The sequence below is a fragment of the Euphorbia lathyris genome, chromosome 5 (assembly GCF_963576675.1).
Source record: "Euphorbia lathyris chromosome 5, ddEupLath1.1, whole genome shotgun sequence".
Lineage (NCBI taxonomy): Eukaryota > Viridiplantae > Streptophyta > Magnoliopsida > Malpighiales > Euphorbiaceae > Euphorbia > Euphorbia lathyris.
The window spans coordinates 40,479,718-40,551,806 of NC_088914.1; the positions used below are offsets into that span (position 1 = coordinate 40,479,718).

At 37.3% G+C, this 72,089-nt stretch overlaps 1 protein-coding gene and 1 long non-coding RNA gene across 2 annotated transcripts; one reads left to right on the forward strand and one right to left on the reverse strand.

Moving 5' to 3' along the window:
- Positions 1 to 38,731: 38,731 nt before the first annotated feature.
- On the reverse strand, positions 38,732 to 50,469 carry LOC136230493 (uncharacterized). The gene is made up of 3 exons (XR_010689408.1): positions 48,774 to 50,469; positions 47,672 to 48,641; positions 38,732 to 38,838 (listed from the first exon to the last, which is right to left on the reverse strand). It is a non-coding gene; the product is annotated as an uncharacterized lncRNA (long non-coding RNA).
- A 431-nt stretch (positions 50,470 to 50,900) lies between these two features.
- LOC136230492 (endoglucanase 11) lies at positions 50,901 to 54,492 on the forward strand. Its single transcript, XM_066019573.1, has 5 exons — positions 50,901 to 51,195; positions 51,287 to 51,499; positions 51,579 to 51,779; positions 52,092 to 52,346; positions 53,736 to 54,492. The coding sequence occupies exons 1-5, from the start codon at positions 50,974 to 50,976 to the stop codon at positions 54,387 to 54,389; spliced, it is 1,545 nt and encodes a 514-aa protein (XP_065875645.1). The 5' UTR covers positions 50,901 to 50,973; the 3' UTR covers positions 54,390 to 54,492.
- The last annotated feature ends 17,597 nt before the right edge of the window (positions 54,493 to 72,089 follow it).

The following is a 72,089-nucleotide window of genomic DNA, read 5'->3' on the forward strand; positions in this document are numbered from 1 at the left end:
AGCAGCTCCCTGGGCCTCTATGTCCACACGGCTCCTCTCCTCAACTGCTCAGTCCCGCTCCTCCCAGCTGGAGCGCTCATCCTCCATATCCTGATAACGACGTCCGATCTGAGCATCATCATCCCGCAGTGACTCCTCTCACCCGGCCGCTATGCCCTCCGATACTCTTCGGTCAATAGAATGAAGGTCTCCCTGCAAAGGAAAATAGGAGGGAAGCAATGTAAAAAAAAAGAGAAAAAAATATATATATACATTCATTCATAATCATGTGCATACATATCACTACACTATAACATAATAAAAACACTCGCCAGGTGATGAGCATGACTCAAGTCAAGGCGCACGCAAAAATACCCGGATAGCTCCGTGAAATCCGTGCAAGTCTAGGTAGGCTTCGATAGGCAAATTAAAATTCGATCTATGGGCACAGGCTCCGCTACGGACTGCGGTCTACGGCATTATCAATGGGCACAGGCCCCGAAACGGACTGCGGTCTATGGCATCATCAATGGGCACAGGCCCCGCTACAGACTGCGGTCTTCGGCATTATCAACGGGCACAGGCCCCGCTATGGACTGCGGTCTACGACATCATCAATGGGCACAGGCCCCGCTACGGACTCCGATCTACGGCATCATCAACTCCGGTCAAACTCAAACGATCCTGGTAAAAAGAAGCGACTGCGGTCGAAACCTCTAGGACGAGGTCCCAAGTCCAAACTCTCGGACGAGTGATAAAGCCCAAATATCGAAGCGACTGCGGTCAAAAACTCTCGAACGAGTGATAAAGCCCAAATATCAAAGCGACTGCGGTCAAAAACTCTCGGACGAGTGATAAAGCCCAAATATCAAAGCGACTGCGGTCAAAAAACTCTCGGACGAGTGATAAAGCCCAAATATCAAAGCGACTGCGGTCAAAAAAACTCTCGGACGAGTGATAAAGCCCAAATAACAAAGGACTGCGGTCAAAAACTCTCGGACGAGTGGTAAAGCCCAAATATCAAATCGACTGCGGTCAAAAACTCTCGGACGAGTGATAAAGCCCAAATATCAAAGCAACTGCGGTCACAAACTCTCGGACGAGTGATAAAGTCCAGCTATCATCAACAAAGGACGCCTACAATCGATGTAGAGATTAGGGTCGAACAGTTGATTTTGAGATATGCAAAACGAAAGGACGCCTGCGATCGATGTATAGATTAGGGTCGAACGGTTGATTTGGAGATATGCAAACGAAAGGACGCCTGCGATCGATGTATAGATTAGGGTCGGATGTTCGATTTGGAGATCTACAATACAAGAAAACGCCTGCGATCGATGTAGAGATTAGGGTCAAACGATGGATTTCGAGATATGCAAAACGAAAGAGTACATGCGGTCGATTTAGACTAGGGTCGCTAGAAAGAGCAATTTACCTGCAGTCGATTTTTTAGACTTGGGTCGCTAGAAAGAGCTATATACCTGCGGTCGATGTATAGGCTAGGGTTGGATGGTCGACTTGAAGACCGGGAACGAGGAACCGCGCTGGGAGATCTACGCTTGCAGTCGATGTGGAGGCATACAACGTTGATAACTTGTGGAAAAATCCTTGATCCCAGCATTTATCATTAAAACCCTCAGAGTTGAGGTATTCGAACAGTCAAGTCTTTATTCCCCTTTAATGGCTATTAATTGCCATTTAATTGTATTTATTCCCATTCATGGATGGTAATAAAGGCGCCTTTTGGTATTCTTGGATCCGTCAAGGCGTATGTACGCTCTCCTTGAGAACAATGGCGGGTCTCCATTACTCGCTCTCATCGGGCGTATCTCGTTATGGCGTATCTCGCCATGGTCCACGTGGTGTGGCATAATGCTAGAAACTCCTTCCTTTTCCTCATTATTTGCATATTCACCCCTGCATTAATTATCATTAATTCCACATTAATCATGCATAAATATCTCTTTTAGAAGAAATAATGGGTTGCCATTATTTCTATTTATTTTCCTTTATTCCTTATTCAAGAATAATTTGAGTTGTTATCAGAAGCCCCCCTAAAGGTATAAAAAGCTCTTTAGGGCTGTCTAAATGGTGTTTTATTTTTCTATCTTGGAGGAAAGTGGACCCGCCCTAGATGGGGGATCATATATGGAAATGATGCGCCTTTTGGGGCTTCCTTATGCGGGATCTTATGAACAAGAGCCGCCCTATATGGGATCATATATGGATATGATGCACGTTTTGGGGCTTTTGATTCCTTGTGGATAGGTGGCCAACTGTATCCATCGTTATCCTCTAGGGGCTTCTTGAGAGTTATATTTCCTTTAGAAAGGGAATAACCCGCCCTTTATTGGACCATTTATTCCTACCGTATAGGATTATGATTCGCCTTAGGGACTTCTTTTGTTCAGTTCTACCATATTGAGGAGAATGACCCGCACTTAGGGATCAGTAAGAATGATTAGCCATTTAGGGACTTTTGTGCATTTTGTGGAGGCGAGACTTTGTTATTTCTATGATGAAGATGCGGATTCATTACTTTGATGAAAACGAGGCTTCATTAATTGGATGAAGACGAGGCTTCATTGATTGGATGAAGACGAGGCTTCATGAATTGGATGAAGACGAGGCTTCATGAATTGAAAGAAGACGAGGCTTCATTAATTGAAAGAAGACGAGGCTTCATTACTTGGATGAAGACGAGGCTTCATTACTTGGATGAAGACGAGGCTTCATTACTTGGATGAAGACGAGGCTTCATTATTTGGAGATGAAGACGAGGCTTCATTACTTGGATGAAGACGAGGCTTCATTACTTGGATGAAGACGAGGCTTCATTATTTGGAGATGAAGACGAGGCTTCATTATTTGGAGATGAAGACGAGGCTTCATTATTTGGAGATGAAGACGAGGCTTCATTACTTTGATGAAGACGAGGCTTCGTTGTTGGATGAACCCTTTTCTTTCCAGAACTATTTTTACTAATGCATTATATCTTTTAGCAAGTAACTTTTTAGAATCTGGTTTAGGATTTCTCCGATTGTTTAGGGTAGGTGGCCAGCCGTACCCCAATGTGTGAACCTTTGTGAAGGTTAGAAGCTTTTATTCCTGGTGAGGAAGTTAAGCTGCCTTAGGCGATCGATTTGCTTCCTATCTTTGAGGTGAATCGATCCGCCTCCAGGTCTTGAGACCTTCTTTGGGAAGAGTATTTAAGAGTGTAAAGTTCTCACGTCTGAGAAATGTTTTAACTCTGTCTCTAACGACGATCAATTGTTTCCTATCTTTGAGGTAGATCGATCCGCCGCTGAGATTATTGTCCGATTGTTTGTAAAACTTAAGTACAATTGTTTTAATCCTTATGGTCGCCATTTACTTTTACGTTTGCATAAGTAAATATATAAGTTTGTAGGATTTAATATGGAGTAGGTGGCCAGCCATACTCCGTTATGCGAACCTTTGTGAAGGTTTAAAGCTGCTCTATTCCTTCTAGAGGAAGTAAAGCTGCCTAGGGGATCAACTTGCTACCTATCTTTGAGGTGAAGCGATCCGCCCGTAGGACTTGTGAACCCTTCTTTGGGAAGGGAGTGAGAGAGTGTAAAGTCCTTGCGTCCAAGGAATGTTTTAACTCTTTCTCGAATGGTGATCATCTAAAGATGGATCCGCCCATGAGAGTGTTCTCCTATCTTTGAGGAGAAAGTTGAGGGTGTAATGATCTCATGTTTGAGACGATTTTAACCCTCTTTTGATGGTGGTCAATCCTTTTCCTGTCTTTAAGGAGAGAGTTGAGCTTATTTGAAAGCTCCTGAGGGTCTGTGCTTCTTATCTTTATGGAAAGGGGATCCGCCCGTGATGGGATCAATTGTCCGATCTTTGAGTTAATTGATCCACCTGTGGAACTTTTCATTCGCCAGCCACTGGGCGTATATCAGCACTAAAAGCTAGGCAAATCAATATAAGAAGTATGGCGAGAAAGAATAAATTATAAAATATAGGATACTATAACAGTTTAATGCACATATAAGAATATGTAAAAATACTGATTTTTAGGCCCATGGTTCCGTCTTTTCTGAGCAACTAGAACCGCATCCTCAATGATGTTTAACTTATGAGTAATCACATCTGGGCTTACTCCTTTGGGGATCTCATTCTCCTATGTAAATACGCTTTCAGACTCAATGAGAACTTTTTTAACATCCTCTTTGATCTCAAGTTTTAATCCTTTGGCGATCCGCACCCGCTTTCCATCAGCAATAAGGAGCGTTTCTGTGTCGCCCAAAGCTGTAGTGACAAGTTAATATTTCTCACCTTCGTCCTCTTTGGATTGTGGGCGGATTGATAGTGACGCCGAGTATAAGTCTCTTTAGCCACCTTTTGGTTCCCACTAATCATTACTCCTCCTTTGCTGGTGGGAATGTACATTGTCAAATGATGGATGGAAATTAGGGCTGCAACCTCTGGCCCTTGGTCTGGATAGTGTGACCCGTCACTCCAATGATGTCAACAATGGTTGTTTCTATTTGGATCGGATCAACCTGTAGTTTGGCGAATGCACCTTTGGTGATGACATTGCGAGAACTGCCCGTGTCTTTACTCGCTTTATTTTATCTCCCATCCTTGAATCGCCATTGTTACTACCAATGCATCTGCATGTGGAGAGATTACTGGACCTGTTTCTGCAAAAGGAGCAATGGAGGGATGTTTTATCCAGAGCGAATATTTTTGCTTTTTCCACGGGTGGCTGATACACTGGTCCATCTGCTATGACATTAATGACACTTTTGAATTTATTTTTGGGATCTGTCTTCTGCTTGTCATCTTGTTATTTGTTATTCTGGACAAAGCTATCTAGTTTACCAGCTCCCAGCAAGATTCAGTGTGGTGGCCAACCTGTAGTACGCTTTGGCGTTTCTTCCAACGGTTATATGCTCCCCTCCTTTGGGTTCGGGATATGTAATGTCCCATTTATATTGACTCTTCTCCTTTATATTGTGGCAAGTTGGAAGCTTTAAACATTCTGTCCGCCTCGTACCTCAAGATCTGTGCTGTGAATGGTGAATTCCTATTAACTGGATGGCGTATCTTTCTGCATTGTTCTCTTGTCTATCCAGAGCGGCATGCACTCGCCTTTCAATCTCATCATTCATGTGTTCAATGTTGAATCATGATGGTGAAGCCGGCTCTTGATCTTGATCGCGATCATGTTGAGGTTATGTTTGGAGCTATGGTTTAACGCAAATGGATGTTGTCACAACCGTGGGAGCTATTTTATCTAGCTTCGAATATCTTGTCTCCGCATTCTTCAACATTTTGCTAACATAATAGATGGAGAACTGCTGACCTTCTTCTTCTTGAATAACCACGGTGCACATAGCTTTATCCATGACAGATTGATACAAATGCAGGTCTCCCCTTCAGATTGGTCTGCTCATCAAGGGTGGTTCTGCTAGGAATTGTTTTATACCTTGATATGCTTGTTGACAATCTTTCTAGTATGATGATCCGCCCGTTCAACCTCTGGATCTTTCTCACCCATTGTGGGGTTTTTATTTAGGCGCTCTTTTCACCTTTTTCCTCGCATGGCTTTTATTTAGGCGCTCTTTTCACCTTTTTGGCCAATGACATAGTCAAGGAATTTTTCTGAAGTGACTCTGCATATACACATCTTTGGATTGAGCTTTATTTTTCATATCAGTGTTTGCACTGGTTGTAGTATTAGCAACTCCCTTGTACCTGTGGGTTAGCACTGAAAGAACTCCAGAAGTGGGGCATACTCTGTCCATTATTAAAAGATTGTGGTAAGTCATAAAAGCTATATTCACTTACCTTGGGGATCAATGGCTTGATCCATGGAACATACTTCATAGCAAAAGAATGTTTGCATTTGCCGTGTTGGCAAATATCATGTATGATGCAATTCTCTTTATGGAATTTTTAATTCATATTGGAATCAACTTAATAATTCCTTCGCGTTGGTCCCTGACTCTAGAATGAACTTAGTCAAAGGATAAAACCGAGTAAATATTATATGTCAAACAAATTCATAATAGAATTTTAATCGTGCTTGTTTTAATAATAATATCACGTATAACGGTCATAACCATAAAGATTGCTACTGCACATGAATATCATAATGAATTCTTAATAAATAACCATAATGAGAATGGTTTAAGAATGATGTCCTTTTGTATTTCAATGCACATTAATATCTAAGATAGCATATTTATTTTAAACGTCATAAAAGTTATGACATTCTATATTGGGTAAGATATCTTACATAGTTGCTATTTACTTGCAATTAATATTGTGCATCCATACATTAATGGCATTCAGAGATCATTAAAGCCTCATTTGAATGAGGTGTAATTAAAGAAAGGTAAGTGATGATTTAATAATATAGTTATATATAAAATTACTCTTATATTATTTCATTTGTGCGAATAAAATAAAAGAGAAAGGGTAATTTTGGAAGAAAAATATATGTACCATGATTCTCCTCCAATTTGGAGTGTAAGGAAAATTACTCAAAATCCACTCTCACCTACCTTCACATACAATCCTCCAATTTTTAAGGAATTCTCATGTATATCTTAAGAATTTCGCATAAATTAATGTTCTGATCCGAAACCGACACTTGCACTATTTTGTAGTTAGCTCAGGACATGAAAGTTTTGTTTATCCAATTTGGTAATTCATCAACTCATAATGGCCTTAATAGTTAGGGACAATTACAGGATAATTACAAATAGACTCAATATTTTCAAGCCTCTTGTGTTGGTAACAGAAATTCTAACAATGTCAAATAAACAGTTTTTTTATGAATAGACACATCCTTGTAAAAAAAGGGAATGAAATAACTGTTTGACAAAACAATATTAAAAAATATGAATTTCTGATATTAAAAGTACTATATAGGAGAAAAGCCATATATAGATGGTGAATTGTACAAAAAACCAAATATGATTTTTTTGTAATTTCTTCTAATAGTTATATGCATGTTCATCCAAAAGACCGACCAGATCTAAATCATTTGTAATTACATGAGCCCTTTTATGATATTTTAATATCAAATGACAAAATCACATTGAATGGATGATTTTTTGTGTAAATCCCAAGATTACAGGTCTTATACATGCGTTTGTACTAATTCAATGATAATATCATATTACACTTGTCATGCATAAAAATATGAGGGCATAGTAAGCATGCAAGATTTAATGAAAGATTTGTGTTTATGACTTCATCTTTCACAGTTTATTAGATTTATCATAATAACATGTAATGATATTCATAGCACTTTATAAGAGTGAGGGATCTCAATTTTCTTTAATTAAAAACGGAATAAGAAAGGGGAGGAAACTTATCTTTTTCATCATAAAATTCCAGATTTAATGTAGAAAACTCTTTCTCACCAATATATGGAGAACTGTATCTTTGGATAGATTTGTTGTACTAATTGAGCCAAAGTTTGAGATTGTGATTTCTATTCTGTTGACTCCATTGTTTTGTTCTTTGTGAAACTCTATACAATCAAGATTTTGTGATCTTCTGTTTGTTAGAGATCCACGCTCACCGCACCAATTGATAACTTGTGGAAAAATCCTTGATCGGAGCACTTCCCTGTGAGGCGCCGTTGGGATCGGCTGGGGACACTCCGATGCCAAAGTCAGTAATATTTCTGAGAATAAACTGTAAGCACAAAAGTAGAGAATCAGTAAGTGTACCTTTGATCCTAGGAAGCTAGGGTATTTATATAGGTTTTTGTAACCTTCAGCATTAATGGGGAAGCAGGTGAAGAGTTGTGCCATTACTCATCTTTGATTGCTATCAATTCTCCATTAATCCCAACATTTATCATTAAAACCCTCAGAGTTGAGGTATTCGAACAGTCAAGTCTTTATTCCCCTTTAATGACTATTAATTACCATTTAATTGTATTTATTCCCATTCATGGATGGTAATAAAGGCGCCTTTTGGTATTCTTGGATCCGTCTAGGCGTATGTACACTCTCCTTGAGAACAATGGCGGGTCTCCATTACTCGCTCTCATCGGGCGTATCTCATTATGGCGTATCTCGCCATGGTCCACGTGGTGTGGCATAATGCTAGAAACTCCTTCCTTTTCCTCATTATTTGCATATTCACCCCTGCATTAATTATCATTAATTCCATATTAATCATGCATAAATATCTCTTTTAGAAGAAATAATGGTTTGCCATTATTTCTATTTATTTTCCTTTATTCCTTATTCAAGAATAATTTGGGTTGTTATCAAACGTGAAGATGAGGTATTCAGGGAGTCCTCCTCCCACTCTATATGTGTCTTTTACTTTAATATATTTCGCATTGCATGTGTTGTATTCTAGAAAAAGTTTTTTACAAAAAGCACACACGTCACTGTCAAAAATAGAAAAGTAGGGGCAACTGTAGACACCGGGGTCGGAGGACCGATAAAGAAAAATTATAAAAAGGGATCCAAATCAGTCGATTGAAATAAATGATGAGTCAATAAAAATAATAAATAAAAAACGTTGTTCAAAGGAACCGTGGAGACCGGTTTGATCGAATTCGGAAATCGAATCGAGATGACGGACGAATCGGTTCCGTGAATGAAATCTTAAATCATTTCGCCAAATTCGGAGTATTTCGGGTCGATAGGGGTTTTGTTTTAGAATTTGAACAATAAAAAATTAGTTTTGTAAAGAGATCGATTTTATAAAAGCTAATTTTATAAAATCGGTTTTGACGGAAACCATTTTTGATAAAAATCATTTTTGGATTTTGGCTGATTTTTAGGTGTATTTTATTTATTTAAATATTTATTTTTATTTTTTTAATATATATATATATACGCGGCCCCGTTGGGGGCCGCTATTTACGTCACGGGCCGTTTGAGGCCCGTGACGGGGGCTGGGCCGCCCAGGCCCAGCCCTATAGCACTTGGCATTCGGCCAAGTGCACTTTGCTGCACTTGGCCAATGCCAAGTGCATTTTACATTTAGTTTTTTTTAAAAAAAAATAAAAATAATAATAATAATAATAATAAAGCTAATGATGATTAGGAAATTTCCATGAAATTTCCTAAGCTCATCTAGTTTACCTTTGGAGCCAAAAAAAAATTAAGTTGGGGCTCCATATGCCTATAAATAGGATGGAGTCCCAAGACAAAAGAGGAGGAAGAAAATTGGACTCGAACCTCTGGAAAAATTCAACGAGACCCGAATTCTCCCAAAAACACAAAAAACCGACTCAAAACACAATCAACCGACTTGATTTGACATTCCCATTACCGATTGAGAGGTAATAATCCGAGAAACTAGACCCGTTTAATCTTTATTTCATTTTTTGTTGTTTAGATCTATTTATTTATTTATTTTTGCACTTTTATTGTTTAGATTTGTTAAATTAATTTTTTATTTTGCACTTAGAATAAGTATTTGGTTTTGATTTTGAAATAAAACTTCGTTTCAAATCCCAATACGAACCGTGACCCGATTCAAGGGTAGTTCGGGATCCAAACGTCGTAGATCTGTGGGTTTATAAACGTTTTGAACCATTATTTTCAACAAAACGTTGTTTTAGAATCCTCCGTTACAAACCATGACCCGATTTGGGGTAGTTTGGGGGCTAAAATGATGAAATAGAGTAGATCTAATGTTTTTCATCAAATCTGGAAAATATAGGAGCTGTTCTGTAATTCTTCGGTTTCTGTCACTAAATTCAGTTTACGACGGAATTTCCGTCGGTAAATCTGCTGGAATTTTAAAAAATGCTCTTTTAAGCCCATTTTCTTAACTTTTGGATATTTGGTCCCTTATATATATATATATAATTATGTAATTATTTTATTAAAATTATTTTGGGGGTATATAACTAATAATTATTTATTATATATTTACTTATTTTATGTTTGGGTATTATTTATATTAATTTAACTTTGTAAAAATAAATATATGCACATATGGGTTTTCTTTAAGCTCATTTAAGCTATATCTAATTATTATTTTTGTGGATTATGTGCTTGGCCCATTTGGGATAATTAATTAATAAATGCTTTTGGGGTTATTAGATATTATTTTGGGTATTGATATTGGGATGTACATTTAGGTGGGTTAATTTCCATATAGTTATTATGTAAAAAACTATTTTGGGGTTAAATGTTATTTTCTTATTTATGAACCTTGTTCATCCTTTTTTACATTTGTTTTATTAAAATAAAAGTGTAATGTGTCTAGTAGTATTTTCATTACTATTTTTACATATTAATAATCATAGGATATACTATTTCTTCACTTATTTTCAATCTATAGGTATAATTACCATCTTTACCCAAAATGTATATATATATATATATATGTTTATTTTTTCTTTTGATTTTTATATGGATATATTTCAAATATATTGGTAAGGTGTGAGTTTGGACTTGATTTGGTAATGGTTGTAAATATGTTCAAGTGAGGATTAACTTGAGTGAAAATGGGAAAAATGAACCACAAAAAGATTTCAATTGGGTTAGTTAAATTAAAGGTATTTAGATGTCTTCAAAAGTGTAAATAAAAGTTCTATTCTTGTTGTTTTAAAATGGGTTTTCTAAAATGTCACGTTTTAAAACTTTAATCCGTTCCAACGACGGATTAAGCGAACCTTGTAATTAAAACCGTTTCCCTTGTAAATAATAGAGTTTTGAATCGTTTTCCCAACTAAACGATTTTGTACAAAAATTAATGGACTTGTATGCTTAATCACATTTTTGGGTTAAAACTTTTTGCCCAACGTTTTCAAACGCTCGAGTCGTTCCAACGGCGATTCGAGTGAACATCATGTAAATTAACGAGGTTTTGAAACGTACTTAAATCGTTCCAACGACGATCGAGGTACGAACCATGTAAATAAACTCGTTTTTGGGGAGTGAGATTAGCTTAGAGTTAATATACAAATTGAAGCATAAATCACACTGTGAATAAATTAATTCTTTCTTCTCCCACTCTCTCTCCTATATACTTTAAATTTATGCAAAATGGGTGATTCTTTACTAAAATGGCTTTCGAATAACATGCTCAAAACGGTTTTCAAAGCGAGAAAAAAAAGGTTTCAAATGAATTTTAAACTTAAAGAAATATGCGATTAGTCCGTTATCGCCTAACACGCTAAGTAGGAGGCCGGTGGTTCATAACCGGGCGATGTCGGGGTGCCTAGTAGCCTTTCTCCGGAAAGGAGCTAGCCTTCTCGGCTCGTACCTAAGTTTCCCGAACCCTCACCGATCTCCCGCAAGGGATCGGTGTTCATTTCCCATTCGTGGGTGGCGACTCTTCCATACTCCAGGCTCCGGTCTTGCCGAGCAGCTTGATTCCGCGATTGGTTGCTTTCGGCGCCAATCACAGCATCTGTCATCAACGGTGTCCACCCCCCGGTCCGCCCGGGCGAGGCCGCGGCACCTACAACAGCGCGCGTGATATGATGCACAAGAGAAGCAATTGTCTTAGTGGTAAGTAGAGTGTAATACAAGTGAAGTGGCTAGGGTTTGAATCCCACTAGTAGCATTCAATGTTTTTTATTCATTTTTAGTGATTTTTACACTCAAAACGACGTAGTTTTGAGTGTTTTCACCATAAGAAAGTGTCCTCACCTAAAGGAGAGTTCTCACTTGATCCCTCCCCAAACAATATATGTATTCTAAATTTACATGTTTAATTTAATCTAATTAAATTGAAAACTAAACTTCAGATTAATATTGTCCTTTGTTATTTTTTTTTAATTTGAATTAGACTGAAATTGAATTCAATAAAATGGAATTCCAGTGTTCCTCTAGACTCAATAATAATATCCTAACATTTCTTAAGCGAAACCCTTGATTATATAGCAGTTCCATTTTGCAATCGATCCAACATTTCAAATTTTCCATATAAAAAAACCAACTAATATATATAATTTGTTTAGTCTTCTCTATCCAATAAAACTAATAGTATTTGTGTCTTATGCTAAACTGAGGATAATTTCTCAGAAAAATGTTCTTTTAGAAAATAAATTCAAAAGAAAAGTTTAGTCAAAAAAAAATTCTCTCTGTAATGTTCTGTTTAATTCTGATAGAGTTAACAAAACTGGTTTATTAAAAACCGGTTTTGTCTTTGTGAAGAACCCGGTGTTTGTAACACCGGGTTCAATCTACTTGAAGCTGTTAATGCTACAAGCAGCAACATCATCTGAAACCGGTGACACCGGTGTCAAATTTAAAAAAATAAAAATTATCATGTATTACATATGGTTCTCCACTATATCATACTATGGCTTCTTCTTTTTTGAAAGGACTATGTGGCTTCTTATTAAATGGATAATTAAAATGGTTTCAGCATTTATATTTTTTAATAATTAATTAATAACCATTTTAATTAAATACTAGTCGAAAACCCGTGCGATGCACGGGGTATGAAACTTTTATATAATTTAGATAAATAAATAAATTGACATATTTACTTTTAAATAATTTTATATCATGCTATGAAAAAAATTTATATTATGTATATTTGAAATTAATATATATTTTTTAATGATAATTCAAATTAAATTAATTTTAAAAATAATTGACTACTTTTTTATAGAATTTTAACTAAAGATGAATGATTTATTTATTTTTACAAAATTCAATGATTTGTACTTTTTAGGAATTTTAATACATTTTCATATTCCAAATATTCTGTGAAACAATAATAATAAAATAGCAGATTAATTAAGAAATATATTAGAATATAATAAAAAACCAAAAATTGAATTAAACTATAATTAAAATTAAATATTATATTTACGATACAAAAGAATTACAATATAGGTTAAACAAAAATTGAATTAAACTACAATTAAAATTAAATATTATATCTACGATACAAAAGAATTACAATCTATGTTAAAATGGAAGCAACATCATTATATTATTCTATAAACTATTACATTCAATACTTTTCTAATGTTGCATATGAAGAAACTTTATCAATTCAATATGTTACATATAAAAAAATAAAATTCGTAAGAATTAGTCACAAATTCATCATGATGATAATTATTTTGGTTGATGGAATTTCATGATCACCAAGTATTCGAATTCAATTATTCATTCTGCTACAATAACCCAATATATCTAATTGAATCAGTTTAAGATGATGATTTCTCATATTTTCATCTCGTAATATCTCATCAAGACATTCGATCAATTTGTTCTTCATTCTTTCACTATATAGAATATCAGTCATACTCGGAGATATCACTTATTTGACTTCATTAATATTTTCTAATAATTATATATTCTTGAATTTTGTAAGTAAGAAAAATAAATAAAAGAATTGAAAAAAAAAATGAAGGGACGAAAAAGATAATTAGGAGAGAACCATCTTCCTCTCGGGTTTTTTTTTTAAAAAAATAAGAGAGAATGTCGAGACATAAGCGTATAAAGAGGAGAGTGAAAATATTTTTTGCCCATTAATTAAACATTTTATTTTTTCTTAATGAAGTATTAAGTCCATAAATTAATTTTAGTTAAATAGAATTAAATCGCAATTGTAACCACTCAGTACAACAAAAAAAAACGTTTTATAATTAATATGTGAAATTAATTATATTAATTAGAATCATTATGCTCAACATTTGAGAATTTGAAGAGATTCAAATAATAATATTTTCTTAATTAATATTTTTCAATAATTTGTCCTATGATCATATTTTATTTTCATCTGTTAAAAACTCTTGAAATACTAACAATTTTGTACGAACCATAATATAATAGTTAAAAATTATATAAGCCAATATTGCAAAAGCAATTATCTCAATATCCATAATTAATGTACATTTTTAGGATTTTGAGCATCAAAATTTATTTTTATTTACCTTGATTTTGAATTCGTATCTAGCATAATCCACATTCTTCAAGAATAAACATCTTATCAAGCGTATTAGACGCTTACAATCTCCTTGTCTAGAAAATTGGGAAAAAATAACTTCTTGATAATAATAATAATAATAATATAATTTATATTGAAATAAACTTCATTTTAAGTATAATATTCCAATATCTCTTTAATATTTTATTTAATATGTCTCAAACTTCAATGAACAACTATCGTGTGAAACTTTATATCTATTTGTACCAAAATGCATAAAAATAAAAAATACAATCCATATCAATTAGCTAAACTCAAACTAAAAAAATGAGTGGATTTCAACATGTTCCGAATTAGAAAAATTAATCTAACTTCAATTAAAACTAAAAATTGAGTTCATAAAAAGCCGAAAATCTAAATTTTATTTAGAGTTAACAATCAAAACGATAACACCTAGGAACATATACTAAAAAATAATGCAAATATACAAAATCTTTATTTTAGTCATTTTGGAAAATAAATAAATAAAAAAGAAAACATTGATAAGATAGCGAGAGGTATGGAATCTGGATAACGACAGAAATGGAATTTCATCTCGGAAAGATGAAACTATAACAACAATTGTTTAATAAAAATAAAATAACAGCACAATTGAGAAAGCCAAAAATTGAGTTCATATAAAGCCGAAAATCTAAATTTTAGTTAAGAGTTAGCAATCGAAACGATAACACCTAGCAACATATACTAAAAAAGAATACAAATTTACAAAATCTTTATTTTAGTCATTTTGAAAAAAAAGACAAATAAAAAAGAAAACATGGATAAGGTAGCGAGAGGTATGGAACCTGGGTAACGACGGAAATGGAATTTCATCTCTGAAAAATGAAACTATAACAACTATTGTTTAATAAAAAGAAAACAACAAAACAATTGAGAACAAAAATAACTACAACATATGAAAAAAATCGAATAATTACCTTGAGAAACATAAGAATTTCTTGTAATTTTTGACACTTTTGTGTTTTCCGATTTTAGTTGTTCATGCATCTTCTATTTCTATCGGATTTCTTCAATTGAAGCTAACAGTTTGAAAAAAAAAGACAAATAAAAAAGAAAATATGGATAAGATAGCGAGAGGTATATGACCTGGGTAACAACAGAAATGAATCTGAAAGATGAAACTATAACAACTATTGTTTAATAAAAATAAAACAATAACATAATTGAGAACAAAATAACTACAACATATGAAAAAAAATCGAATATTTACCTTCAGAAATATAATACTATCTATCGTGACCAATGAATATAATGGTGGAATACTATCTATCATGGTTTATATAGAAATTTATTTGTGACTTTTGGATTTCCTTTGCTTTGTGTTTTTTCATCTTCCCGTAACTCTTGCTTTCTTTTATTATTTTAATTAATAGGCTAGTAATTATTTAATGAATATAATGGTGGAATACTATCTATCATGCTTTATATAGAAATTTATTTGTGACTTTTGGATTTCCTTTGCTTTGTGTTTTTTCATCTTCCCGTAACTCTTGCTTTCTTTTATTATTTTAATTAATAGGCTAGTAATTATTTAATATATTATAAATATAAATTTGTTATTTTTAATTAATTAAATATTTTTAATCTGATTTTTTACTACGTTGACAACTCATCAAAAAGACCTCTAAAACACTTCTTCTCATTTCTCTCTGCTTCCGTAATTATATATAGTATAGATTAATTAATAGGCTAGTAATTATTTAATATATTATAAATATAAATTTGTTATTTTTAATTAATTAAATATTTTTAATCTGATTTTTTACCACGTTGACAACTCATCAAAAAGACCTCTAAAACACTTATTCTCATTTCTCTCTGCTTCCGTAATTATATATAGTATAGAAGTATAGATACCAATATTTTAACTAAAAATGTTATTTACCAATCTTCTCAATAAATATTTTAATGTAATTAATATTCATCTCTTTTGTTTTGATATGTAAAGTTATTATAAAAAATTAGAATAAAGTTCAAATTTGCCCCTGAAATTAGAATAAAGTTTACTATCATCCATATATTATTATAGTATAAACGTGAGATGTAACAATAATTCATGTAACATGTTTTTGGGTTGCATGTAAAAACACGAGAGAATGTAACAATAATTCTAAATATTCATGTCGTTTTTGGATTAGCATATCAATCCTAAACAACCCAAAAATTTGTGTGTCAACCCAAAAATGACAAATTCTCTATTAAGCTAATTCAAACACTAAAATTACATGTCGTTTTATAATAAAGATTTTTTTACAATAATGATTAATAATTATTAATTGTTTATATAGATTTTATGGTATATAATTTATTAGTCCCTCATTTTTACGTAACACACTGTTTAGTCCTCCTATTTTAAAAACACATTATAAGATCCTTATCATTTGTCATTATTAACCATTTGATCCTTCTATCTTTTTTTTTGGATAAGGTACCAAAATAGGCCTAAGGTTTTTGGGGAAGTACCAATTTATATCTACGTTCAAAATAGCACCAATATAAACTTAACGTTGACAACATAACATCAATTTAGGCTTAACGTTTACAACATAACATCAATTTAGGAATTTCTAACAGAACGTGACACGTCATCCGTTAAGTCTGCCAAATCAGCGCCACGTCACCTAACGTACCAAAATAGGCCTAAGGTTTGTATAAAGTATCAATTTAGGCATCACGTACAAAATAACACCAATATAGGCTTAACGTTGATAAAATAATACGAATTTAAGCTTAATGTTGACAAAATAATACGAATTTAAGCTTAACGTTTACAAAATATATCCAATTTAAGCTAAACGTCACAATTAATCATATTATATTTTTTCCCTATTAACTTTAAATTAGCTAAGGAATTGTAATGGAAACGGAAAAGAAACGAAACAAAACAAAACAAACGGACATGAAACGTGAGAACGCTAATAAATTATTTACCCTAAATTTTACACATTAAAAATAAACATAAGTAATTAAAGAGAATAATTTAACATCAGTAATTTATGGGAAAATTAGGTCAAATTGGAGGCCCATTTACATATTTAACCCATTTACTCAACCTACTACATATCTAGACTGATTTTGTGTGACTTTCCCATAATACCCCTAACCTTCCCACTTCCCACCACTCGCGAATGGCCGCTCCCCTATCTCTTTGGCTCCTGCATTAATGATTTCAAGACTTTTGATCTTCCTTTCTTCCTTTAAATTGCACGAAATCTACACCATTTCGTCAAAATCACAATGAATTTCTCTTTTTCCTCTCTTCATCTCTTGATTCTGCAACTTCCTAACCCTAGAAAACGAATCCATGGTTTTTCATCTTCCTGTTCGTTGCTTGGTTTCTTTCTTCTTGTTACCATAAAAGAAATGGTTTTTCTACGATATTTGCTTCGTTCTTCCCATGTTATCATATTGTTATTGTCGCTTTTGGGGGTGAAAGGGGCGAAAAATGTAAGTATCTGTTGTTTTTTCTGTATTTTTTCATGAATTCACTTTGCAATCGATGGTTTCGCGAAGCTTTGCGAAGAGAAAGAGCCTGAAAAGTGACGATCTACTTCGTTAATCGATGATTTCGCGAAGATATGCGAAGAGAAAAAGTCTGAAACGTATGGATTTACCTCGCGAATCGATGATTTCGCGAAGTCTGCGAATAGATCCTCACGTTTCAGACCTCGCAGACTTCATGAAAGCATCGATATGCGACGTAGATAGTCACGTTTCAGACCTCGCAAACTTCACGAAACAATCGATTAGCGAAGTAAAATCACCTCTTTCCCTGCACATTTACATTCGCATGCTTCGCTAATCTTCATTTCGCGAAGCCAAAATCGTCTTTTTCCCTGCCTAGCATGATTAATTTTTTCTGACGGTGGTTGAATACGTAACATCCCTTTCTGGAAGGCGACGTACTGGGCTGCAGGGGAGATGATTTTCCTTCCTGTATAGGGATTAACTTCCCTCAAGATTGACACATTCACTCCTAAAATTGTTGGTTAGGAGAGATTGTGTCAATTTTGGGGTGCACCATGGGACACGTCCATCCCATGGTGCCAATCTTCAAAGTGAACCTAACTAATCTGGTACCAATTTTAAATCAGATGAGTAATCTTGGTGTGCACTGTGGGACACGTCTATCCCAAAAGGTCTGGAAGTCCAGACCTTCTGGGATGAGAAATGGAAGTCCAGACCTTTTGGGATGGATGTGTCTCATGGTGCACACCAAGATTACTCATCCGCTTCAAAATTGGTACCGGATTAGTTAGGTTCACTTTGAAGTGATTCGTTAGGAGTTTATTGTGGCAATCTTGTTGTAAATTTTGATAATGTTATGATTTGAATGTTGTTATTGTGGCAATCTTGTTGTAAATTTTGATAATGTTTATGATTTTAATGTTAGAATCCGTTGTTGTTTGCCATTTTTTGTTATATACCACTTCGCGAATTAGCTTCAAAACATATCCAGCCTTCGCAAATGCGAACTAAATTCATCAAGCAAAACAAACTTCAGCTTCGCAGGCTTCGCATATGCGAACTAAATTCATTAAGTAAATCCAAACATTAGCTTCGCAGGCTTCGCATATGGTCGAATCTGCGAAGTCAGACGAGAGGGAGACAGACGCACGTAAATATTGAGGGTATTATGGGAAAGTCACACAAAATCAGTCTAGATATATAATAGGATGAGTAAATGGATTAAATATGTAGATGAGCCTCCAATTTGACCTAGTTTTATAATTTTTCCGTAATTTATTTGTTTTATTTTTAAACCTTTATTATAAACAATTATTATAATAATATAAGTTTTGTCTGCTGCAGCATTTGCTGTAGCAGCTTTGTTCAAATGAAAACCGGTGCCACCCTGACACCGGTATTTCAATTACCGGTGTCAGTTAACCATATCAAGTTAAATCAGCACTAGATTTAGGCTCGTGCAATGCACGGATTACATGAGTTTACTATATTAAACAAATATAATTTTGACATCAAATATTAACCGAAATTATAAACATATACAGATGCCACCTATTATTGAATCCTTCTTCGACTTGTGAGGATTTTTCCATAATCGAATAATTTTTACTGTAATTTTCAGTTATGTTTTGTAGCACTAATTTCTTCAATGTAGTCATATGTTGAAAAAATATTTTACTAATTTTTATGAGTGTTAAAAACAATAAGAATATAAACTTGTGGTTCACGGTTAGATAAGTGAGATTCAACTTATTTTCTTTTTAATACATGATATTTGAGTTCAACTCAAAGCAAAAAGCTAGATTGAAATTATAAACTCATTATGTTTATCTATTGTAATAATTGAATTAAGCGTCTATTTGGCCCTTAAAGTTAACACATCTCCGGTTTAGCCCAAATCGAAATTTAAGTATCAACTTAATCTTACAGTTAGCAATATTTACAAATTAATCCAAATTTAATAAGTTTTTAGGTATTAAACTTGATCGTATTTTGGTTAATTTATCAAATATTACCAACTTTAAAACTGAGTTGATTCATAAATTTTAATTTGGATTAAATTGAACCTGTCAATCAACCTTTAACGATCAAATTGACCTTAATTCAATTATAATTTGAAAAACAAATAAACTCATTGGTAATTTCATATATATCTAATAAAATGGAATACTAAATTATTGTCCTATAGTTTAGCAATTTGATATTTGAAATAAATAAAAAGTCAAAACATAACAGATAATGAGTCATGAGATAAAATCAATTGTAATTTACATTTACATAGTAGATGACAACTGCTAAACCCTTGGTTGAGTTTTCATCATGGATTTTTAGCTGTAGGATCTTTTTCTAAATTTGCCGCCGTACTTGATTACGTTATATTTCCTGATATTTATAATTTCATTATTTAGTACATCCTAATCTATAAGAATCTAAAAATATCTTATAGAATATGTAAATTTGTTAGGATTAATTATTTAGTATTTTAATCACAGATTTCTGTTACTTAAATAAAATATTAATATTAATCCACATGGTGATAATATTAATCCGTATAAAGTTCTATAAAAAATTAATATTGATTGAATTCAAATCCTTTTATTAGCTTAATATTATTAATTTGTTAGAGTTTTGTAAAAATTACACGTAAGTAGAACTCTTTATATTTCCTGCTAGGTAGTTATAGATAGAGAATTCTTTGTGATACAAATCAGAATATTGATGGACACTTTGATTTAATTAGAATATATAATTTTAAAAAATCTAAAATTTTATTAAATTGACACATAAGCCTTTTGTTTTTTTACGTGTCATGTCAAATTAGAAGTTTCAAGTTTCAATATTTTACCAAGTGTCTTTTAGACTCCATTTTTTTAATATATAATATATTATAAATTATATTGAATTTACCTAATTAGATGTAAGGATTAGGTTTAATTTTTGAGAATTTTGCAAGATGATTAGCTAAAGATGCAAAGCAAAATTCAATGGAATGCTTTGCAAAATTCTAATTTTATTTTTGTTACTATAACATTACTGTATATATTAACAATTTGTTATATTAAAAAAATATGATACATATTAATTGAAAAAAGTTCAAAAATTATTATTTGAAAGTAAATCCAAGTGATATATTGTCATTTATAAAAACCCTAAGTGATATACTCAAATCTACAAAGTAATATACTCAAATTTGAGCTTTTGACCTATGCCACAAATTCATCTTTCAATATATAAAATAAATGAAATAAAATGCATTCTAAATTAATTTTTACATTTTATTTAAATTTTAATCAAATGAAATTCAAGTCTCTCTTTAATTGGATCAAAACAAGGTTTCATCTTTGGCACTCCACTTATAAGAGCATCATTCATTTTTGACACTGAATTATGAGAGCATCAATTCCTTGGAAAGGAGGAACTATACTATTTGTTTCCCTTATATCCTAACAAATACATCTTCTTCTCCTTGCTCTCTTCACTCTAACCTCTTGCACCATATTCATTATAAATAATATAATTCACTTTAAATAAAAGATCTAAGAAAATAATAATTCTTTAAATAATATAATTAATCCGAATTTTTAGATATACCACATGATTGACAAAAATAGTAAAAATTTGCATATATTAGTGGCACATTCCATAGCTAAAATGTACAGATGTCCAAAACCTTTACATTAACATCTGGTTAGGGATAGGTAATGTCATTCCTTTCATATATATATATATATATATATATATATATATATATATATATATAGTTATAATTTAACACATTAATTTGAGATTAATTTTGATGCATACATCACTCATATCACTCATTCACTTGACCTATCAAACTATTGTCTGCTCCAACATTACTACAATAGAGAAGAAATAGACCTTTAAGAGCCTTTAGGAATCTTGAAGTGCCACTATGTGAAATAGTTCCAATCTAAGGCAATCAATGAGATCTTCTATTGTCATTCCAATCCCGGAATATGTGCAAGTTCAGAAAAATCAATCCAAACAAAATTCCAGCATTTAATTAGAACAAAAATTATAAAAACAAACAAAAATGTAGCATACGTTATTGTAATGTTCCTACTTTAACAAAAATTAACTTTAACAATGTGATTACCGTAATGGCTTCAACTCTTGCAAAACAGCAAATTGAAGACCGAAAATCAAAGTGACGAATGTTGAATGTTAGAAAGTTGGATTTGAAATTGAAGACCCTATAATACCAGTTGAGAATGAGAATAGAGATGATTGGTGTGGTTAGCTGTAGAAAGAAAAGAGTAGAGAAAGGATAAGAGTAGAATCTTAAAAAATAAAGGATGGGGTTAGCTGCAGAATTTTCAAATTACCTTTTGCTGCACTGCAAATCATATATATGAAAAGCACAAATGAAAGCAATCACAATACTATTAAAAAAGTACAGAAGAACTGAAAACAATAGTTAATTACTGTAAAATAGAATTTTCAACAACATCTTCATCGGTAACCAACGCTTTCGTAGACTCGAACAATGGTGCCAAGTCTTCGATTGCCTCCATTTGAAAGTAGAACTGATTAGATTTCTGCATCAGATTTAAGAAGAGATCTAATATTAGCTTTCTGCATCAGATTTCACAGGAGATCCATCCGATTTTAGTTTTAGAAACAGATGGGCAAATAGACAAAATGAAAAATAATCAGAGAAATGTAAATTACCTTCACATGTGGAGCACAACCTCAAGAACAGATTAGGGTTTAAGATGCCCATGGAGAGAATGAATCGGATGAAGAGGTTTGGCGATAAAGAAGAGATAAGAATTTAAATTTTTTTGGAAGTGAGAAATAGATAGAAACAGTTTTTGAAAGCAAAAGAGATGTAGTTGAAGGAGAGTGGGTATGTTTCTTCACTTGGTGTAATGGGAGAACTGGTGAGGCACGTGTCAATTCTCGGCTTGACAGGGCTTTAGTTTCGGCTGATTTTGCGGAAACTTGGAATTCATGCTGTGTGGGGCTGACGCGTCATCACTCGGACCACCACCCCCTTCTGTTCAAATTTTCGACTACTTCTGGTAGGATTTCTCGGTTCAGATTTCAAAAAATGTGGGTTAGTAATCCTGAGCTTTATGAGATAATAAAAAATCATTGGGATGGCCCTGCCCCTGCTCTTCTGCCGGCTCCTTTGTTGTGTCATAAGTTACGTGGTCTGAGGACTATTTTGAGAAATTGGAATATTAATATCTTTGGTAATTTCAATGCTAACATTGATGAGGCGCGCAGCTCCCTTGCAGATATTCAGCAGACTATTCAATCTGCTGGATGGTCATTGAATCTTCAGGAACGTGAGTTGGCCACTCATGAGAAGTTGGACCTTCACTTGCTTCAGCAAGAAACATATTTGAAAGAAAAAAGCCGAGTGTGGTGGTTTGCTGAGGGTGACCGTAATACAAGCTACTTTCAACGTGTCTCTACGATGCGAAAATCGTATATGGGAATTTCTGCCTTAACAATTGATGGGGTTTCTCACACTGACCCAAATATTATTTCTAATCATATTATCTCTTACTATGATAACCTGTTCGCCAGCACAGGTGGGAATCCGGTGGATTTATCTCTGGTTTCTGATATGGTTCCTCGGGTTGTGACGGATTTTGAGAACACTTATCTAACTGTCTGCCCTGATGAGGATTGCATCCGTCATACGGTTTTTTCCATGGATCCTTCTAGCTCTCCTGGCCCTGACGGCTTCACCGGTCATTTCTTTCAGTCCTATTGGAGCATTGTGGGTAGTGACGTGTGTAAAATGGTTCAGTGGTTCTTTCAGCATGGGAAAATCTCTGGTGGGCTGAATTCAAGCTTGATGGCACTTATCCCCAAAGTCCCTGGTGCCTCGACAATTGAACAGTATAGGCCGATTGTTATGAGCAATTTCACATTCAAAATCATCTCAAAGATCTTAGCTGATAGGCTCGCCATTATTGCTAGCCGAATTGTTAGAGAGAATCAATTTGGATTCATAAAAGGGCGCCAAATCCATCAGTGCATTGCAATCGCTTCTGAAGGTGTCAATCTCTTGAATAAAAAATGTTTTGGTGGTAACATGTGCCTGAAGGTGGACATTAGGAAAGCCTTTGATACGTTAAACTGGCAATTTCTGCTTGAAGTTCTTAAGTCGTTTGGTTTTTCCTCTCAATTCATTGATTGGATTCATGTGATACTCTCTTCGGATCATATCTCGATTCTCACTGCTAATGGATCTGCTGGGTATTTCTCTTGCTCTCGAGGAGTAAGACAAGGAGATCCTCTTTCTCCTCTTCTATTTGGTTTAACGGAGGATTTCCTTAGCCGTTTTATCAATGCTCACACCCTGCGTGGGTCGCTGTCTCCGATGGGTTATTCTACTTCTTCTGTAATGCCTTCGCACTTGTTTTATGCAGATGATATTTTAGTTTTCTGCAGGGCAAGCATCTCGAACATACATGCTCTCATGGATATTTTTGATTTATATGGCTCTCTATCTGGACAATTAGTGAATTGGCAAAAGTCTGAGATTTTCTTCGGGGATTCGATCTTACTCAGACGTCGGAACAGATTGGCGGGTTTAATTGGAATCAAAATTGGATCTCTCCCGTTTAATTACTTGGGCGTTCCTCTTTTTCAAGGGATCCCAAGAGCTAAATACCTTGCGGCGACTGCAGATAGAATTATTCTCTCTTTCTCGCGCTGGGCGGGGACGTCTCTCTCTATGGCTGGTAGGCTGACACTTGTTAATTCAGTTATCACTAGCTCTCTGATCCACACCTTTATGGTTTACAAATGGCCTGTGAGTTTGCTAAATAGACTCAATAGACACATGAGGAATTTCATTTGGACGGGTTCAATTTTGTCCAAAAAGCTTGTTACTGTTCCCTGGAAGGTTTGCTTAAAGTCCTTAAAGGAAGGAGGGTTGGGTATTAAACACCTCTCGACCCTTAACTTGGCTATGAGTGGTAAATTGGCGTGGGGCTTTCTTTCCTCTAATTTTTTATGCTTTAATTTGTTGAGGATGCGGTTTCTAAACAGGGCTGGTATGCCAAAGTTTCGGTTGCAGCGATCGTCTGTTTGGTGGTCTATCAAGGCCGCCTATCTCAAGTTATGGGAGAATTGTTTTTTGTCATTTGGATCATCTTCTGAGTTGTCATTCTGGAATTCGGAATGGATTTTGCCTCCCCTGGCTGAACAGTTTGGGATTTCTATGTCAGAATGTTTGAAGCTCACTGATAGAATCTCAGATTTTTATGAAAATGGCAACTGGCAGGATCTTCCGATGCTGGCTAGTCCGTTGCACCAACGCATCCGGAATATGCATGGAAATGGCTCTGAATATGATTTATGTTTTTGGAGACCTGCGAGCAATGGCCTCTTCACGGTAAAGTTATTCTATCACTGGCTACGTGCTCCTCCGACTTTGCCTTTGGTTTTTCAGTCAATTTGGAAACCTTTTATTCAGCCGTCGCACTCCATGGTTTGCTGGCGTGCATACTGGGGCGCTTTACCAACTCATGATGCGCTCCGTGCTAGAGGTCTGCCACTAATATCTCGCTGTCCGGTCTGTTTAATGGCTTATGAGACGAGTGACCATTTGCTTGTTCATTGCCCATTTGCTTCCCAAATCTGGTTCATCATATCGGCTTTATTTGGTAGAAGACTTGTACTTGATTCTTCTCTATAGACCCTCTTACAACACGCCTTCTCACACAAGTTCAGTTCGCAAGTCCTTTCCCTCTGGCAGGTCGCGCTTGTCAACGCTGTTTGGTTGATCTGGTCTGTAAGAAATGCTGCTATGTTTGAGAGCAAGCCACTAAACATTCATGAGGCATTACGCTGTCTTTGGTCTGCAATTCGTAGCTCTGATAGAATCAGCAACAGATCGGTTTGGAATTCTGTTGTGGAGTTATCTATTCTCCACAATCTCGGGTTAAACGCTCGTCATCATAGGGCCCCTCGAATCATTGAAGTTAGATGGCAGCCCCCTCCGTCTGATTGGATTAAAGCTAACACTGATGCCTCCGTGATCTCGGGTAGAGCTGGTTGCGGTGTGGTTTTTCGAAATAGTCAGGGGCATCCCCTTGGGTCATTTGCCTTCCCCCTTGATTGTGCTTTGGTACACATGGCGGAATTGCAAGCCGCTATTTTTGCAGTTTCAATTGCGAGGTCACGTGGATGGACTCGTCTCTGGATTGAAAGTGACTCGACTTACGTTATTCGAATTTTCCGTGCCCGTGCGCAGATCATTCCCTGGACAATGCGTGTGGATTGGTTAAATTGTTTAGATTCAATGACACATATTCAGGTGGTTGTCTCTCATGTGTTCCGTGAGGGAAATCAAGTGGCGGACGCTCTTGCTAATTACGGACGTTTGGCTTCAGATTTACAAATGTGGAATACCCTTCCAGACTTTTGCTCCCTTCTTGTTAGAGATAATGCCCTTGATAGGGATATGTTTAGATTTTCTTAAAACATTCTTTGTACTGGTTTCATACTTTTTTCATCTCTTCATTTATATATTTGGTTCTTTGCCTTTTCGGGAATGCCAACCTGGTTGGACTTCCCATTGGGCTAGATTCGTATTTCAATTAAAAAAAGAGTGAGTATATAAGACCTTAAAATAAATATATAACATAAAATAATAAAGAAAATTGGAAAAGAAAAGTGGCGAGAAAATTTGCTAAAATGACACATCAGCTACTGTTTTCTTATTTAGCCACCTCATCTTTTAAAACTCTATAAATGTGACAAGTGTCATTTAGCTTCCGTGTTTTATATATATAATAGATTAGAGTTAGAGTTTTTTTTTTAACTCAACATCTTTTTTTAAATTATTTTTAAAACTAGCATTTTTATAAGGATTTATCTCTAAACTGATTGGGTAATGAATAAAACCCATGAAATTATCTTTAAGGTGATGGGTCCGTCTAAATTTACAATCATTAAATAATAATATGTTCAAAATTCAGATGGAGCACGTGCTCATGTTTAGTGCTTCATCTATAAACAAACGACACGTGGCATAACAAATTAATTATTCAAAACACACCATTTACATTTTCAAATTACTTATGATGACAAAACAAAATAAAAATTTATATTTTCATCTTTAAAATTATTTTTGTCCTAAGTATAGATAATTATGTTAATTTTGTGATGTAAATGCGATCCACCAAATGAAATATTGAAGGCCACTTTTTATAAGATGACTTAGATTTTATAATTGGTGCACATGGGAATCTATTTTATTTTTAAAAAGTAGCACATAATCACATGCACATGCTTGCTTGGGTTATAAAGTAAAAATTTGTTAATATGCAGAAGAGAAGAGAATAATAAAACGCCGACAATAGTAGTCACTAATAAATCTTACTACTAAGTTAAATGTAGAATAATCTTAATAAATGTATCCCAAGATTAGCAGAAACTTGTATCTTTTTCTTTAGGCAGCCGACACTCTTCAACTATCCCATCCTTGTATCACAATAAATTAAAAACTATTTCATCTTAATATGTTTAATTGTTCATGGAATATTCTATTCTTATCATTTTAAATTTTCTTATGCCATTGTCTCCTATCAATATTATAGGATCACCTCTATAATCTGGGGCGGAACCAGGGTATTAGGGGGCTCGAGCCCCGTCACGTGGCCGAAGAATTGAGAAATTTTTTTTAATAATGGTGTCTGGAAATAAAAAAGTAACAAAAATCTAATTAAATTAAAAAATAATAATAATTGCCCACACGCCACACAGGCGTATGGGCATCACACCGCACCACAGGTGACGACGTATGAAAATCACGCCGTCGCCTGTGGTGAGGCGTGAGGCTATCACGTCGTCACCTGTGGTGCGGCGTGATGTTCATACACCGCACCAGTGGTGACGGCGTGATCGCCACACGCCCCCATGTTTCGATTCAGATTTAAAAAAACATCCAATTCCGATGCAAAAAACGTCCAAAAAATATCAAAATCAAACGAAAATATATAGCATATGTCCCTTTCCTTTGCCGCCCCTCTGTCGATCCATGTTTTCGTTGATAAATTAGTCCGGATTAGATTAAAGAGAATTTAGGCTGTTTGAGAGGATTTGAGAATTTTGAAATTTGACTAAAGGGTATTTTGGTCTTTTCCCGGGGCTGAAGGTGGGAAATTGAGGTTGGATATAGTAATTCACTTCTTTTTTAAAAAGTTTTTATTTATTTTTATTTTATTTTTCAATAATTATAAAAACATGTTACCATTATTAATTAATTTAAATGGACTCTTTATTTTTATTTTGATAACACTTTTGAATTCATTTTTAATATGTCTTTACCATTAAAAAAAGTAGACATATTTAATATTCATTTTTATTATGTCTTTACCATTAAAAAAAGTAAACATGTTTAATTTTCTATTAGTTTAATGCTAGTTTCTGAAAAAATAAAGATAACATTTTTACAGTTTTAATGCGTTGGAGGCTAAAAAAATTTTGCCCAGCCCTAACGGGCTGGACTTTGAAAATTTACCGTCAACCGCACAATTAATTTCGATTTTTTTTCGACGTTTTGAATTTTTTTACTGATATGTTTGAGCCCCGAGTCATCCGGGGTCCTGGTTCCTCCACTGTCTATAATTATTCACAAAATATATTTAATTTAGCTATAAAACAATACAATCTCAATTAAGACTGAGGACATAATGGTAATTTGAGAGTGAATACTAGCAGGGCCATCTTAAACATTTATGGGGCCTTGTGCTAAATGAAAAGAAAAATTGGACCCTATTCATATAATAATAATGTTTCTACAAAATAAAACACCAAAATACTTTTAACTTGATTTTTAGCATTATACATATAATTAAATAATGAAATTAGATATTGTATAATGACAATAAAAAAAATTGGACTACTTAAGACTCTTAGAGCGTTAAATTTTATGGATAAATTAACATTCACTTAATTTTTCATATAATAATTAATAACAATAATTTATTTAGATTTATATAATAAAAAAATTGGGCCCCCTTAAATTTGGGACCATGTGTGGAAGAACTCCTTGTACACCATTCTTCTATTCCTCTGAAGCTGGATTTAGAGAAGGCCTATGATCGAATTAATTGGGATTTCTTGATGGAGAGCCTTGAGAGAGCTAGAATCCCGGACAGCTGGAGAAGTTTAATTAAGGTATGTATTTCCTCTCCTGTGTTTCAAGTTATGGTCAATGGGGATATGTCGGAGGAATTTTCCCCGGGCAGAGGAATCCGTCAGGGGGATCCTATGAGCCCTTTCCTTTTTGTTATTGCTATGGAGAGGCTCTCTCACCTGATTCAGGATGCGATTGATAATGGGAGTTTCCACCCTGTGGCGATCAACAGCTTCTGTCCCCAGGTGACTCACTTATTCTTTGCAGATGATGTCCTTATCTTTCTCGAGGGTAATGAGGAGCAGTTGAGAGTCATTATGGATATTCTGGATTGTTTTTGTTCGGCCTCTGGGCAGAAGCTTAATATCCAGAAATCTAGGATGATGTGCTCTAAGAATATGAATCAGAGAGTCTGTAAGAGATTAAGTGATCTCTCAGGTATTCCTCTTACTGATTCTCTTGGGAAGTATCTGGACGTTCCCCTCCACAGTGAGCGTGTGTCTAAAGGCTCCTTCAAAGAGACTTTGGATAAAGCTAATTCGAAGTGTGCCACTTGGAAAGCCAAGACTCTGTCTCTCGCTGGCCGCCTCACGTTAATTCAATCTGTTAATTGTGCTGCTCCCAATCACATCATGCAGGCTTGTAAGCTTCCGGATCCTGTGCTTAATGATCTTGACAAGATTAACCGTAGGTTCCTGTGGGGGGAAGCTGCGGAGGGCAGGAAAATCCATCTTGTGCCTTGGAGTGAGGTTTGCCAGCCTAAAGATTCTGGGGGTCTGGGTATTAGGAAAGCAAAGGACAATAATAAAGTTTTATTAATGAAACTCCTTTGGCGTATGTGGCAAAACCCCTCCTCTCTTTGGGTTCGCCTCCTTTGTGGTAAGTATCGGAAAGACAAAATCTTCGGGGGCCCGAAAGAGAGAGTTGCTAATTGTTCCTTCCTCTGGAAAGGACTTAATGTTGTGTTTGATGAGTTCTGCTCGGGAGTTGGCCTAGAGGTGGGGAATGGTAAGTCCATTAGTTTCTGGTTTGATAACTGGATTGGGGATAAACCGTTAATTGAGGTGTGTTCTTCCCCTCTGCCTAGTGATATACGCAACTGGAGGATTGCCGATGTGGTTGACTCGGAAGGGGACTGGATCTGGTCAAAGTTTGATACTTTCTTTAGCCTTGAAACTCTCCTTAGAATGCGGGGAGTGAAGGTGAGTAATCAAGAGGAAGACTTGGATAGGCACTGCTGGGCGCTGACTAACAATGGAGTTTATTCTTGCAAATCGGCCTTTGAAGCTTTCTCTCTCTTTAGATCTGATCCTCCCTCGGATGTGTGGAAGTCGATTTGGACCCTTAAAGTTCCTTTCCGTATTAGGAGTTTCCTGTGGCTGGGCGTTAAGGACAGGCTTCTTACTAATTCGGATAGGCACAGAAGGCACTTGGATGATTCTGGAGCTTGCAGTAGATGCAGAGGCCATGTTGAGACTTTGTGCCATGCTCTTAGAGATTGCTCTAATAGTAAAGAGGTTTGGAGGAAAATTCTCCCACACCATATTTTCTCTTCCTTCATGGCACATTCTGAGGTCGACTGGTTCTCTGATGGTGTTAGAGGAAAGTTGCTTCCATACATGGAGCATGGTGACATTTTCTTTGCTATTATCTGTCACCAAGTTTGGAAATGGAGAAACGAGGAGATTTTTGGAGATAAAACTGTTTTTATGACAAACTTAGCTGATTTCTTCTCGAAAAAACTTCTCTATTATCGATAGTTTCAAAGGAGAGTACCTTGCCAGAGCCTCTCAGTGTTGTGATGTCCATCTCGTGGGATGGAGCAGGCCAAGAGAGGGGGTTGTGAAGCTGAATACTGATGGTTCCTGCCTCAGTAACGGTAAGATTGCGGCTGGAGGTGTGCTTAGAGATGCAGGGGGCGCCTGGCTTTCTGGGTTCTCCCAGAATTTAGGGTTGGGTTCTTCCTTTTCTGCGGAGCTCTGGGCTATTCTTACTGGAATCAATCTTGCTAAAAGGCTGGGTGTTAAGAGGCTCTCTGTGGAGTCTGATAATTTGGAAGCAATCAAAATGATTTCTGAGAATCATTCTATGGGTCTTAACAGTCGCAACCTCATCAAAGCTATTTGATAACAACCCAAATTATTCTTGAATAAGGAATAAGGGAAAATTAATAGAGATAATGACAAACCATTATTTCTTCTAAAAGAAGATATTTATGCATGATTAATGTGGAATTAATGATAATTAATGCAGGGGTGATTATGCAAATAATGAGGAAAAGGAAGGAGCTTCTAGCATTATGCCACACCACGTGGACCATGGCGAGATACGCCCGATGAGAGCGAGTAATGGAGACCCGCCATTGTTCTCAATGAGAGCGTACATACGCCTTGACGGATCCAAGAATACCAAAATGCGCCTTTATTACCATCCATGAATGGGAATAAATACAATTAAATGGCAATTAATAGCCATTAAAAGGGAATAAAGACTTGACTGTTCGAATACCTCAACTCTGAGGGTTTTAATGATAAATGCTGGGATTAATGGAGAATTGATAGCAATTAAAGACGAGTAATGACACGACTCTTCACCTGCTTCCCCATTAATGCTGAAGGTTACAAAAACCTATATAAATACCCCAGCTTCCTAGGATCAAAGGTACACTTACTGATTCTCTACTTTTGTGCTTATAGTTTATTCTCAGAAATATTACTGACTTTGGCATCGGAGTGTCCCCGGCCGATCCCAACGGCGCCTCACAGGGAAGTGCTCCGATCAAGGATTTTTCCACAAGTTATCAATTGGTGCGGTGAAGGTGGATCTCTAACAAACAGAAGATCACAAAATCTTGAGTGTATAGAGTTTCACAAAGAACAAAACAATGGAGTCAACAGAATAGAAATCACAATCTCAAACTTTGGCTCAATCAGTACAACAAATCTATCCAAAGATACAGTTCTCCATATATTGGTGGGAAAGAGTTTTCTACATTAAATCTGGAATTTTATGATGAAAAAGATAAGTTTCCTCCCCTTTCTTATTCCATTTTTAATTAAAGAAAATTGAGATCCCTCACTCTTATAAAGTGCTATGAATATCATTACATGTTATTATGATAAATCTAATAAATTGTGAAAGATAAAGTAATAGACACAAATCTTTCATTAAATCTTGCATGCTCAATATGCCTTATATTTTTATGCATGACGAGTATAATATGTCATTATCATTGAATTAGTACAGGATGCATATATAAGATCCGTAATCTTGGAATTTTATAAAAAATTCATCCATTCAAGGTGATTTTATCACTTACATATGATTTAGGTCTGGCCAGTCTTTTGGATGAACATGCATATAACTATTAGAAGAAATTACAAAAAAATCATATTTGGTTTTTCCTTGTACAATTCACCATCTATATATGGCTTTTCTCCTATATAATACTTTTAATATCAGAAATTCATATTTTTGAATATTGTTTTGTCAAACAGTTATTTCATTTCCTTTTTTACAAGGATGTGTCTATTCATATAAAAACTGTTTATTTGACATTGTTAGAATTTCTGTTACCAACACAAGAGACTTGAAAATATTGAGTCTATTTGTAATTATCCTATAATTGTCCCTAACTATTAAGGCCATTATGGGCTGATGAATTACCAAATTGGATAAACAAAACTTTCATGTCCTGAGCTAACTACAAAATAGTGCAAGTGTCGGTTTCAGATCAGAACATTAATTTATGCGAAATTCTTAAGATATACATGAGAATTCCTTAAAAATTGGAGGATTGTATGTGAAGGTATGTGAGAGTGGATTTTGAGTAATTTTCCTTACACTCCAAATTGGAGGAGAATCATGGTACATGTATTTTTCTTCCAAATTTACCCTTTCTCTTTTATTTTATTCGTACAAATGAAATGATATAAGAGCAATTTTATATATAACTATATTATTAAATCATCACTTACCTTTCTTTAATTACACCTCATTCAAATAAGGCTTTAATGATCTCTGAATGCCATTAATGTATGGATGCACAATATTAATTGCAAGTAAATAGCAACCATGTAAGATATCTTACCCAATATAGAATGTCATAACTTTTATGACGTTTAAAATAAATATGCTATCTTGGATATTAATGCGCATTGAAATACAAAAGGACATTATTCTTAAACCATTCTCATTATGGTTATTTATTAAGAATTCATTATGATATTCATGTGCAGTAGCAATCTTTATGGTTATGACCGTTATACGTGATATTATTATTAAAACAAGCACGATTAAAATTCTATTATGAATGTGTTTGACATATAATATTTACTCGGTTTTATCCTTTGACTAAGTTCATTCTAGAGTCAGGGACCAACGTGAAGGAATTATTAAGTTGATTCCAAGATGAACTAAAAATTCCATAAAGAGACATTGCATTATATATGATATTTGCCAACAAGGTCAATGCAAACAGTCTTTTGCTATGAAGTATGTTCCGTGGATCAAGCCACTGATCCCCAAGGTAAGTGAATATAGCTTTTATGCCTTACCACAATCTTTTAATAATGGACAGGGTATGCCCCACTTCTGGAGTTCTTTCAGTGCTAACCCACAGGTACAAGGGAATTGCTAATAATGCAACCAGTGCCAAACACTAGCATGAAAAATAAAGCTCAATCCAGAGAAGTGTATATTTAGAGTCACTTCAGAAAAATTCCTTGACTATGTCATTGGCCAAAAAGGAGTTAGAGCAAATCCAGATAAAATAAAAGCCTTGCGAGGAAAAAGGTGAAAAGAGCGCCTAAATAAAAGCCATGCGAGGAAAAAGGTGAAAAGAGCGCCTAAATGAAAACCCCACAATGGGTGAGAAAGATCTAGAGGTTGAACGGGCGGATCATCATACTAGAAAGATTGTCAACAAGCATATCAAGGTATAAAACAATTCCTAGCAGAACCACCCTTGATGAGCAGACCAATCTGAAAGGGAGACCTGCATTTGTATCAATCTGTCATGGATAAAGCTATGTGCACCGTGGTTATTCAAGAAGAAGAAGGTCAGCAATTCTCCATCTATTATGTTAGCAAAATGTTGAAGGATGCAGAGACAAGATATTCGAAGCTAGATAAAATGGCTCCTACGGTTGTGACAACATTCATCCGCGTTAAACCATAGCTCCAAGCATAACCTCAACATCATCGCGATCAAAATCAAGAGCTGGCTTCACCATCATGATTCAACATTGAACACAAGAATGATGAGATTGAAAGGCGAGTGCATGCCGCTCTGGATAGACAAGAGAACAATGCAGAAAGATACGCCATCCAGTTAACATGAATTCGCCATTCACAGCACGGATCCTGGGGTACGAAGCGGACAAAATGTTTAAAGCTTCCAACTTGCCACAATATAAAAGAAAAGATTCAATATAAGCGGGACATTACATATCCCGAACCCAAAGGAGGGGAGCATGTAACCGTTGGAAGAAACGCCAAAGCGTACTACAGGTTGGCCACCACACTGAAGCGTGCTGGGAGCTAGCAAACTAGATAGCTTTGTCCAGAATAACAAATAACAAGATGACAAGCAGAAGACAGATCCCAAAAATAAATTCAAAAGTGTCATTAATGTCATAGCAGATGGACCAGTGTATCAGCCACCCGTGGAAAAAGCAAAAATATTCGCTCTAGATAAAACATCCCTCCATTGCTCCTTTTGCAGAAACAGGTCCAGTAATCTCTCCACATGCAAATGCATTGGTAGTAACAATGGCGATTCAAGGATGGGAGATAAAATAAAGCGAGTAAAGACACGGGCAGTTCTCGCAATGTCATCACCAAAGGTGCATTCGCCAAACTAAAGGTTGATCCGATCCAAATAGAAACAACCATTGTTGACATCATTGGAGTGACGGGTCACACTATCCAGACCAAGGGCCAGAGGTTGCAGCCCTAATTTCCATCCGTCGTCTGACAATGTAGATTCCCACCAGCAAAGGAGGAGTAATGATTAGCGGGAACCAAAAGGTGGCTAAAGAGACTTATACTCGGCGTCACTATCAATTCGCCCACAATCCAAAGAGGACGAAGGTGAGAAATATTAACTTGTCACTACAGCTTTGGGCGACACAGAAACGCTCCTTATTGCTGATAGAAAGCGGGTGCGGATCGCCAAAGGATTAAAACTTGAGATCAAAAAGGATGTTAAAAAAGTTCTCATTGAGTCTGAAAGCGTATTTACATAGGAGAATGAGATCCCCACAGGAGTAAGCCCAGATGTGATTACTCATAAGTTAAACATCATTGAGGATGCGGTTCTATATGTGCATTAAACTGTTATAGTATCCTATATTTTATAATTTATTCTTTCTCGCCATACTTCTTATATTCATTTGCCTAACTTTTAGTGCTGATATACGCCCAGTGGCTGGCGAATGAAAAGTTCCACAGGTGGATCAATTACCTCAAAGATAGGACAATTGATCCCATCACGGGCGGATCCCCTTTCCATAAAGATAAGAAGCACAGACCCTCAGGAGCTTTCAAATGAGCTCAACTCTCTCCTCAAAGATAGGAAAAGGATTGACCACCATCAAAACCGGGTTAAAATCGTCTCAAACATGAGATCATTACACCCTCAACTTTCTCCTCAAAGATAGGAGAACACTCTCATGGGCGGATCCATCTTTAGATGATCACCATTCGAGAAAGAGTTAAAACATTCCTTGGACGCAAGGACTTTACACTCTCTCACTCCCTTCCTAAAGAAGGGTTCACAAGTCCTACGGGCGGATCGCTTCACCTCAAAGATAGGTAGCAAGTTGATCCCCTAGGCAGCTTTACTTCCTCTAGAAGGAATAGAACAGCTTCAAACCTTCACAAAGGTTCGCACAACGGAGTATGGCTGGCCACCTACTCCATATTAAATCCTACAAACTTATATATTTACTTACGCAAACGTAAAAGTAAATGGCGACCATAAGGATTAAAACAATTGTACTTAAGTTTTACAAACAATCAGACAATAATCTCAGCGGCGGATCGATCTACCTCAAAGATAGGAAACAATTGATTACCGTCAGAGACAGAGTTAAAACATTTCTCAGACGTGAGAACTTTACACTCTCAAATACTCTTCCCAAAGAAGAGTCTCAAGACCTGGCGGCGGATCGATTCTCCTCAAAGATAGGAAGCAAATCGATCGCCTAAGGCAGCTTAACTTCCTCACTAGGAATAAAAGCTTCTAAACCTTCACAAAGGTTCACACATTGGGGTACGGCTGGCCACCTACCCTAAACAATCAGAGAAATCCTAATCCAGATTCTAGAAAATTACTTGCTAAAAGATATAATGCATTAGTAAAAATAGTTCTGGAAAGCAAAGGGTTCATCCAACTAATGAAGCCTCGTCTTCATCATCAAAATAATGAAGTCTCGTCTTCATCTCCAAGTAATGAAGCCTCGTCTTCATCTCCAAGTAATGAAGCCTCGTCTTCATCTCCAAACAATGAAGCCTCGTCTTCATCCAATTCATGAAGCCTCATCTTCATCCAATCAATGAAGCCTCGTCTTCATCCAATTAATGAAGTCTCGTCTTTATCCAAACAATGAAGTCTCGTTTTCATCAAAGTAATGAATCCGCATCTTCATAATAGAAATAACAAAGTCTCGCCTCCACAAAATGCACAAAAGTCCCTAAATGGCTGATCATTCTTACTGATCCCTAAGAGCGGGTCATTCTCCTCAATATGGCAGAACTGAACAAAAGAAGTCCCTAATCTAGGGCGGGTCCACTTTCCTCCAAGATAGAAAAATAAAACACCATTTAGACAGCCCTAAAGAGCTTTTTATACCATTAGGAGGGGCTTCTGATAACAACCCAAATTATTCTTGAATAAGGAATAAGGGAAAATTAATAGAGATAATGATAAACCATTATTTCTTCTAAAAGAAGATATTTATGCATGATTAATGTGGAATTAATGATAATTAATGCATGGGTGAATATGCAAATAATGAGGAAAAGGAAGGAGTTTCTAGCATTATGCCACACCACGTGGACCATGGCGAGATACACCATAACGAGATACGCCCGATGAGAGCGAGTAATGGAGACCCGCCATTGTTCTCAAGGAGAGCGTACATACGCCTTGACGGATCCAAGAATACCAAAATGCGCCTTTATTACCATCCATGAATGGGAATAAATACAATTAAATGGCAATTAATAGCCATTAAAGGGGAATAAAGACTTGACTGTTCGAATACCTCAACTCTGAGGGTTTTAATGATAAATGCTGGGATTAATGGAGAATTGATAGCAATTAAAGACGAGTAATGACACGACTCTTCACCTGCTTCCCCATTAATGCTGAAGGTTACAAAAACCTATATAAATACCCCAGCTTCCTAGGATCAAAGGTACACTTACTGATTCTCTACTTTTGTGCTTATAGTTTATTCTCAGAAATATTACTGACTTTGGCATCGGAGTGTCCCCGGCCGATCCCAACGGCGCCTCACAGGGAAGTGCTCCGATCAAGGATTTTTCCACAAGTTATCACTATTAAAAGGCTTTGCTCCTCCTTTGAGTTCGTATAGTTCAGACACATTTTTAGAGAGCAGAATCGTGTTGCTGATCGCTTGGCGGCGGCGGGCCATGAAGGGACGTTAGGCGTTACTACCCTTCCTGTTTCCCCTAGTTTCATCTCTCCTTTTCTCTTAGAAGATAGGATTGGGGTTAGCTTCCCTAGGCTAATTCCTGGGTAGTTTGTTGTTGTTCGGATTTCTTTTCCTTTTCTACCAAAAAAAAATTGATTTATTGAATAATTATAATTAGATTATGATTATGGATAAATTAATGAAAAAGATTATAGTTCAATAAGGAAATATAAATTCTAATTTCATTATAATTGCAAGTTATTAATTATATAAATATATATTAGAATTAACGATGATGTTCATATTTTAATTAGTAAAAATAATATGGTATAACACTAATCTATATCTATATATAATATAAAACATTAACGATGGAGCTGAGGTGTCACTTCCTCCTTTTTTACTGATAAAAAATAAAATAAAATATATAATATATTAATTTTAATTATATTATTATATTTATCTATAAAAAATATTATTTAAAGTAAATGTGAAAATAAAATAATAATATTTAATTTATATAGCATCTTTATATCATTAATTGTAATTATTATATTATATTTTTGAATTTTAAGATGAATCCGTGCATCGCACGGATCAAAAACTAGTTAAATCTAATTATTATCCCAAAAAAATAAAATTTCTAATAGAATTATAATTATTAATTATATTTATATAAGATTAGTAATTATTTATTTATTTAATTAGTTAACCTAATGTAATGTGATTAGAATAGTAATTAACTATTTTAATCTAATTGGATTAAGGTTAATTATAGAATTCGACCGACACTATTTTGGGGGCTAAAATTCTTTCTCGAACTTTACTCGAATAATTACCTATCTCGTTCATTCGTATATTAGTTCATGTGGATACCGTTAGAGGCAATTTATACTTGATTGCTATTCAAGGTTGATTAAGAACGTGTTGATATCGGTCTGATCTAGTTTGTGAAAGGAGATTGAAATTCTACATGGACACCTCGTTTGCAACGGTAGATAATTCTTCAAACAAGATAAATACGTTTAACCCTATTGATATGAAGTAACGACTAACGGATCCTTGGGTTAAAGGAAATATAAAGGTTTTTATTTCCCATTGCGCCTAAGTTCTTCTATTTCCCAACAGGAGCAACGTATCAACGACTAGTGAATGAAATATTCAAAGACTTGATTTGGGATAAGGTAGAGGTGTACACCAACAATATGATTATAAGGAGTAGCTTAAAAGAGGAGCATTCCAAAGACCTCATGTTGATCTTCTCCACCTTGCAATGCTACAAGCTAAAACTAAATCCAGAAAAGTGCACATTCTGAGTGGATTCAGGAAAATTCTTAGAGTTCATTATCTCTCAAAGGGCAATCGAAGCTAATCTGGCCAAAATCCGGACAATAATTAAAATGGAGCCACCTAAAATGCTGAACAATGTACAAAAGTTGAATGAAAAGATAAACGCTCTGGGGAGGTTCATTTCCTTCTCAACCAAGAGATATTTGCCATTTTCCAAAAATTTGAAAGGAGTAAAAGTCTTTCAATGGACAACCAAGTGTTAGAAGTCGTTCGAGGAATCTGAAAAGCTTCTGGACCACACCCCTTCTACTAAGTAGACCCGAAGCAGGAGAAACACTTTATCTTTACATCAATGCGATGGATGATGCCGTATGAACAACCCTAATACGACAAGAAGAGGGAGAGCAGTGTCAGAAGTACAAATATAAATGTTATGATTTGATCGATTTACAAAGATCATTATGTGGTGTAAAAGTTCGTAAATAGAGGTCTGAGGTTTGTGAAGTTTGTAAGTTAAAGGATATGTGAGTCAATTTTTTGGTCAATTTTTTTTTATCAAGAGTCAAACAATACTTATGGTTTAGTTAATTTGCAAAGTCAGACCTTATAAATGAGGTAAAAAGTGTTTTAAATTGCTCAAATTTCCTCCCTGTTGGGGTATACAGTCACAATAACATTTTTTGACGAAATGCGTAAGTTTGTAAACTGTACAAAACATAAACATGTGTTTGTAAACTTTTAAACCATGATATTGTTTTTTTCAAATCGACCAAATCACAAAGTTTATTTTTATATTTTCCCTTTTTTTATGATTATGAATTTTTTTTAAGGCTTAATGCATATTTATATTCTTAAACTTGGCAAGTTTTGCCTTTTGGCACCCTGAACTTTGAAATTACACACCTATAATTAACTTTTTAAAAACCTATTATACACATATAATTGACTCATTCGGACCTCATGCAAACAAAATTGTTGTTAATATTATTTTGACAGGTGAGGTGGCATGTGCGTGCTATAGAAAAAAAAAGAAAAGGCGTTGTGTCAGACGTGAAGTCAATGCTAGCTCTTTTCTCTCTTCTGGCTCCTTTGCTTCTAGATCACTCTAGCTTCTGAGCCAAAACTAAGGCTTTGGGCTTTATTTCTTTTAAGGCCTTTCATTGTTGCCTTAACTTATGATTCAGCAGTTTTATTAGCACAAGATATCTATGATTAATTTTGTACTTAAATATTTTTGGGAATCTAATTGTACAATTATTATTTTTGTCAGAATAAAAAATCACTGGGAAAATTGTGTTTCAACATGCCACTTCATTTGTTAAAGATGACAGATCAACAATTTTGTGTGTAGGACGTCCGAATGAGCCTACTATAAATGTATGATAGGTTTTAAAACCAACTATAACGCACATGCCACCTCATTTATCAAAGATGACATATCAACAATTTTGTGTGTAAGAGGTCCGAAGGAGCCTATTATTGGTGTATGATATGTTTTAAAACCAATTATAGATGTATGATAAGTTATTTTAAAAATTTAGAGTGCCAATAGGTAAAACGTAGCAAAATCTAAATGTGTAAATATGCATTAAACCATTTTTAAAATTATTTTAATTAGTCTTTAATTTTTTCAATTTATGTTTTTTTACATTCCATATAATAAATTGCTGTGTTATCCCAATTAAGGTTAAACATAAAAAATAATAAAAAGTTATGATAGTTAAAAGGAATATGTTTGCACCATAATTTAATTTTTTGGCACTTATATATTTTTAATATATTAATTGGCCTAACTTACGTCTAAATAGATTTTTTAAGAGTGAACTTTAGGAGAAACCAATGTCCTAAGGTGAACCTTAGAGGAAACATGAGGTAAATTAAAAGGAGAAATCAGAAGGCCATTTAATATTTTAACGTGTATTTTGTGAGCCAATTAGAATGCAGGAAAGTTAGAAAGCGTCATAATCAATTTCATCGTGGAAGTCAAAGTGGAGTTGTTACTCAATGTGGCGGAGAACGTGGATTAGTGGAAAGAAGCAGGAAGTTACCTCCAACATCTATAAAAGGAAGGAATCACGATGAAACAAGCCCAATCAACCAACCCAATCAAACAAATCAACAAACCCAAGCAAAACTCTAGCCAATTATCTTTAGACTTCAGCATTTTTTACAATTCTCAATTGTTCCCTTAGATTTAATTTTCAGATCCAAAGTCTATTCATTTTCCAGTACATTTTTATTTTATTTGTTGTTCAATTGTTTCTGTAAGGTTGGTATCATTTTTGATAATCGAATCTTTTAGGAATTTTACGGTCTCTTTATTCCATACAATCATTTTGATAATTAGAAGTTAGAAAGCGCACTCAATTTCATTCCACAGTTCGAGAATACTATAATTCTCTGGCACGCCCGCAATTTCCCACAAAAGAGCCAAACAAAAATTGGCACGCCCAGTGGGACACAATCACAATGCCGCCGAAGAAAAGTGATAAGAGCAACAAGGATCCTGTAGTTGTAAGTTCTGAAGAAGAGGAGGTCATGGCAACAGGCAATGTTCCACATATGGTGGAACGAATTGAAGCTGAAAAGGTTGCTAGCCCTAGAGGAGAATCATGGATCTCTACAGAGATCCAAAATTCACCATTCTTGGAGAGGCGTTTTAGTTCCATCGAGAAGAATATGGAAGCTCTGCGGAGTGACATAGATTTGAAGATGGATAAAATACTTCAGAAACTGTCAGAACCAGGGGTGATCAAGAATGGAGAAAACCATATTCCTCAAGGTTCCCCAGATTCCAATGGGGGACGTGGGGTGTCCGGCGCTGAGAAGTATCAAATTCCACCCTTGAGGGATGAAGTTGTCTTACAGAAGGCCGCTAGTTCAGCAGGCCGAGAAAATACTGGTAAGTCACTCGTTTCTCAATATTTTGGAAACACTAATCCTACCTCCCACACAGTTTCCTATCACGAGGAGGCAAGAGGCCACCATATTACTAGGGACATGGGGGGCAACTATAGAAGCAATGGAAGGAACACTGGATTTTCTCATATGCCTTATGGTCACCAGCAGAATGGCATTCGTCAACATGTTCCAGTATTTAATATGGAGGCAGTGAGAGAAGTTGTCCAAGAGCTGTATGGGCCTGGCCCACGTCAAGTTGGCCGCCCTGAGTTCCACAAGCCTTACCCTCATGCGATTGACATGGAGAATCCTTACCCGAGGGGATACAGAGTACCTGACTTCTCCCTATTTTCTGGGGAAGATGGGTTGTCAACTTTGGAGTACGTAGCAAGGTTCACGATCCAGTGTGGAGAACTTGCCAACTACCCCAACTTCAACCATCTCAAGTTGAGGCTCTTCCCAAATTCTCTGACGGGACCAGCCTTCACTTGGTATGCTACTCTCCCTAGAGACTCCATCCACAGTTGGCAAGATATGGAGAGGCAATTTCACACTCAATTCTTTCGAGCAGAGCCAGAAGTGTGTGTTGCAGAACTTTCTAGGCTTACTCAGAAGGGAGGTGAAAGAGCAGACCTGTTCATTGCTCGTTTCAAAAAGATGAGGAACAGATGCAATGTCTATCTCCCAGAGGTGGAGTACGTGAAGATGGCCCAGAGGGGACATGCCATCGAGCTGAGGAAGAAGTTCCAAGGAATGGAGTTCAGAGACTTTTATGAGTTAGCTGCCAAGGTGATAGAGTACGAAGATCTGTTGAGGGAAGAGAGTCACAGAAAGAAGAGTGCCATGGGAACTTATTGCCAAGAAATATACCACGAGGTTGCAGTGGCAGATCTTAAAAGTACAGGGACTCATGTTTGCCCCTTACTCCAGTCCACCAGAGGACATGATGCAGCAAAGAAATCTTTCAACGATAAACCTCCGCAATTCAGCTTTGATGTGTCCAAGAGTGATGCTCTCTTTGACTTTCTCTTAAAGGAGAAGTTTATTACTTTGCCTGCAGGTCATAAATTGCCAACAAAAGAAGAAACCAAAGGGAAGACATATTGCAAGTATCATGATTCCTGGAATCATGCAACCAACAATTGTTGGGGCTTCAAGAATGCAGTTCAGGAAAGAATCAACAAGGGAATTCTTAAGTTCCTAGAGAAGAAAGAAGCAATGTTGGTTGATGAAGATCCTTTTCCACCGGTGGTGACTATGAACATGGTGGCAGTAGATATGCGAGATGTCCTCAATAGGAAGAAGGGAGACCTTCGTTTGAGACTTACAGAGTCCAAGAAGGAGAAAGGCAGAAGTTACCATACTTGGATCCCTAAGGAGTATCTCAGAAGTCCTGATGAACTTCAGGCTAACATCAAGGAGCAAGGGGGGCAGAAGTCAAAAATTCGAGTAGAAGTGAAGAGCATCGGAGGGAATCATTATGAAAGAAGAGTTCAGACTGAGAGGAATCAAAAACCTCTAAGAAGTGAATTTCACCGAGAGAAGTATTCCCCAACTGCCAATCAGAGGAGACCTCGTTTTGTGGTGCCTCAAGTAGAAACTTCTGGTAAGTGGCGCGTGGTGCGCCATAAAAAGTTCCCCCAACCTTTTACAAGAACACAGAAGAGAAGGATGCAACGTAAGAGGGCAGCTGTTGAAAGACACCATGATGAGAAAGAGGAAGTAGGGGAACCGGCAGAAAAAGAAGAAGTGAAAGCTGGTGAGCCAGAACTAATAGTTTCAGAGGAGGAGCCAGAGGAAATCATTCAAAATGTACGAATAGGTGACATGGTGATACCGATTAGGTGTGCAATGGCATCAGTGACATTGCCAGCTGATTTCCTAGGAAATTTAAGGGATCATCATGCTGAAGAGGAGAATAGTTCACCTATTCCTGAGAAGAGAGATTCATTCACCAGTGGGGTCTCAATTCAATCGAGTGGCCCAAGAGAACCAAAAAGAGTGGTTTTTGAGAAACCTGCAGATAGCATGACCAAACATATCAGGCCTCTTTACATTAAGGCACATCTGAATGGCAAGCCAGTATCAAAAGTGTTGATCGATAATGGCTCTGCAGTGAATATCATGCCATTTAGGATGATGAAGACCCTGGGGAAGTCAATAGAAGATCTAATTGCCATAGATGTTATGGTGTCAGCTTTCATAGGGGAAACCACCAAAACCTTAGGAGTTCTACCAGTAGATATTACTGTGGGAAGCAACACATCTATGGCAACATTCTTCGTTGTTGATTCAACAGCAAGCTATCAAATCTTGCTAGGGAGAGACTGGATTCATGCCAATTGGTGTGTACCGTCCTCACTTCATCAATTCTTGCTTTTTTGGAAAGGAAATAAAGTAGAAGTTGTCTGGGCAGATGGGAAACCATTTACAACTCAAGCTGATTCCGTGGAGGCAAGGTACTATGATGGAGCTGTGGGTCCAATAGAGTTCAAAGGTGAAAGCAAGAGAGGAGGACCTAAAAGTATCACCTGGAAGAAGCAATGTCAAAACAAAGGGAAAGCTATCCTCCAACCATCAGCCATCGTTCCATCCAAAGCTTGGGGAGCGTTGGGATTAGTAAGCATAATGAGAAAGAAATGGCAATAGCTGCCGCTGCCACACAAAAACCCAAGTGCAGCAGGTGTTGGAGGAACTACAGAAGGAAGAAGGTCTGGAGGCTCTGGGTGCTGAAGTAATCTATGAAGAAGAGCCTCTGGAAGAAGAAAGTGAAAACGTCATCCAGATAGATGAATTGAAACCAGCTCCTTCACCACTAGAGGATGATAGATCATTGGCCAGATATCCATTGGAGGAAGTGAACTTGGGAACTTTTGAGAACCCAAGATGTACATACATCAGTAGTCTTTTGGATCCACACATCAAAGAGAGACTCATTGTATTGTTGCAAGAGTACAAGGATTGGTTTGCATGGGAGTATCATGAGATGCCTGGACTTAGTAGAAAGTTAGTGGAGCATCGTCTGCCAATGAAGCCAGAATTCAAACCTTATAAACAACCTCCCAGAAGAATGTCCAAAGAGGTAGAATTGAAGGTGAAGGAAGAAATTGAAAAGTTGTTGAAAGCTGGATTCATAAGACCCATTAGGTATGCTCAATGGTTATCTAATGTTGTACTGGTGGTAAAGAAGAATGGCAAGCTACGAGTTTGTGTGGACTTCAGAGACCTTAATACAGCAACTCCGAAGGATGTGTATGTGATGCCCATGGCAGACATGTTGGTGGATGCAGTAGCTAACAATGAGCTTTTATCTTTTTTAGATTGTGTGGCAGGATATAATCAAATTGCCATTGCTGAAGAAGATATTTCAAAGACCGCCTTTCGATGTTCAGGTGCTATTGGGACGTTTGAGTGGCTGGTCATGCCTTTTGGCTTGAAGAATGCATGTGCTACCTACCAAAGAGCCATGAATGCCATTTTCCATGATATGATTGGAAAAAATCTTGAAGTTTACATTAATGACATCGTCATAAAGTCCAAAAAAGAAATGAAGCACATAGATCACTTGAGATGTGGTTTTCAAAGGATGAGGGAGCATCAACTGAAACTTAATCCCCTCAAGTGTGCTTTTGGGGTGAAAGCTGGAAACTTCCTCGGATTCCTGGTGCACCAAAGAGGCGTGGAGATAGATCAGAACAAAGCCAAGGCGATCATGGAGTCCAAATCCCCTCAAACAAAAAAGAGCTTCAGCGGTTCTTGGGGCAAGTGAATTATCTTAGGAGGTTCATCTCCAACTTGGCTGGAAAGTCTAAGACATTTTCTGATTTACTGCGGTTAAAGAAGGAAGATGAATTTAAATGGGAGGAACACCATCAGCAAGCCTTCCAGAGTATCTATGCAAACCTCCTGTACTTATGCCGCCAAGGCCAGGTGTACCTCTGAAACTTTATCTATCTACCGCTCATGATTCCATTGGATGCTTGTTAGCACAAAACAATTCCAAAGGATATGAGCAGGCAATATATTATCTGAGTAGATTCTTGAATGCAACTGAGGTAAAATATTCACCAATCGAGAAACTCTGCCTTACATTGTATTTTGCTTGTACCAAACTGCGGCATTATATGATTGGGGCAAGGGTGTTGGTGGTATCTCAGACTGACTTGATCAAGTACATGTTGAATAAGCCGCTCATAACTGGGAGGATTGGAAAGTGGTCGCTGGCTTTGGCAGAGTTTACTCTGGTGTACTATCCTCAAAAATCAGTGAAGGGCAAGCACTTGCAGATTTCCTTGCAGATCACCCTTGTCTTGATGTGAAGGATGAAATAGATCGAGATCTACCAATCTTCAGTGTTGAAAAATCCTGCTGGATTTTGAAATTTGATGGATCTAGCACCGAGACATCTGCTGGAGCAGGAGTAGTCATTATATCCCCCGTGGGAACCAAAACAACAATGTCTTTCAACCAGGATTTCAAATGTACGAACAATCAGGCTGAATATGAAGCTGCGATCATTGGCCTAGAGATCTTGAGGGAGTTAGGAGCAGATGAAGTCTTGATCCAAGGGGATTCCCAACTCGTGCTGAGGCAACTATCAGGAGAATACAAATGCACTAGCCTCAGCTTGGCTCCATATTATACAGCCGCTGTTCAACTACTGCAGGAATTCAATGACTTCTCCTTTCTTCATGTTCCAAGAGAGATGAACTGGGAGGCTAATGAGCTAGCTCAAATAGCCTCTGGTTTGAAAATGTCAGAAGAACTTACCCATAAGTTGATAATGATCAAGAAGCTCAGACATCCTTCCATCATGGAGACGGGAATTCAAGTGGAGACATTCAATACAGATGTCAATCTAGCTAGTGACTGGAGGAGTCCCATCAAGGAGTATTTATCGAACCCAGGAAGACGAGTACCTTATTCCCTCAAGATTAGAGCATTGAACTTATTATTGATGGAAGGTGACTTGTACCATAAAAATGTAGATGGACTTTTGCTAAAATGCTTAGGATTTCCAGACAGCATGGAAGTTATGAAACAAGTCCACGAAGGAGTATGTGGAGCTCATCAGGCAGGCATCAAGATGAAGTGGCTCATCAGGAGACATGGGTACTTCTGGCCATCAATGCTGAAGGATTGTATGTCTTATGCAAAAGGATGCCGCCAATGCCAAAGATATGGGCAGATTCAAAGAGTTCATGTAGATGAGATGCACGCATTCGTCAAGCCATAGCCCTTCAGAGGATGGACAATTGATTTGATAGGGAAAATTTATCCTGCATCAGCAAAAAGGGCACAACTTCATGATCGTGGCAACAGACTACTTCACAAAATGGGTGGAAGCCTTACCAATGAAGAAAGTGGACCAAAGAGATGTTGTGAAGTTCATCAAGGAGAACATCATTCATAGGTATGGGATCCCTCAGTCAATTACCACAGACCAAGGAACCATGTTCACTGGAGAAGAGATGAAGGACTTCATGGAAGATTATGGAATAAAGTTGTTGCACTCTACTCCTCATTATCCACAAGCTAATGGTCAAGCTGAGGCCTTCAACAAAGTTCTCATCAACATCCTTGAAAAGATGATCGAAGATAACCCTAGGGAATGGCATGTCTTACTTTCAGAAACTTTATGGGCATACAGAACATCAAAAAGGAGTGCCACCGGCGTCAGTCCTTTCTCATTAACATATGGACATGATGCCGTGCTTCCTATGGAGGTAGTAGTGCCGTCCCTCAGAGTAGCCAAAAAAAATGAACTCACTCCAGCAGAATACACAGAAGCTATGATGATGGAACTTGAAGAATCTGATGAAGCTAGAATGCAAGCACTTGATCGAATGATCGCCCAGAAAAAGAAAGTAACCAAAGCATACAATAAGAGAGTGAAGAAAAAGACCTTTGAAGAAGGAGACATGGTTTGGAAACTCATCTTACCAGTTGGAAGTAAAGATAGAGCATATGGAAAATGGTCTCCAAATTGGGAAGGACCATTCAAAGTCTTCCAAGTTCTAAAAGGAAACTCTTATTAGTTAGCCAGCTTGCAAGGGGAGCCACATAAGAGGTTCATCAATGGAAAGTACCTCAAGAAATTCTATCCCACCCTTTGGGAACTGAGGGAGCATCAGCCATAGGAGATAGGCAATATGTATTTGATGTAATGCAAAGCAATTTTAATTTGAAAATTGTAAAGCTGTCTTATAGCCGCTATTCTGTTTGAAATAAAATAATAGCAGGCCTCAAGGCCGCCATTTATTCATCAAAGCAATGTCTATCTAACAAAGAAATCTCTATGAGGAGAATTTACCTTTCGCTTGATAGAATCATGTTGATTTTCTCCATTGAGTTGATTGATTCAACCTCTACTTTTTGGCACCGCCAAGCCCATCGTCAGCATAGGGATTGGTAGTGCACTGATGTCTACAACAGCTTCATTGACAAGTTCTATTTCTCCATTGAATTGATTGATTCAGCCTCTACTTCTTCGCATCGGCAAGCCCATCGTCAGCACAAGGATTGGAAACTTTTCGTCAGAATAGGTACTGGTTGTGCACTTATGTTCAGAGTTCTCTACTTCATGGCACCGATAAACCCTTTGCGAGAACAAGGATTGGATATGGGCTTATGTTCAAGAGCTTTAATCCAATGTGCAAGCAGGCTGAATGATGGAATCTTCATCAACAATACTTGGTAGTGCAACATGGACAACTTGATAGCACTGTGATTACATGAAACATGTCAATTGATTGTTTCGGCCTCTACTTCTTGGCACCGGCAAACTCATCGTCGGAATAGGGATTGGTAATGCACCAATGTCCACAACAGCAACCTCATTGATACTTTGTTCATACTCCAATCCAACGTGCAAGTAGACTGAATGATGGGATCTTCATCAACAATACTTGGTAGTGTAACGCGAACAACTTGGTAGCACTGTGATTAAAGGAAACCGATCAGTTGACTGATCCGGCCTCTAATCCTTGACATCAGCAAATCTTTCATCAGAATAGGGATTGGTGGTGCATTGATGTCCACAACGGCGTTATTGACAACTTTGTTCATACTCCAATCCAATGTTGAAGTGAGCTAAATGGTGAAAACTTTGTCAACTAGAGTCGGCTAGCAACTTGGCAGCACCGTGATTAAAGGAAACCGATCAATGATTGATCGGGCCTCTCACTGGGAAACCTTTTGTCAGAATAGGGACTGTACATGTAATAAATACACAGCAGCCCCAGGGACGACTTTACCAAAAATTGCTACTAAGAGGAAAGAACCTGCAATTCAACAAAGGAAAAGAAAATATTATTGAACATCTGGGTGAAAATTACAAATGAAGAGATTTTCTTAAGGGAAGAATTTGCTAGTGCTTTATATTTCTGGAGTTGTTAAATCATCAATCATGCAACCTTGCTCTCCCTGCTTCAATGATTCTCTCCACAACAAAAAACACCAAGAATCTATCGAGAGAAAATGGCCGGAAGAGGAAGATCATCAGGATTTGCAATGGTGACCAAGGGCACAACAAGGAACTCCAAAGTAAGTCTGCAGTTTCCTGCCTATCATACTGCTCGGTTGGGAACCTCCTGTCTATCTCACAACAGAACACAAGAAAATTCGAATCGTTACAAGGCTCATCCAATTGGCTTCTTGGAACTATGACAATTGCTAATGGAGGTTGCTGCCTAACATCCACAAAGTTTCATTGCCTCGTCAATGCAGTCAGTGATTGAGAGGGGAATACCTGCAATTTAAAAAAAAAAAAATCAAATCAATTGAAATAAAGAGATAATTTAGCGCAAGACAAATATGTTTGGTTTGGAAGTGGTGGCACTCTTAAATGAAGAAACAGACTTGGTCTACCGAGGGAGATTGCGCAGCAGACAAGAAAATAATGGAAGGACTAGCAACTGCAAACCGGAGACGCCATGAACATATAATGAAAAAGAGTCGGCCTCCTCAACAGCTGAAGCGTAGTCGCTCGATGAGGACATCGGAAAAGTGAGGTTGTCGCAAAGCCGGCGATTTTTGACAATGAATAGCAAGGTATGAGTTCCACCGCCAAAAAAAAGAAATTAGAGTCTTGACAGCAATTTTTGGACAGAGAGAATGAATCACCAATGAGTTCTGAGGTATGAGCCACCGTGGAAAGAAGAAATCGCAGCCTGTTCTTCAATTTAAAAAGAGGGAAGATGTACATCGCCTCCTCCTTTAATCCTACAGGTAAGCTAGGTTAGAATTTAATATATGAGCTTTCTTTATTTTTATTTTATTTCAAATAGTCTTTAAGTCTAATTGAAATTCTTAAAATCGTAGGTAGTTTGGCTTGGTTCTAATTATCTTATTGATTTATTGATTTACTTTCATCTGTTTTAATTTTCAAATTCATTTTTGATTTACTTGTTTATCTATTTTTCGTTTTTTTTCGTTCTTTCTTAAATATATTTCATTCTGTTTTCTTTCTTAAATTAAATTTCATATTATTTTTTTTTTATGTATTTCAAATTTTATCGGAGTCTACGAGATTTTGTTAGGGGACCAAGCATAAATTTTCTTCCCTCAAATCTATGCTTGTGGGGGGCAATTGTTTGCACCATAATTTAATTTTTTGGCACTTATATATTTTTAATATATTAATTGGCCTAACTTACGTCTAAATAGATTTTTTAAGAGTGAACTTTAGGAGAAACCAATGTCCTAAGGTGAACCTTAGAGGAAACATGAGGTAAATTAAAAGGAGAAATCAGAAGGCCATTTAATATTTTAACGTGTATTTTGTGAGCCAATTAGAATGCAGGAAAGTTAGAAAGCGTCATAATCAATTTCATCGTGGAAGTCAAAGTGGAGTGGTTACTCAATGTGGCGGAGAACGTGGATTAGTGGAAAGAAGCAGGAAGTTACCTCCAACATCTATAAAAGGAATGAATCACGATGAACCAAGCCCAATGAACCAACCCAATCAAACAAATCAACAAACCCAAGCAAAACTCTAGCCAATTATCTTTAGACTTCAGCATTTTTTACAATTCTCAATTGTTCCCTTAGATTTAATTTTCAGATCCAAAGTCTATTCATTTCCCAGTACATTTTTATTTTATTTGTTGTTCAATCGTTTCTGTAAGGTTGGTATCATTTTTGATAATCGAATCTTTTAGGAATTTTATGGTCTCTTTATTCCATACAATCGTTTTGATAATTAGAAGTTAGAAAGCGCACTCAATTTCATTCCACAGTTCGAGAATACTATAATTCTCTGACGCGCCCGCAATTTCCCACAAAAGAGCCAAACAGAATGTAAAGAATCCATCCTGAAAAAATATAAACAAATAGAAGTGAAGGTTATAGAAGCAAAGTAGAAAAGAAAAAGAAGTAGAAAACAACAAAAAGCGAAAAATCCAAAATCAGCATATATTTAAAAGCAAATAAACCGTTGCATAAATCACGCAAAGTGAAAGAAACAGAGAATACTACACTACACTACCCATATTTTGAGTTCTCATGTGAAATGTTTGATAACTCTCGCTATTAAACACTTTTTTTCAAAATAAACACTCCCACTCTCCTCCTCATTCTCTCAAGGAAAGCAATAATTACTAAAAAGAAAACAAAATGATTCAATGCCAAAATATAACCCCCAGATTTGCTCGGCATTGCTGTCTTCTTTTCTCCATTTTCACCATTTTTATCACCACCACTCTCGCCTTTGATTACGCCGACGCACTTACCAAAAGCCTCCTCTACTTCGAAGCCCAGCGCTCCGGCCGACTTCCCTACAATCAACGAGTCTCTTGGCGGGACAATTCTGGCCTCATTGATGGCTTAGAACAAGGAGTAACTTTCTAACATTGTCTTCATTCAATTCAACGGATCTCCATTTATTTATTTATGCTTTTTCTTCTTCTTTTTTTTGGCGTTGCCGTAGGTGGACTTAGTAGGAGGATATTATGATGCAGGGGACCATGTCAAATTTGGACTGCCAATGGCATTCACTGTAACAATGCTATCCTGGGGAGTTATTGAATTTCGCGATCAGATCGGTCGCGCCGGCGAATTACCACACGCTTTGGAGGCCATTAAATGGGGGACTGATTATTTGATTAAGGCACATACTAGCCCTAACGTCTTATGGGCAGAGGTAGTTTCTAGTTTCCTTCCTCCATTGCCTACATTCATGTTTGTGATTTGATTTCATTGCGTCCGTACACTCTCTCCAGGTAGGTGACGGCGACACGGATCATTACTGCTGGCAACGCCCCGAGGATATGACCACATCACGGCAAGCTTACAAGATCGACGAGAACAATCCCGGCTCAGATCTTGCCGGAGAGACGGCGGCCGCAATGGCTGCAGCTTCAATAGTGTTTAGAAGAACAAATCCATATTACTCTCACCTGCTTTTGCACCATGCTCAACAGGTATTGTAGTCAACAATTAATATATCTTGTGGGGGCAACAAATTGAAACTATTTTAAAATTCAATCGTATCTCAGTCCACTTAAATGGTCAAACATATTCATTTGTTGCACAATTAGAGGAATTGGGTTAGGTTAAGTACAAATTAGGCATCTAATATTTTATTAAAGACAAAAAGCATCATTTGTTGGATTCAACCTGATATTTTATTTGATCATATTAAGGAACATTTTATTTAATGCAAGGGGATTAGTTTGATATTGAAGTTTAATAGTTTTATAAAAAGAATCTGATATTGTTATAAAAATGTACAGTTATTTGAGTTTGGAGATAAATATAGAGGGAAATACGATGCAAGTGTTAAGGAGGCAAAGAGCTACTATACGTCGGTGAGTGGATTCATGGATGAGTTGTTGTGGGGCGCTATGTGGCTATACAAAGCCACCGACAACGAAGACTACTTAAACTACGTAATTAGCAATGCCCAAAGTTTTGGTGGGATTGGCTGGGCCATGTCCGAATTTAGTTGGGACGTTAAGTATGCTGGCCTTCAAATTTTGGCTTCTAAGGTAATTTCTCTCCTTTTACTTTCTAATAATTATGCTGTCTTTCAGATTTTAGCAATTGCCCAAAAACACAAATAAGTGTCTTGTGCTTTCATTCACTGACTTTATAAGTAAATTGGGTAGAATAATCTTTTTTTTTTCTGTATTTTAGATATTAACATATGAACTTGGTAATTTATTTGTTAACAAAAAAAAAAAAAAAAAAGAGATAAAGTAGAAAGAGCAGCATCTTCGAACATAAGCTTCTGAAAATCATATGGTTTTATGTATTAGGATCCCATTTGCTTAACCAATTGAGTGGATACAACTCTTTATTGCATCATGGCCTTAGTCTCTTCTCTGGTTGTTGAACTTTGTAAACTACATGGGCCACTCAATGTTTTCTTATCGCTCTTCTAGTCAAACTGCTTTTCAATTTGTGTATGTTTGTTTTCTTAATTTAAAACACGAAACTTGTATACTACTAGTTGGATGATTTATGAGTCGAATTTGGAACGAATATAATAAAGGATAAAATGGGTTTGCACATGAATCACCACTTTGCCCTAAATTGACATTGAGTGATAGTTTGTCTGTTCAGCTCACTGGGCCTTGGAAACTGTCTATAAGCCCACCATGCTTACCTCAATTTATTTGCTATTTTAACTAGGATACTCTTCATAAAAAGGAAAAAAATGTTTCTTTTGTTTACAAAAATAAGTTATTGAAAATTTAGATGAGTTAACAAAAAAAAAAAAATAATTTTTTTTAAAAGAGTAAATCAATTTTTTAATCTATTTTTCTACCACTTTTTTTTTTTTTTCTGTTTTTATTTGGTGTAGCTAAACACCAAAAAGTATTTATTTTTCTCTTAATATTTTTCAAAATACAATTGTTTGGCAAACAAATGAACCTATTTTTAAACAAATTTTTTCACTTACCCAATATATACTGTGTAAACAAAAGATAATATGAAAATTAATTTTTTTAAATACATATATATGCATTATATTATATATCACTTTGTCAAGGTTATATACAGTATAATCTTTTTTTTCTTTATTCCTTTTAACTAGACTCGTAATTTTGGTATGTGATTTTTTTTTTTCTTTCTTAAAAAGAAATCTGAGTTAGTAGGTTCAAAGAAGCTTTTATTTTATTTTTGGTATATATACAATCTAAATCCTTTTAATATGTCTCGAGTGAAGCCTGTGGTAGGTTATAATTTTGGGATAATGTAGCCCTCGACTAACACATCAATTAGACATATTTCCCAATCTCCGTGAAACTAATACAATTAAATAGACGTGACGTGAGCAACAAGATGTGTAGTCATGTGCTAAATTATTCGAAATAGAGAATAAAGTAGGTTTTGGTGTTGAATTAAAAAGGTGATGATTAATTGCATTGCAGCTGGTTATGGATGAAAAGCAGAAGAAGCACAGAGACATACTAGAAGAATACCATTCAAAGGCAAAGTACTATGTCTGCTCATGCCTTAACAAAAACAACGGTAGCAATGTAGATCGTACTCCGGCAGGGCTCTTACACATAAGGCAATGGAACAACATGCAATACGTGTCAACAGCAGTATTTCTTCTGACCATATACTCTGATATACTAAGGAATTCAAACCAAAAGCTTGAATGCAATGGAGAATTAGTGGATGATGAAGAGATTCATATATTTGCTAAATCTCAAGTTGATTATATTTTAGGTGGTAATCCAATGAACACCAGTTATCTAGTGGGTTATGGTCAAAAATACCCGACAAGAGTTCACCATAGAGGGGCATCGATAGTCTCATATAGAGAGAATAAAGGGTTCATTGGGTGCACACAAGGATATGACAATTGGTATAGTAGGGAAGAAAATAACCCAAATGTTTTAGTTGGGGCATTAGTTGGAGGTCCTGATTCTCAAGATCATTTCTCAGACAACAGAGCTAATTATATGCAGTCAGAAGCTTGCACTTATAATACAGCACCATTAGTTGGAGTTTTTGCTAATTTATTATCTTTGGATCATCATACACATGATGATCAGCTTTTGCTTGCTTCTTATTAGAAACACTTTTATACAAAATGGAATATATGTACTGTGGGAATAGATGTGCATCTCTTTTGCACTTTTACATATATATAATATAATCACTTCTCTTTTTATGCCATTTTATAACTACTCTTCCCTTCTCTTCATTGCTGTTATTGTTAATTAGCTACTCTTTGATGTAGATAAAATTGATATGGAGGTTTTAACAAAGATTCCAATCTTCTCTAGCTAAAACTAGAAAGATGAATAATCCTAAATTTGGATAAACTAAATGCTCTCAAGGAGGCTAATAATTTGATATGATAAAAGTTCAGTTTTCTTACAAAATAAGGAGTATATATACCTCCTCCAAACTTAGATGAAAAGACTAAAAGGTCTCATTAGGGCTACAACAAATAACATAAGTAATAGGGGTAAGATAGGAAGAGTGAAAGATGGAGGTAGTGGTGTAAATATGAGGAATGACATAATGGTAATAAGCATAGGGCAAAACAGTAATAAGTGGTTGGCATGCCTTGTCTCCCCAAAGAAGAACTTGGCAGAGAAGGCAACTCAAATGTACTAGCACGTTGTGCCATATGACTCGTACGGCGTGCGAGTAGGCTCCTGGTTCTTTCTTGTTACTTCGTCATTTCTTCCGCACGTCGAGCCTTCTGGCACGTCATGTGGCACGACGTGATAGGTAGCTCATGGTCTTTGATCGTCTTGGCTCCCGGTGTGGCACGCCATGTGGTATGCGGCTCAGTGTGCCACTTAACCTTAAATTGTACATCCCTTCGGTGCTCATCCACCTTAGCCTTGACCTTACGATTCTTCTCCTCAATACAATGTCGTACCTCTTTGTGCATTTGGTAGTAGTCGTTGGCCAAGTGTTGGGCGGCTATACTTCTTATCTCTCCTTTAGGAACGTTGTTCAAGTCGAGTGGAAGATTGGGGACCTTAGTATACACTAGTCCGAAGGGTGAGTTTCCCGTAACAGAGCTCACGGCTGAGTTGTAGGCAAGTTCGGCTTGAGTGATCACATAATCCCACATTTTAGGCTTGTCATTACATTTGCTTCTCAACATGTTTCCCAAAGTTCGATTGACACTCTCGATTTGCCCGTCCGTTTGGGGGGTGGGCGGTTGTACTAAACTTCAACGTAGCCTCGAGGATAGTCCACAAAGTACGCCAAAAGTGACTCACAAACTTGGTGTCTCTGTCCGACACAATACTCTTCGGAATTCTATGTAGCCTCACCACCTCACGAAAGAACAACTTCGCAATGGCTGGCGCATTATAGGTCTTACGACAAGGGATGAAGTGTGCCATTTTAGACAACCAATCCACGACTACAAAAATAGAATCCATACCACGTTGTGTTCTCGGTAGCCCTAATACGAAATCCATGGGCATGTCCTCCCAAATAGCTTCTGGTACCGGTAATGGCATTCTCAATCTCACATTAGTGGCATGCCCTTTCGACTTTTGACAATTCCCTCATCTCTCCACAATGTAGGAAACGTCCCGTCTCATCCTTGGCCAATAGTAGCGGGAACTCATGGCTACATATGTTTTATCCCGACCCAAGTGTGCACCTAAAACTCCTCCATGTAGTTCCTGGATTACCCTCTCTCGAATGGATGTGCTCGGAAGGCATAACTGACTACCCTTCATAAGATACCCGTCTACCACTTGGTACTCATCGCTCCCTGTTTGGTCGTGACAATACTCCACCAAAGTTCTGGTCTTCCCGATAGTCCCCTTTGATGTGCTCAAAGTCCCCTAGCTCAAGAGTTATTCTTTTAAGGAGCATGACCCTTCTACTCAAGGCATCCGCCACCTTATTTTGTTGACCCGACTTGTGGAGAAATCTATAGGAGAACTTGTCCACGAAGGAGGACCACCTAGTGTGCATGGAAATTCGAAGTTGCTTTTGGCTCCCCAGATACTTGAGAGCTTGGTGGTCGGTGTACAACACAAATTCCTTACAGATGAGATAGTGATCCCACATCTTCAATCCCCAAACCACCATATAGAATTCTTTATCATATGTGGCCCATTTTTGTCTCGAAGCGCACAACGTCTCACTAAAGTAGGCAATGAGCCCCCTCTCTTGCATGAGTACTCCCCCAACTCCAACATAACTTGCATCACACTCTACCTCGAAGAGTTTCTCAAAATCCGAAAAAGCTAATACCGGAGCCGTACTTAGCTTCTCCTTAATCAACGTAAAACTCCCTTCTTGTCTGTCTTCCCACTTGAAACCTCTTCCCTTCTTCAAACATTCAGTCAATGGTGCCACAATTGCACTAGAATTCTGGATGAACTGTTTATAGAATGTAGCCAACCCGTGGAAGCTCCTAATATCCCCAACATTCTTTGGAGTCGGCCACCCCAGACAGCCCACACCTTCTCTTCGTCAACCTGGATCCCATCTCCGCTCACTACATACCCGAGAAACACAAGGTCACAAAATCACACTTCTTAGTGTTGGCAAATAGTTGGTTCTCTTGTAGTAAGTTCAATACGGCTCTCAAGTGCTCTACATGCTCCTCCAATGTCTTACTATGGATTAGGATATCATCAAAGTAGACTACAACGAACTTTCCAATCACCAGTCGGAGGACTTGATTCATCAATCTCATAAAAGTACTCGGTGCATTGGTCATCCCAAAGGGCATCACTAGCCACTCATATAACCCGTCTCATGTCTTAAACGCAGGTTTCCACTCGTCTCCCGCTCTAACCCGGATTTGGTGGTTTCCGCTCCTCAAATCAATCTTTGAAAACACTTTGGAGCCATTCAATTGGTCTAGCATATCATTAAGTCGAGGGATGGGGAATTTGTAACGGATGGTGATCTTATTGATGGCTCGGCTATCTACACATATCCTCCACGAACTATCTTTCTTAGGTGTCAATAGAGCTGCAACCACACATTGGCTCATGCTCTCTCTTATGTACCCCATCCTCATCAATTTTCCAACTTTCTTATTCATAATCTCACTCTCCTTAGGGTTCATTTGGTAGTGGGGAAGGCTAGGCAAACTAGCTCCCGACACTAGATCGATGTGGTGTTGAATGTCCCTTAGGGGTGGTAGTTGATAGGTATATAATTGATCCTAAATAAACATACCTTATGTGAGATAAATGGGGCTAATTAAGGCTTATGATTGCATAGATTAAGGACTAAAAAGGGTTTTATGCAAATCTTGAATAGAAAAGTCAAAACAGCTGCCGTACAGCCTATTTTGCAGGAAAAAGGGCTAAAGCAACCATCGGACCAGCGGATAAAGCTGCGGACTATAGAAGACATCGAGGACAGGGAGCGGAAGCAGGAGTAGGCGGCCTAAAGAAACATGATGACATGAAGTTTCTGACATTGAGTGTTCAAGTGTCAACAAGTAACCACCCATTTCAATGAAAGAACAATTCAACCTTTTTAAAGAACAATCCTTTTTTGTAATATTTTAGTTTAATTAATTCTCGGGGCCTCCCTCCTTTAAATAGAGAACATTAGTGGAGGGAAGAGAGACTTTTTTTTTTTGGATAATTTTGAGGGAGCCAAAAGCTCTCGAAGAACTTCAAGCACTCCATTGATGGAGTATCATTGCTCGACTTCAGGCTGTTCACTCTTCGCCATGAGTGAGTAGTCATTTGAATAGGCTAGGCCGGCTAAGGGATGGTACTGTAAGTTATCTTAGTCTTTTTATCAATGAATGATGTTATGGTATGTGGTGTTTAATGATGTGCTTTAGTATGTATATCTCAATGTTAATGAATGATGGGGAACTGCTTTCATTCTCATGTATTTCTCATTAAACATACAAAACCCGAAGTAGGAATACAAAGGGTTTGTATCAAGGGTTTTCTAAAAGATGAAATGATGTTTCATGCTTAATGCAAGAAAGAACCAACTTTAAGGACGCTTGAAGCTGTAGTAAATCTTAGAATCTTAAGAACACACGGAAGTTAACTTAAGTGAATCTAAAGCAGAGACATTGACCTCACCATATTTCATTCATGAATAAGTAGACGAAAGTGGTACTTTCAGCAGCCTGTTCCTGCCGTAGCTTAGCCTATTCCACCTTCTTATAGAAACAAACCATCTTATTCTGATCATACTAGTTAAAGCCGTTTGCTTTTAGTCATTCCTAATCAATCACACGAAAACCATTTTCCAACCAAAGAAAGAAGTTATGTCAAGGTTTTTCTATTAAAATTATTCATCAATCCCTGAGGAGACGATACTTTACTTACTGAAATATTACTTGTATCTAGTGCACTTGCTAGAGTCTACTTTTAGGACAACAGTAGTCTGTGTGGCAACTCCTCCGAGAAAACATCACAGAACTCATTAAGTAATCTCCCCACATTTTTTGGAACTTCTTCTTCTTCACTTCCCTCATCACTCGGTGGTCCACTAGCTTTCACCATCACTACATAAACCATTTGGCTCTCCTCACACTCGTTGACGAATGACTTATGAGTGGGACAAATGATTAATGTAGCCTCCCTTTAGTCTTGGGCTCTTCTACAATCGGGGTGAGCACATACTGAATCCCATCTTTTACAAACCGATAGGTGTTTCTCCGCCTCGCATGAGTTGCGTCTCGGTCAAATTGCCAAGGGCATCCCAAAAGTAGGTGGCAAGCATCCATCTCTACTACATCATAATAGACTTCATCCCGATACTCCCAATTTCAATAGGCACCCGACACCTTTAGGTTACTTTCAACTCCCCAATGTTTTTAATCCACCCCACACTATACGGGCTAGGGTGTGCCTAAATAACCAACCCGAACTTCTTGGCAGTGGTGTCACTAATGATGTTCTCTTGGCTACCACTGTCGATGATGACATTACACTTCATTCCTCTTACAAGGCAACAAGTGAAGAATAGTTGGTGCCTTTGGTCTTCCTCGACCCTACTAGAGACCAACAATCTCCTCACTACATATATAGCACGACCTCCCTCATATTCCATATCCTCCTTATCATCAACCAGAACACAACATATATCATCGTCATCTTCATATCATCATCATCATACCGCTCTACCATATTAGCACTCCTCCTCTTAGGACATTCATTAGTGCGATGACCCAGTTGATTACATGGGAAACACTTAAACGGGGTCAACTTGGTATATGGATTGTTTCCCCTAGGGGGTGGTGCCGCCCTAAAGGGCCTTACATCACCAATAGGTGACTTTCCTCCATTCGCAACTTTGGTGCCACTCGAACTAGCAACTCCATTGCCTTTATCAACCCCTTTAGAAGCTTCTCTTCCCCTATATACACTCTCACTTCCCGACTCCCAGTACCCATGATGCAATCTCACACTCAATTACGACTCGACTTTCAATGTGAGGTTCTTAGCATCCTGAACCCGAATAACCATCTGTGTCTTGATCCTATCTCTGATGTTGTAGTATAGGCCTTCAAGATACCTTGAAGTCTTTTAACTCTCAGTTTCCGACAAGTTTGCCCTAGTCGAGAGTCGCAAGAACTCCAAAGTATACTCGTGTACACTCCATGCCCCTTGCGAACAATTCTGATATGACCTGTAGATGTATTGCTCATAATCAGGTGGCAATAATCTGTCCCACAGCATCGATTTCATCCTTAACCAAGACCTAATCGGCACGCTTCCTCCTCTCCTCCGATCCTCATTTATATGGTCCCTCCAAACTGAAGCTCTTCATTTTAATCTGTAGGCTACCAACCAGACCTTCCTACCCTCTGGTATTCTAGCGTGGTTAAAGAACTGCTCTACCTCTAAGAGCCAATCAAGGAACCCCTCAATGTCTAATTCGCCGCCAAAGGATGGTAGGTCAATTTTCAACTTGAATACATCCTCCCTCTTATAATTTCCTCCATATCCGCCTCTCCCATTATCATCCTCCAAATTACGGATCCCTCCCCCTATAGTTTTTTCTTCCCTATCCACCTACATCAAGATCATTTACAATATCCACATTCCTAGCATTCGTATGTGATATCTTGTCGATTTTCCTTCACTAGATTATGTCCCTGTGAGGTGCCGTTGTGTTCGGCCGGGGGCACTCCGATGCCTAAGTTAGTAATGCTTTTTGAAAGAACAATTGATAATCACAAAATAGGGTTTTAGAATAATCTTTTTGTGTACCTCCAAACCCCTATGTTAGGGGTATTTATACAGGATTTAGTGACAACTGTAATTGCCCCTTTTATTGCCTTTAAATGACATTTAATGCTAGTTTCTTTATGTTAGGCCGTTAGCATCTTTATAGAAACATTAATGCTTATTAATGTTAAGGAATCCCTTATTAACGATTTAACGACTTCTTAGGCGGATCTTGTGTAATGTTATATCTCCCCTGGCGCCGTGATGGTGGTGGCGTACCTCTTTGGATGGATCTTTTAATCGACAGGTCATTTATTACTAGCATCCATCGAATGCTCTGTTAAGGCGGACCCCTACGGACATCAAAAGCTCTTTTACCCTGTTCAGTCCCTCCTTTTATGGATATTTGTAGTTTGGCCCCAAGGATAACGTTTTGGATGTTATCAGGAGCCCCTTGAAAATGTCAAGTTAAGCCCTTCAGGGATTTTCTTCTCCGCATGCAGCCTGCATTTATTGTTTCTGACAGGCGCGTAGTTCCATGCCATTTGGGCGTTAACAAGTGGCAATTCGAACACAGTCCCAAGTGCCATTTCCACCTACCCTATAAAAGCATTTTCCCTCCACTTTCACAACTTTTCACTTCTGCTCATTCTTGCTTTCGACTTGCTTCTTCTCATCGAGTTCCTACAAAACAACTCTCACAATTTCTATGGTTGCACATCGAATTTCCATGTAAGTTTACCTTTCCTCCAAATATTTGGTTTTGTTCTTTGAGATTTGTATTTCTCTTCCTTTCAAGTCTTTGTTTTTTCTTCCTTTCCCACAATCGTTACTATGAGTTTTTCCTCTTCCACTTCCTCTTCTGAGAGGACTTTGGAAATTAATCTTACTCAAACTCAGAACCATCCTCGAGCGCCTTTACCTGCCACAATCCTAGTTGTGGCAACAGAGGTGACCAATCCTACATCTGGGGAAGAAGCCAGTTCTTCTGCCCTTAAAAAGAAAGGAGTTAAAACTCTGAAAATGGAAGCCACTCCCTCAAAAATTGACCTAACACTCCTCATAACCCTCTAATCACTTTATTCTTGGCTCCGGGCAGCTGAATGTCTGATCCCTAGGTTTTGGCAACGACTCGCCTCTCCTCGGCGAGGTTATTTTGCCATATATCAAAGCCATTTGGAGAGAGGCTTTACATACCCAGTTCCCAAAGTAATTGGGGACGTTCTCGAGTTTTTTAATGTCCCTATTTGCCAATTACATCCAAACGGATGGTTGGACCTTGTGTTGGATTCGTATCTTGTGGTGAATCTGGGTTTTACTTTGAGCCCTAGGGTCTTTCGGCCACTTCACATGATACGTCCTTAATTTACGTATTCATGCATGCATATTCATATTTATATTAATGCATTTAGCTTAGTTTAGGATAGGTTTTGGAAAGATTTCACTTGTTTGTTCATGATTTCTCTAGAGATAGGTTTGAAATACATAAAAGCTCAATACGAAGGAATATTAGCAAGGAACATATCAAAGACAGAAGAAAAAGAGCCGAATTAGGGCAAAAACATCTATCATGATTGTGACACCCCTATCCCGTTCATGATCATGCCCGAAATCAGTCATTAACAGAAGATCATCTGTCGCGATTGTGACCTATGTCGTGATCGTGACAGACAATTCCACCAAATTTGCATGGCAAAGCAAAGTCACGAATGTGACACCCCTGTCTCGTTCGTGACCGACATCTTCACTGAAAAAGGCATGATTCTTCAGTACAATTGCATCTCTTTCATCCTGAACCATCATTCTTCTTCACCACGGGTTATGACTCTCCATAACAACACTTGAAGAGTTATCATCTTGAAGAGACATAATTCTTCACCCACTGTGAGAAGGATACTCCTTTCTCCATTCAATACACACAAGAAAGAAAGAAGAATAATACAGACATAGTTACAGAAAGTATACTTTAAGCAAGGAAGATGCTACAGTTTCTAAGCTTCTATTTCCAACATTGAAAGAAGTAAGATCGAGAGATACACTTCCTCCAGATACAAGATACAAAATACAAAAGAAGAAGACTCCCAGAGGCCCGACAAACCTTACAGAGACAATAAAAGGATTCATAACCCCTATACTATCATCTGTTGTAGTCTTTATTCTCTGTATTCTTTACTTTTGACAAATCATTAACTCTGTCAAACACTTGTTTATCAAAATCACAATTCAATCTAATGCAAATTATTCTTTGTTCATCATTAGATTCTATCACTGCTTTTATGAATATTCTAGGGAAATCCATTTAAGCAAGGCATAGGAATAGTTATCATTTTATGAAGTTAGAAGTGATTTAGTTCATAAAAGGATAATTGTATCACATAATCCACTTACTTCGTTTTTAATTCTTAATTCTAATTCACTATGATAGGTCGAGGAATTAGGATTATCTATCTAAAAGCATCCAAGTTATTTAATCCTGGATCGAGAGATTGGATTAAATACTCTTATCTGATACAACTGCAGTAAGTTTGGAAAGTGTTTTTAGGTTGAAACTTATAAAAATCTGTATATATCCCGATCTATGCACGAAATATAAACTTAGGAAATATAATTTAAGTATTACTATCATTATTTTTAAACAAAACTATTTTCAAATCAAATTATTTATTCTCTATAACCAAGAGAAAACGAATTTATAAATTAAATCCATTATAGTAGTTAATCAGCGTTCTCTGTGGGAACGATATCTTATTATTACTACGAGCGAAATCGTGCACTTGCGGACTTCGCCTAACATCACACTATGTCTAAACATGGGGTGGAGGACCACATTACCTTCTCCAAGTTGAAGGGTTTCTCACCTTTCCATAGCAAGATGTCCAACATCCATAATTAGGGGCAAAGATTCTTCTTTGTCAAGAAGGAGGAGGACGTAACATTAGGGTTTCCAACCACTTGGAATTATAACCCTAAAGAACGGGAGAATAGAAGTTTCACTCTTAACCCGTATGAGGAAAAAGCCCTAAGAATACTCTGGTTCGTCAAGCACGATTTATGGGCATACGACCAAGCCTTGGCTATCATGAAGGCTGGCGAACTATTAGTAGTGCTACGGAGCGGGGAGATCCGCTATAACTCTTATAAAGATTTTGAAGGTATTACACTTGTCTCTTTTATCTAATAACTTGTTTTTCTTTTTTACCCCTTTTGGCAGTGGGAGAACCAATGCAAAAGATGTCATTGTAGAGAAGCGGAAACTTCAGGCGGCTTTAGACGCCCAGGAGAGGGCGAATGTTTCTTTGAACAAACAGGAGAGGAAGCGCCCCGCAGCTGAGCTTCAACCTGTTCCTCCTCCAAAAAGAGCTAAAGTTGATGGTTCTTCCCATGAGAAAATCGTACAGGTCGGCGGATCAGACCAATTGGTGTTCACCGCCAAAGCTCCAAAGGTCTCCCTATTTTCTTCCACCTATACTCCGGTTTGACTCTTTTCTTATTTTATTTCATGCTTGTTACTCTTGTTGTTATAAGCGTTTTAATATAAGCAACCCTTTTTGGATCCCTAGCCGATGAAGCCGGACCTTGGGAGTTACTGGGCCGCCACTCATGGTCCCGAGCTAGTTCTTGCATCAGATGTCGTGATGCCTGATATTAAGGAGGTGATTGGAAAAATCCCTAACATTTTCGAAACAAGGGCCATGTATAAGACCTCTTCTCATCTTATAATGGTCAAGCATAGGGCTCTGGTGGTAAGCAATTTCTTTCAGCTTCCCCTTTAACACCTTAACTCTTTTTAATATCTCTTCCTTTTCCAGATCATTGATCACATCAATGCTGTCGAGACGGACATTATCGTAAATACTGTGAATAAGGCTCGAGTTAAGGAACTGGAAGGTGAGATGTCCAAGGCGAGATCTGACGCTCTTGCGGCAAGTGCTTTAGTGGATGGTCTAAAACAAAAGGTAACCCAGCTGGAGGCGGACCTTAATCTGGAAAAAGCAGAAGTCACCAGGCTATCTAGTGAGCTTAAAACTGAGTAAGTCTAGCGAAAGAAAGATTGGGAGCACCTCGAGGAGGCATGTGGGCTCCGAGCGTATTATTACGGCGAGCGTATCTTGGCCGCTCTTAAGAGAGACTTCCATGATTCTAAGATTGACGCTCCTGAGCAAGAGGTGCTTTCTATCAATGAGGCCTTCCTTTACTCTTCATTGAAGAATGCTAGGGCCGTCATTCGCCAAGAAGTGCTGGCTCCTTCTGTCAAGGCCGTCGAGAAAAATGATAAAGTTATTGACCTGGAGATGGAAGAGGGAATCCTTGAGGTCAAGGATGATGTCGGAACGGGCGATGCTCCTAAGGAGGCATCTCCCTCAAACCTTATTGAGGAAGGCAAGGCTGATCATGCCAATGAGCTCAAAGTTAATTCCCCTGGGGAAACCAAGGCTGATCGAGTTGAGGGAGGCAAGACTGGCGATTCTCCCCTTGCCTCTTAGCTTTATCTTTTGTCTTTTAGTAAGGCTTTTTGTGCCTATGTAAAGATGCTATGATATCTTTAGTAAGGCCTTTTGTGCTTAAAAGATGCTATAATTTATAAGTTCTCTTTTTATTCTCAATTCTGTTCCGAGCTTTGTACTTTTAGAAGCATTTGTGAGGACTTGTGTTCCTTTTTTACTTAATGTTGATCTTGAGCATTTTTAAAGTATTTAGACTTTTCTCCAAATCACTAGGGTAGGTGGCCAGCCGTCCCCTAGGAAGCTTGAGATAAACTTAAGGATTTCTTTCTATGGGAAAGAGGTATCCGCCCTTAGTAAGACTTTTTAAGATTACTTCTCTAGGAAGCGTATCTGTCCTTAATGGGACCTTTTATTTTGCATCCACCCTTGATGGGACTTTCATTGAGATCTCTTTTCTGGAAAGATGATCTTCCCTTGATGGGACTTTCGTTTAAGTTTTCTTTTTTGGAAAGATAATCTGCTCCTGACGGGACTTTACACCATTGTTTGCTCCCCCCTGATTGGTAGAAGAACATTTATGTACGCTAATAATCTGAAAAATAACATATAAAATTCACAACAAAGAGTAATTTATTAATGGGCAAAATGCAAAATTCTGCGCCTTTATTACAAATAAATAATGACCTTCCTTATGAGCCTCGTTAAAACCTTATAGTAAGAAAAACCCATTGGAAAAAACCTTACTTAAGGAAAAAGAGTGCTCAAGGCCTATTGATTACATTTACTTCTTAAAATACTTGCGGAGATTCTGGATGTTCCAGGTTCACGGTATCTCCTGTCCATCCATTTCCTCCAACCTGAAAGTGGTTACTCCAATTTTTGTTGCTATACGGTATGGTCCTGTCCAGGTTACGCCCAATTTACCCTTTCCATCTGTGGATTGGATTTTATCCGCCTTCTGCAAAACAAGGTCTCCCTTATTCAGTTCCACCAACTTAGCATTTTGGTTATGATAGGAGGCTATTCGCTGCTTGTAGGTGGCTATTCGGGCATAAGCCATGTCTCTTCTTCCCTCAAGGTCATCTAAACTTTCCCTGAGCCTCTCTCCATTTTGCTGTTCACAGTAAAATGATACCCTGTTGCTTGGGTTTTTCTTATTTCAATTGGGATAACCGCCTCGACTCCATACATGAGGGAAAATGGCATCTCTCTAGTACCCACCCTATGGGTAGTTCGATACGCCCATAAAACAAGCATAAGCTCATCCGCCCAACACTTCTTCTTTTCATCTAGCCTTTTCTTGATGCCTTTGACAAGGGTTCTATTTGTAATCTCAGTCATGCCATTGGACTGAGGGTAATAAATAGATGGAAACTTATTGATAATCCCCAAATCCTAACAATATTTTTTGAACTCCTCATAATTAAATTGCGTCCCATTGTCTGTAACAATCGTGTGGGGAACCCCAAACCTTCTAATGATATTATCATGGAGAAAATCGATCATCCTCCTTGTCGTAATGGCTGAGACAGCCTTTGCCTCCGCCCATTTCGTGAAATGATCCACAGCTACTACCACAAACTTGCATTGTTTTTTGGTAAGTGGAAAAGGTCCCACAATGTCAATTCCCCAAGTGGCGAATGGCCACCCTTCTACAATTAGTCTTTAAAGGGCCTTAGGTACATGCGTCTCATTTGCATGAATTTGGCAACTGTGACATATTTCCACCAATTTTCGTGCATCTTGTTCCGCACTGGGCCAGTAATATCCCACTAACTTTGCTTTTTTGAAGATAGTAGCGACTGCTTCATGAGCTCCATAGATACCCTCATGTATCTCCCATAGAATGTCTTGGCCTTCCTATGTAGTGACACATTTCAACCAGGGTTGGATAAATAATTTTCTGTATAATTGGTTATTCATAACCGCATAGTAGAATGCTTTCTTCACCACCCTCTTTGCCCGGTCTTTGTCTTCAGGCAAAATTCCTGTCTCTAGGTACTAAATTAAGGGGGTCCGCCAATCAGCTTGTGCTGGTCCAATGACTGCCACTATCTCTTGGGCGTATGCTGATCTTGCCCTTATAATGAAGGGACATGTGAGGTCCCCCCACTGATCTTTGCTCGAGGCCAGTTTGGCCAGATGATCAGCCTCCATATTTGATCCTCGCAAAACATGTACTATCTCCCACTTCACTTCTTTGTTTTCTAGGATAGCTAAGATCCATTTTGCATCTTCTGCATATTTCACCAAAATCTCGTCTTTCACGTTAAAATTCTTCATTACTTGATTCACCATTAACTTTGAATCACTGTATATCACCACACATTTTGGAAGAATTTCTTTCAACAATTGCAATCCAAGGATCAAGGCCTCATACTCCGCTTCATTATTAGTTACTGGGAAATCTAGCTTTGCTACATAATGTATTTTAACGTACTCCGGGCCTTTAATCACAACTCCAGCCCCCATGCCTTCCTCAAATGACGCCCCATCCGTAAACATGATCCATTCTTCCAACTAGACTTTTGGCGAACCCATGAATTCCTCCGTGAATTCGTTGACGAAATCGGTCAGGACCTGGCTTTTCAGGGTGGTTCTTCTTTCGTATCTGATATCAAATTCTCCCAAGCGTATGGACCATTCCATCAATCTTCCTGATGCCTCCGGTCTTTGCAATACCTTCCGTATTGGGATTCCTGTCCGTACTATGATGGTATGAGCTTGGAAATATGGTCGTAGGCGGATGGAAGTGGTTACAACTGCAAGAGCCATTTTATCCAATTTTGAATACCTCGTTTCCACGTCTTTGAATACTTTGCTCACATAATAGATAGGGTATTGTTGCACTTCTTCTTCGCGGATAATCATCGTGCATATGGCCTTTTCTATGATTGATACATATAGGTACAAGTCCTCTCCTTTCACCGGTCTACTCATCAAGGGCGGCTTCGTCAAGAATTCCTTAATTCCCTGGATGGCCTGTTTGAAATCTTCATCCCATTCGAACAACTTTTGCCTCTTGATTACCTCGTAGAAAGGAAGATATCTCCTGGCGGAACAAGATACAAATCTCCCCAGAGCAATGATCCTCCCATTTAAGCGTTGTACTTCTCTGATATTCTGGGGTGACTTCATCTCTAGCACAACTCTTATCTTCTCTAGATTAGCTGCAACTCCTTGATGGTTGATGATATAGCCAAGGAATTTACCTGATGTTGCTCCAAACGTCCACTTTTCTGGGTTAAGCTTGATGTTATGAGCACTCAGTACATTGATAGGGGTCAAAACCCCCTATCTTTGGGTACGGTTTTAGAACGGTTTTTAGCGTTATTTTATGAATAAGCGAGCAACTCTCGCATTTATATGCTTTTGTGTGAGTTAGTTGGAAATTGTATATGTTCTATTTAATTTTCATTGTTTAGGCTCATTTTCTGATTATTTTAGGCAAATATGGCCAAATTAGCATGTACGTTAAATTTCCATTACCTTTTATAGCTAATTGATCTGCCAAAAGTCGCACCAAACGGAGTGTTTACTCAAAATGAGGGTCAATTTAGCCTCGGAACTAATATTATTTGGAGTTTACGTGCATGTGCAGGTTAAAACAGGAATGAGTTCGGGTGAAAAGTTGCATTTCGGGACATCCGGCAGTCGCGCAAGGCGTTCTAGGCATTCTCGCTCGTCGAAATGGCCTTTTTGGGGCCAGATCGGCGAGCTGGCCCCATGATGCCACGATCGACCCCACGTCTTCCCATTGATAAAAGGATACGAATTAGGTCAGAAAGAGGGCCCGAACCGCATCTATAAATAGAATTTTCCAATTGTAAAATAATTATCTTTTATCTTTTGTAAAAACCTAAGCTTCCACCTTGAGAAATCCTCTCCACCTCCTCCATCTCCTTCAACCTCCATTGAAGACACCTCCGAATCTCCGTTCACCGAGGATTGCTTAAGTTCCATCCTTAAGTCCTAGGAAGACGTATGCATTGGTAGACAGGTTCCCTGAAAGGGATTTTTCTTCTTTTATATTTTGTCTAGCCTCTGATCCATGTTATGAATCCTAGGCTCATTGTATCTTCGTGACAATACCTTTCATATTTAATATATATTATAGTTTTGTTTGTTCAATTGTTTTATTGCTTACGCTTTGTCTGATTGGTTTAAATCATTCGATAATCCCAAAATTAAGTTGGCACATATTGCGAGCTGAATCTGACCTAGTCAGTGCCTATAGGATTGACGACCCTATAGAAGATTAAGCCCAAATTGCTGAGCCTTAGAGCTAGTTTCGGCCTTATAAGGGAATCACGAACTAGGTACCTTAGGAGGATAGGCAAGGTTAATCGCCTCGGACACAAGTGACTTAGATTAGGTTTTAATTCCATTGTCTAAACAATCTATTTTCATTATTATCGTATCACCTCATGTCCCTTCGAGTAATTACATTGGTAAAAGATCACTTAGGAGTGTAATAACTTAGATAGGAGTAGAGGTAACTTAATTAGGAGTAGGTTAACTTAATCAAAACCAATTCAAACCCCCCATAGCCTAGATAACACCCGAGACCAAGTAGCTCGATACTTGCAGGAATAAATCATGTGGATTCGATACCTGGACTTGTCCAGATTTTATTACTTGATAACGACGGGGTACACTTATCCCTTAGTGAGCCTTTCTACGGAGCGCATCAAGTTTTTGGTGCCGTTGCCAGGGATTTATTTCTTCTGCAATATCGAACCAAAGGTCGATTTGTTAGTTTAGGCATTCGTTTGTGAATATCCTTTGTTTATATCATGTATACTTGTTAATATATTATCATACAATCATTTCATACAACCTGTAGTATTATACTTCTTATATACTTGTAAAATCTCTTTTTCAGCAATTATGGACAACAGAACTCCAGAACCGTCCATGGCTGACCTTAACAAGAAAATGGATTTTCTTGTGGCCTCCTTTGGCCGTAACAACCAAATAGGGACACCATTTTGTGCACGATGTGGTCAGAATCACCCCGGTGAGGTATGCAATGTCAAACCACCATGTACCTAGAGGTGAGAATGTAAGTTATTTGGGTAATCATCAAAGGTATAACTCTGAACCCCCAACTTACAACTTTTATGATCGGGAACACACACGATACCCGCCAGGGCCATACGCGGCACCCACGGATAATCTTCCTTATCCCCCCTCTAATTCTGATTCTTATGACAGGCAGACAAAGCGCTCAGAAGGAATAATAGTTCTCTTAAGGGACATATCCATCCGACTCGCAGCCACGAGGAGGCATGCAGAACCCTGAGCGAACAACTCGCTGCGATCAGACAGGAGGAAAGGGAGCACCAAGAGGCGTTCTTCTCACAAGAGGAAACGGTTCAAGCCATCGCCTTGAGAAGTGGCAAGGAAGTGTGTTGGGGTTTAGTGTCCTATAGACAATTGTTCTAGGATACAAACTTAATGTAAATGAATTGTTCTTTATATCATTTGTTTTAATGAGATATATGTTTTATAACTATATATAGGCAATCCCTTTTAAGCACTAAATAAAGTCTAATAAAAGGAAATCCGTAAGTTTATTTAAAGTGATTATAAAGTGTTCATACAAGCATGAAGTGAGACAAAACTTTATAATAAACTGATAAACTTAAAACCACCCCAAGTCAAGTGATATGTTTGGGATTGATATATCACCGTTGAGACTTATATGTAACAATGTCTTCTGTCCGATAGAAAGCTGATCTCACAAGCTTCATATATACAGATATCTGGACAGTTACATAGATCCGATAAAAAGTTGTTCATTAGGATTGGGGATCCGATTTGAGATAACAGGATGGGTAGATTCATCCTTGTCACCTGTTCATCTCATTGGTATTAACAGGTATAACTAATCCTCAGACTCAAAGGAATATTAATTGGTATTCTGGATTACGGAATGTGACGCTTTGACTCTGGTGTAACACGATCCTTAACAGAGATGACTCTGGGGTGTGAACAGTAGACGTTGGGTATCACAGGAAGTGATTGCGGGATCGTTATATATTAGATTGAGCATTTATCACTCCTGATAAATGGGAGATACATCCAAGGATCGCTTGTGGAAGACTCGACTCTAAATCCTTACAAGGTGATAGCTTAAGACTTGAAATACAGATTTCACTTAACCTATCTATTTGAGTTGACTCGGCCTGTACAAGTAAAACGAACGTCTCGCTATATGTGACTTGACATCACCCATAGTCATAAGATTCAGTTCAAGGATGTAGTTGATAAAGGATCGAATTATACTGTAACTAATACGGAAAGGTTAACGACAGAATCAACCTGTCTTCTTATAGCTCTGGGGGAATGGTTACGGACTTGCTAATCACATACTCTGTACATCATTCCGTTATGCAAAGATTAAATATAATTCTTTGAAAATTAATTTAATAACGTTGCATACGGCTAGAAGCAATAAGAACCTAATGAGTCACACATAAGACTTGGAACCTAAAAGAGAGATAGATGTTAATTAATTGATGGAAGCCCAATTGAGCCCAATAAGGCCCATGGACCAAGGGGGGTCGAAATTCATGTAGTAATATACATGAATAATTAATTTGATTTTGTTAATTCTAATTGGATTAGGATTATGAATTAAATTAATTATGAGATAAATAAGTTAGGAGTTTTAATTAGATTATAATACTCCTATTGTTATCCAATAAGGTTATTATTATTATCTTTAATATATTAGATATATAATGAGATAATAATTAGGAATTCTATTCCGAATTGAATTCCTATTCAGTAACCTAATTCTATCTAACTAGGGATTAGATACAAAAGATTATAAATACCCCTCCCCTAGTGATTTTCAAAATCCCCAAGAGAGCAAGCCCTAGAGATTTTCGAAATCCATATAGTGCAAGAGAGAGAAAATTTCGACACCCCTAGTTCGAGGACGAGATTTTCTACGGCTTCTTTCCGATCAATTGATTTCATCTATTTCTCTTATCCTTGATCTTGTGTTGATTAGTTAGAGGCAATCTACTTTGGTTGCTATTCAACGGTTGATTCCAAATTAATCTTCCCGTGTTTTATTTCGTGTTTGGGAACTCGGAGAAGAGTTGTGGGCACTTCATTAACAACGGTAGATTGATCATCAAAAGGTAATCCTTCTTATCCTTCTTTA

Bases quoted from the DNA above. Each gene is read 5' to 3' on its own strand.
- LOC136230492 (XM_066019573.1), top strand. From the start codon at position 50,974: ATGATTCAATGCCAAAATATAACCCCCAGATTTGCTCGGCATTGCTGT. The intron at 51,780-52,091 runs GTATTGTAGTCA...AAAAATGTACAG, and splicing joins TTTTGCACCATGCTCAACAG to TTATTTGAGTTTGGAGATAA. The intron at 52,347-53,735 runs GTAATTTCTCTC...ATTGCATTGCAG, and splicing joins TTCAAATTTTGGCTTCTAAG to CTGGTTATGGATGAAAAGCA.